The following is a 72,089-nucleotide window of genomic DNA, read 5'->3' on the forward strand; positions in this document are numbered from 1 at the left end:
GAGACAATGTTCCCGAGCTGCCTCAGTTCATAACAGTGTGTAGGAAGTTGTTTGATAAAGTGGGCAAAGCTTATACTTGGACCAGAAGGCAGAATATAGGAAACTACATGAAAACATGGATAATTCAGAGAAAATTACTGTATACACATGAGAACTTGTTTAGAACAGCTCAAAGAGATTCTCCAAGTCAGTTCTTAGTGTAGAAAAGGTAGCTAAGATCCGGGAAATCCTTAATTCGAGTTAAGATCACATGAAACACTGTGTGACCTTAATTCGAGTTAAGATCACATGAAACACGGTGTGAATCCTATATTCTTTACTTAAAGGAGACTAGAGTGGTAAATGTGTGTTATACAAGGCAGAATACCATTGAAATAGAGAAAGAAACATGTACCGCAGCTTTGGAAAGCCTTACACTTCACTGAAATGTAGTACTACACTTTATAACACAGTTGAGAGACAATGTTCCCGAGCTGCCTCAGGTCATAACAGTTTGTAGGAAGTTATTTGATAAACTGGGTAAAGCTTATACTTGGACCAGAAGGAAGAATATAGGAAACTACATGAAAACATGGATAATTCAGAGAAAATGACGGTAAACAGATGAGAACTTCTTTAGAACAGCTGAAAGAGATTCTCCAAATCAGTTCTTAGTGTAGAAAAGGTAGCTAAGATCCGGGAAATCCTTAATTCGAGTTAAGATCACATGAAACACTCTATGAATCCTATATTCTTTACTTAAAGGATACTAGAGTGGTAAATGTGTGTTATACAAGGCAGAATACCATTGAAATGAGAAAGAAACACATTCGGCAGCTTTGGAAAGCCTTACACTTCACTGAAATGTAGTACTAGACTCTATAACACAGTTGAGAGACAATGTTCCCGAGCTGCCTCAGTTCATAACAGTGTGTCGGAAGTTGTTTGATAAAGTGGGCAAAGCTTATACTTGGACCAGAAGGCAGAATATAGGAAACTACATGAAAACATGGATAATTCAGAGAAAATGACTGTAAACAGATGAGAACTTGTTTAGAACTGCTGAAAGAGATTCTCCAAGTCAGTTCTTAGTGTAGAAAATGTAGATAAGATCCGGGAAATCCTTAAGTCTAGTTAAGATCACATGAAACACTGTGTGAATCCTATATTCTTTACTTAAAGGAGACTAGAGTGGTAAATGTGTGTTATACAAGGCAGGATACCATTGAAATAGAGAAAGAAACACGTTCGGCAGCTTTTGAAAGCCTTACACTTCACTGAAATGTAGTACTACACTCTATAACACAGTTGAGAGACAATGTTCCCGAGCTGCCTCAGGTCATAACGGTGTGTAGGAAGTTGTTTGATAAAGTGGACAAAGCTTATACTTGGACCAGAAGGCAGAATATAGGAAACTACATGAAAACATAGATAATTCAGAGAAAATGACTGTAAACAGATGAGAACTTGTTTAGAACAGCTCAAAGAGATTCTCCAAGTCAGTTCTTAGTGTAGAAAAGGTAGCTAAGATCCGGGAAATCCTTAATTCGAGTAAAGATCACATGAAACACTGTATGAATCCTATATTCTTTACTTGAAGGAGACTAGAGTGGTAAATGTGTGTTATTCAAGGCAGAATACCATTGAAATTGAGAAAGAAACACCTTCGGAAGCTTTGGAAAGCCTTACACTTCACTAATATGTAGTACTACACTCTATAACACAATTGAGAGACAATGTTCCCGAGCTGCCTCAGGTCATAACGGTGTGTAGGAAGTTGTTTGATAAAGTGGACAAAGCTTATACTTGGACCAGAAGGCAGAATATAGGAAACTACATGAAAACATAGATAATTCAGAGAAAATGACTGTAAACAGATGAGAACTTGTTTAGAACAGCTCAAAGAGATTCTCCAAGTCAGTTCTTAGTGTAGAAAAGGTAGCTAAGATCCGGGAAATCCTTAATTCGAGTAAAGATGACATGAAACAGTGTATGAATCCTATATTCTTTACTTAAAGGTGACTAGAGTGGCAAATGTGTGTTATACAAGGCAAAATCCCATTGAAATTGAGAAAGAAACATGTTCGGCAGCTTTGGAAAGCCTTACACTTCATTGAAATGTAGTACTACACTCTATAACACAGTTGAGAGACAATGTTCCCGAACTGCCTCAGTTCATAACAGTGTGTAGGAACTTGTTTGATAAAGTGGGCAAAGCTTATACTTGGATCAGAAGGCAGAATATTGGAAACTACATGAAAACGTGGATAATTCAGAGAAAATGACTGTAAACAGATGAGAACTTGTTTAGAACAGCTGAAAGAGATTCTCCAAGTCATTTCTTAGTGTAGAAAAGGTAGCAAAGATCCGGGAAATCCTTAATTCAAGTTAAGATGACATGAAACACTGTATGAATCCTATATTCTTTACTTAAAGTATACTAGAGTGGTAAATGTGTGTTATACAAGGCAGAATACCATTGAAATGAGAATGAAACACGTTCAGCAGCTTTGGAAAGCCTTACACTTCACTGAAATGTAGTACTACACTCTATAACACAGTTGAGAGACAATGTTCCCGAGCTGCCTCAGTTCATAACAGTGTGTAGGAAGTTGTTTGATAAAGTGGGCAAAGCTTATACTTGGACCAGAAGGCAGAATATAGGAAACTACATGAAAACATGGATAATTCAGAGAAAATTACTGTATACACATGAGAACTTGTTTAGAACAGCTCAAAGAGATTCTCCAAGTCAGTTCTTAATGTAGAAAAGGTAGCTAAGATTCGGGAAATCCTTAATTCGAGTTAAGATCACATGAAACACTGTGTGAATCCTATATTCTTTACTTAAAGGAGACTAGAGTGGTAAATGTGTGTTATACAAGGCAGAATACCATTGAAATAGAGAAAAAAATACGTTCGGCAGCTTTGGAAAGCCTTACACTTCACTGAAATGTAGCAGTACACTCTATAACACAGTTGAGAGACAATGTTCCTGAGCTCCCTCAGTTCATAAGTCTGTGTAGGAAGTTGTTTGATAAAGTTGGCAAAGCTTATACTTGGACCAGAAGGCAGAATATAGGAAACTACATGAAAACATGGATAATTCAGAGAAAATGACTATAAACAGATGAGAATTGTTTAGAACAGTTCAAAGAGATTCTCCAAGTCAGTTCTTAGTGTAGAAAAGGTAGCTAAGATACGGGAAATCCTTAATTCGAGTTAAGAACACATGAAACACTGTGTGAATCCTATATTCTTTACTTAAAGGAGACTAGAGTGGTAAATGTGTGTTATACAAGGCAGAATACCATTGAAATAGAGAAAGAAACACGTACCGCAGCTTTGGAAAGCCTTACACTTCACTGAAATGTAGTACTACACTCTATAACACAGTTGAGAGACAATGTTCTCCAGCTGCCTCAGGTCATAACAGTGTGTAGGAAGTTATTTGATAAACTGGGCAAAGCTTATAATTGGACCAGAAGGAAGAATATAGGAAACTACATGAAAACATGGATAATTCAGAAAAAATGACGGTAAACACATGAGAACTAGTTTAGAACAGCTGAAAGAGATTCTCCAAATCAGTTCTTAGTGTAGAAAAGGTAGCTAAGATCCGGGAAATCCTTAATTCGAGTTAAGATCACATGAAACACTGTATGAATCCTATATTCTTTACTTAAAGGATACTAGAGTGGTAAATGTGTGTTATACAAGGCAGAATACCATTGAAATGAGAAAGAAACACGTTCGGCAGCTTTGGAAAGCCTTACACTTCACTAAAATGTAGTACTACACTCTATAACACAGTAGAGAGACAATGTTCCTGAGCTCCCTCAGTTCATAAGTGTGTGTAGGAAGTTGTTTGTTAAAGTGGACAAAGCTTATACTTGGACCAGAAGGCAGAATATAGGGAACTACATGAAAACATGGATAATTCACAGCAAATGACTGTAAACTGATGAGAACTTGTTTAGAACAGCTCAAAGAGATTCTCCAAGTCAGTTCTTAGTGTTGAAAAGGTAGCTAAGATCCGGGAAATCCTTAATTCGAGTTAAGATCACATGAAACACTGTATGAATCCTATAATCTTTACTTAAAGGAGACTAGAGTGGTAAATGTGTGTTTTAGAAGGCAGAATACCATTGAAATAGAGAAAGAAACACGGTCGGCAGCTTTGGAAAGCCTTACACTTCACTGAAATATAGTACTACACTCTATAACACACTTGAGGGACAATGTTCCCGAGGTGCCTCAGTTCATAACAGTGTGTAGGAAGTTGTTTGATAAAGTGGGCAAAGCTTATACTTGGACCAGAAGGCAGAATATAGGAAACTACATGAAAACATGGATAGTTCAGAGAAAATGACTGTAAACAGATGAGAGCTTGTTTAGAACACCTCAAAGAGATTCTCCAAGTCAGTTCTTAGTGTAGAAAAGGTAGCTAAGATCCGGGAAATCCTTAATTTGAGTAAAGATCACATGAAACACTGTATGAATCCTATATTCTTTACTTAAAGGAGACTAGAGTGGTAAATGTGTGTTATACAAGGCAGAATACCATTGAAATAGAGAAAGAAACACGGTCAGCAGCATTGGAAAGCCTTACACTTCAATGAAATGTAGTACTACACTCTAAAACACAGTTGAGAGACAATGTTCCCGAGCTGCCTCAGTTCATAACAGTGTGTAGGAAATTGTTTGATAAAGTGGGCAAAGCTTATACTTGGACCAGAAGGCAGAATATAGGAAACTACATGAAAACATGGATAATTCAGAGAAAATGACTGTAAACAGATGAGAGCTTGTTTAGAACAGCTCAAAGAGATTCTCCAAATCAGTTCTTAGTGTAGAAAAGGTAGCTAAGATCCGGGAAATCCTTAATTCGAGTTAAGATCACATGAAACACTGTATGAATCCTATATTCTTTACTTAAAGGATACTAGAGTGGTAAATGTGTGTTATACAAGGCAGAATACCATTGAAATGAGAAAGAAACACGTTCGGCAGCTTTGGAAAGCCTTACACTTCACTAAAATGTAGTACTACACTCTATAACACAGTAGAGAGACAATGTTCCTGAGCTCCCTCAGTTCATAAGTGTGTGTAGGAAGTTGTTTGATAAAGTGGACAAAGCTTATACTTGGACCAGAAGGCAGAATATAGGGAACTACATGAAAACATGGATAATTCACAGCAAATGACTGTAAACTGATGAGAACTTGTTTAGAACAGCTCAAAGAGATTCTCCAAGTCAGTTCTTAATGTAGAAAAGGTAGCTAAGATTCGGGAAATCCTTAATTCGAGTTAAGATCACATGAAACACTGTGTGAATCCTATATTCTTTACTTAAAGGAGACTAGAGTGGTAAATGTGTGTTATACAAGGCAGAATACCATTGAAATAGAGAAAAAAATACGTTCGGCAGCTTTGGAAAGCCTTACACTTCACTGAAATGTAGCAGTACACTCTATAACACAGTTGAGAGACAATGTTCCTGAGCTCCCTCAGTTCATAAGTCTGTGTAGGAAGTTGTTTGATAAAGTTGGCAAAGCTTATACTTGGACCAGAAGGCAGAATATAGGAAACTACATGAAAACATGGATAATTCAGAGAAAATGACTATAAACAGATGAGAATTGTTTAGAACAGTTCAAAGAGATTCTCCAAGTCAGTTCTTAGTGTAGAAAAGGTAGCTAAGATACGGGAAATCCTTAATTTGAGTAAAGATCACATGAAACACTGTATGAATCCTATATTCTTTACTTAAAGGAGACTAGAGTGGTAAATGTGTGTTATACAAGGCAGAATACCATTGAAATAGAGAAAGAAACACGGTCAGCAGCATTGGAAAGCCTTACACTTCAATGAAATGTAGTACTACACTCTAAAACACAGTTGAGAGACAATGTTCCCGAGCTGCCTCAGTTCATAACAGTGTGTAGGAAATTGTTTGATAAAGTGGGCAAAGCTTATACTTGGACCAGAAGGCAGAATATAGGAAACTACATGAAAACATGGATAATTCAGAGAAAATGACTGTAAACAGATGAGAGCTTGTTTAGAACAGCTCAAAGAGATTCTCCAAATCAGTTCTTAGTGTAGAAAAGGTAGCTAAGATCCGGGAAATCCTTAATTCGAGTTAAGATCACATGAAACACTGTATGAATCCTATATTCTTTACTTAAAGGATACTAGAGTGGTAAATGTGTGTTATACAAGGCAGAATACCATTGAAATGAGAAAGAAACACGTTCGGCAGCTTTGGAAAGCCTTACACTTCACTAAAATGTAGTACTACACTCTATAACACAGTAGAGAGACAATGTTCCTGAGCTCCCTCAGTTCATAAGTGTGTGTAGGAAGTTGTTTGATAAAGTGGACAAAGCTTATACTTGGACCAGAAGGCAGAATATAGGGAACTACATGAAAACATGGATAATTCACAGCAAATGACTGTAAACTGATGAGAACTTGTTTAGAACAGCTCAAAGAGATTCTCCAAGTCAGTTCTTAATGTAGAAAAGGTAGCTAAGATTCGGGAAATCCTTAATTCGAGTTAAGATCACATGAAACACTGTGTGAATCCTATATTCTTTACTTAAAGGAGACTAGAGTGGTAAATGTGTGTTATACAAGGCAGAATACCATTGAAATAGAGAAAAAAATACGTTCGGCAGCTTTGGAAAGCCTTACACTTCACTGAAATGTAGCAGTACACTCTATAACACAGTTGAGAGACAATGTTCCTGAGCTCCCTCAGTTCATAAGTCTGTGTAGGAAGTTGTTTGATAAAGTTGGCAAAGCTTATACTTGGACCAGAAGGCAGAATATAGGAAACTACATGAAAACATGGATAATTCAGAGAAAATGACTATAAACAGATGAGAATTGTTTAGAACAGTTCAAAGAGATTCTCCAAGTCAGTTCTTAGTGTAGAAAAGGTAGCTAAGATAAGGGAAATCCTTAATTCGAGTTAAGATCACATGAAACACTGTGTGAATCCTATATTCTTTACTTAAAGGAGACTAGAGTGGTAAATGTGTGTTATACAAGGCAGAATACCATTGAAATAGAGAAAGAAACACGTACCGCAGCTTTGGAAAGCCTTACACTTCACTGAAATGTAGTACTACACTCTATAACACAGTTGAGAGACAATGTTCTCCAGCTGCCTCAGGTCATAACAGTGTGTAGGAAGTTATTTGATAAACTGGGCAAAGCTTATAATTGGACCAGAAGGAAGAATATAGGAAACTACATGAAAACATGGATAATTCAGAAAAAATGACGGTAAACACATGAGAACTTGTTTAGAACAGCTGAAAGAGATTCTCCAAATCAGTTCTTAGTGTAGAAAAGGTAGCTAAGATCCGGGAAATCCTTAATTCGAGTTAAGATCACATGAAACACTGTATGAATCCTATTTTCTTTACTTAAAGGATACTAGAGTGGTAAATGTGTGTTATACAAGGCAGAATACCATTGAAATGAGAAAGAAACACGTTCGGCAGCTTTGGAAAGCCTTACACTTCACTAAAATGTAGTACTACACTCTATAACACAGTAGAGAGACAATGTTCCTGAGCTCCCTCAGTTCATAAGTGTGTGTAGGAAGTTGTTTGTTAAAGTGGACAAAGCTTATACTTGGACCAGAAGGCAGAATATAGGGAACTACATGAAAACATGGATAATTCACAGCAAATGACTGTAAACTGATGAGAACTTGTTTAGAACAGCTCAAAGAGATTCTCCAAGTCAGTTCTTAGTGTTGAAAAGGTAGCTAAGATCCGGGAAATCCTTAATTCGAGTTAAGATCACATGAAACACTGTATGAATCCTATAATCTTTACTTAAAGGAGACTAGAGTGGTAAATGTGTGTTTTAGAAGGCAGAATACCATTGAAATAGAGAAAGAAACACGGTCGGCAGCTTTGGAAAGCCTTACACTTCACTGAAATATAGTACTACACTCTATAACACACTTGAGGGACAATGTTCCCGAGGTGCCTCAGTTCATAACAGTGTGTAGGAAGTTGTTTGATAAAGTGGGCAAAGCTTATACTTGGACCAGAAGGCAGAATATAGGAAACTACATGAAAACATGGATAGTTCAGAGAAAATGACTGTAAACAGATGAGAGCTTGTTTAGAACACCTCAAAGAGATTCTCCAAGTCAGTTCTTAGTGTACAAAAGGTAGCTAAGATCCGGGAAATCCTTAATTTGAGTAAAGATCACATGAAACTCTGTATGAATCCTATATTCTTTACTTAAAGGAGACTAGAGTGGTAAATGTGTGTTATACAAGGCAGAATACCATTGAAATAGAGAAAGAAACACGGTCAGCAGCATTGGAAAGCCTTACACTTCAATGAAATGTAGTACTACACTCTAAAACACAGTTGAGAGACAATGTTCCCGAGCTGCCTCAGTTCATAACAGTGTGTAGGAAATTGTTTGATAAAGTGGGCAAAGCTTATACTTGGACCAGAAGGCAGAATATAGGAAACTACATGAAAACATGGATAATTCAGAGAAAATGACTGTAAACAGATGAGAGCTTGTTTAGAACAGCTCAAAGAGATTCTCCAAATCAGTTCTTAGTGTAGAAAAGGTAGCTAAGATCCGGGAAATCCCTAATTCGAGTTAAGATCACATGAAACACTGTATGAATCCTATATTCTTTACTTAAAGGATACTAGAGTGGTAAATGTGTGTTATACAAGGCAGAATACCATTGAAATGAGAAAGAAACACGTTCGGCAGCTTTGGAAAGCCTTACACTTCACTAAAATGTAGTACTACACTCTATAACACAGTAGAGAGACAATGTTCCTGAGCTCCCTCAGTTCATAAGTGTGTGTAGGAAGTTGTTTGATAAAGTGGACAAAGCTTATACTTGGACCAGAAGGCAGAATATAGGGAACTACATGAAAACATGGATAATTCACAGCAAATGACTGTAAACTGATGAGAACTTGTTTAGAACAGCTCAAAGAGATTCTCCAAGTCAGTTCTTAGTGTTGAAAAGGTAGCTAAGATCCGGGAAATCCTTAATTCGAGTTAAGATCACATGAAACACTGTATGAATCCTATAATCTTTACTTAAAGGAGACTAGAGTGGTAAATGTGTGTTTTAGAAGGCAGAATACCATTGAAATAGAGAAAGAAACACGGTCGGCAGCTTTGGAAAGCCTTACACTTCACTGAAATATAGTACTACACTCTATAACACACTTGAGGGACAATGTTCCCGAGGTGCCTCAGTTCATAACAGTGTGTAGGAAGTTGTTTGATAAAGTGGGCAAAGCTTATACTTGGACCAGAAGGCAGAATATAGGAAACTACATGAAAACATGGATAGTTCAGAGAAAATGACTGTAAACAGATGAGAGCTTGTTTAGAACACCTCAAAGAGATTCTCCAAGTCAGTTCTTAGTGTACAAAAGGTAGCTAAGATCCGGGAAATCCTTAATTTGAGTAAAGATCACATGAAACACTGTATGAATCCTATATTCTTTACTTAAAGGAGACTAGAGTGGTAAATGTGTGTTATACAAGGCAGAATACCATTGAAATAGAGAAAGAAACACGGTCAGCAGCATTGGAAAGCCTTACACTTCAATGAAATGTAGTACTACACTCTAAAACACAGTTGAGAGACAATGTTCCCGAGCTGCCTCAGTTCATAACAGTGTGTAGGAAATTGTTTGATAAAGTGGGCAAAGCTTATACTTGGACCAGAAGGCAGAATATAGGAAACTACATGAAAACATGGATAATTCAGAGAAAATGACTGTAAACAGATGAGAGCTTGTTTAGAACAGCTCAAAGAGATTCTCCATGTCAGTTCTTAGTGTAGAAAAGGTAGCTAAGATCCGGGAAATACTTAATTCGAGTTAAGATCACATGAAACACTGTATGAATCCTATATTCTTTACTTAAAGGAGACTAGAGTGGTAAATGTGTGTTATACAAGGATGAATACCATTGAAATACAGAAAGAAACACGTTCAGCAGCATTGGAAAGCCTCACACTTCAATGAAATGTAGTACTACACTCTATAACACAGGTGAGGGACAATGTTCTTGAGCTGCCTCAGTTCATAACAGTATGTAGGAAGTTGTTTGATAAAGTGGGCAAACCTTATACTTGGACCAGAAGGCAGAATATAGGAAACTACATGAAAACATGGATAATTCAGAGAAAATGACTGTAAACAGATGAGAACTTGTTTAGAACAGCTCAAAGAGATTCTCCAAGTCAGTTCTTAGTGTAGAAAAGGTAGCTAAGATCCGGGAAATCCTTAATTCGAGTAAAGATCACATGAAACACTGTATGAATCCTATATTCTTTACTTGAAGGAGACTAGAGTGGTAAATGTGTGTTATTCAAGGCAGAATACCATTGAAATTGAGAAAGAAACACGTTCGGAAGCTTTGGAAAGCCTTACACTTCACTAATATGTAGTACTACACTCTATAACACAATTGAGAGACAATGTTCCCGAGCTGCCTCAGGTCATAACGGTGTGTAGGAAGTTGTTTGATAAAGTGGACAAAGCTTATACTTGGACCAGAAGGCAGAATATAGGAAACTACATGAAAACATAGATAATTCAGAGAAAATGACTGTAAACAGATGAGAACTTGTTTAGAACAGCTCAAAGAGATTCTCCAAGTCAGTTCTTAGTGTAGAAAAGGTAGCTAAGATCCGGGAAATCCTTAATTCGAGTAAAGATCACATGAAACACTGTATGAATCCTATATTCTTTACTTGAAGGAGACTAGAGTGGTAAATGTGTGTTATTCAAGGCAGAATACCATTGAAATTGAGAAAGAAACACGTTCGGCAGCTTTGGAAAGCCTTACACTTCACTAATATGTAGTACTACACTCTATAACACAATTGAGAGACAATGTTCCCAAGCTGCCTCAGTTCATAACAGTGTGTAGGAAGTTGTTTGATAAAGTGGGCAAAGCTTATACTTGGACCAGAAGGCAGAATATAGGAAACTACATGAAAACATGGGTAATTCAGAGAAAATTACTGTAAACAAATGAGAGCTTGTTTAGAACAGCTCAAAGAGATTCTCCAAGTCAGTTCTTAGTGTAGAAAAGGTAGCTAAGATCCGGGAAATCTTTAATTCGAGTTAAGATGACATGAAACAGAGTATGAATCCTATATTCTTTACTTAAAGGAGACTAGAGTGGCAAATGTGTGTTATACAAGGCAAAATCCCATTGAAATTGAGAAAGAAACACGTTCGGCAGCTTTGGAAAGCCTTACACTTCATTGAAATGTAGTACTACACTCTATAACACAGTTGAGAGACAATGTTCCCGAGCTGCCTCAGTTCATAACAGTGTGTAGGAACTTGTTTGATAAAGTGGGCAAAGTTTATACTTGGATCAGAAGGCAGAATATAGGAAACTACATGAAAACGTGGATAATTCAGAGAAAATGACTGTAAACAGATGAGAACTTGTTTAGAACAGCTGAAAGAGATTCTCCAAGTCATTTCTTAGTGTAGAAAAGGTAGCTAAGATCCGGGAAATCCTTAATTCAAGTTAAGATGACATGAAACACTGTATGAATCCTATATTCTTTACTTAAAGGAGACTAGAGTGGTAAATGTGTGTTATACAAGGCAGAATACCATTGAAATAGAGAAAGAAACATGTACCGCAGCTTTGGAAAGCCTTACACTTCACTGAAATGTAGTACTACACTTTATAACACAGTTGAGAGACAATGTTCCCGAGCTGCCTCAGGTCATAACAGTTTGTAGGAAGTTATTTGATAAACTGGGTAAAGCTTATACTTGGACCAGAAGGAAGAATATTGGAAACTACATGAAAGCATGGATAATTCAGAGAAAATGACGGTAAACAGATGAGAACTTGTTTAGAACAGCTGAAAGAGATTCTCCAAGTCATTTCTTAGTGTAGAAAAGGTAGCAAAGATCCGGGAAATCCTTAATTCAAGTTAAGATGACATGAAACACTGTATGAATCCTATATTCTTTACTTAAAGTATACTAGAGTGGTAAATGTGTGTTATACAAGGCAGAATACCATTGAAATGAGAATGAAACACGTTCAGCAGCTTTGGAAAGCCTTACACTTCACTGAAATGTAGTACTACACTCTATAACACAGTTGAGAGACAATGTTCCCGAGCTGCCTCAGTTCATAACAGTGTGTAGGAACTTGTTTGATAAAGTGGGCAAAGTTTATACTTGGATCAGAAGGCAGAATATAGGAAACTACATGAAAACGTGGATAATTCAGAGAAAATGACTGTAAACAGATGAGAACTTGTTTAGAACAGCTGAAAGAGATTCTCCAAGTCATTTCTTAGTGTAGAAAAGGTAGCTAAGATCCGGGAAATCCTTAATTCAAGTTAAGATGACATGAAACACTGTATGAATCCTATATTCTTTACTTAAAGGAGACTAGAGTGGTAAATGTGTGTTATACAAGGCAGAATACCATTGAAATAGAGAAAGAAACATGTACCGCAGCTTTGGAAAGCCTTACACTTCACTGAAATGTAGTACTACACTTTATAACACAGTTGAGAGACAATGTTCCCGAGCTGCCTCAGGTCATAACAGTTTGTAGGAAGTTATTTGATAAACTGGGTAAAGCTTATACTTGGACCAGAAGGAAGAATATTGGAAACTACATGAAAGCATGGATAATTCAGAGAAAATGACGGTAAACAGATGAGAACTTGTTTAGAACAGCTGAAAGAGATTCTCCAAGTCATTTCTTAGTGTAGAAAAGGTAGCAAAGATCCGGGAAATCCTTAATTCAAGTTAAGATGACATGAAACACTGTATGAATCCTATATTCTTTACTTAAAGTATACTAGAGTGGTAAATGTGTGTTATACAAGGCAGAATACCATTGAAATGAGAATGAAACACGTTCAGCAGCTTTGGAAAGCCTTACACTTCACTGAAATGTAGTACTACACTCTATAACACAGTTGAGAGACAATGTTCCCGAGCTGCCTCAGTTCATAACAGTGTGTAGGAAGTTGTTTGATAAAGTGGGCAAAGCTTATACTTGGACCAGAAGGCAGAATATAGGAAACTACATGAAAACATGGATAATTCAGAGAAAATTACTGTATACACATGAGAACTTGTTTAGAACAGCTCAAAGAGATTCTCCAAGTCAGTTCTTAGTGTAGAAAAGGTAGCTAAGATCCGGGAAATCCTTAATTCGAGTTAAGATCACATGAAACACTGTGTGACCTTAATTCGAGTTAAGATCACATGAAACACGGTGTGAATCCTATATTCTTTACTTAAAGGAGACTAGAGTGGTAAATGTGTGTTATACAAGGCAGAATACCATTGAAATAGAGAAAGAAACATGTACCGCAGCTTTGGAAAGCCTTACACTTCACTGAAATGTAGTACTACACTTTATAACACAGTTGAGAGACAATGTTCCCGAGCTGCCTCAGGTCATAACAGTTTGTAGGAAGTTATTTGATAAACTGGGTAAAGCTTATACTTGGACCAGAAGGAAGAATATAGGAAACTACATGAAAACATGGATAATTCAGAGAAAATGACGGTAAACAGATGAGAACTTCTTTAGAACAGCTGAAAGAGATTCTCCAAATCAGTTCTTAGTGTAGAAAAGGTAGCTAAGATCCGGGAAATCCTTAATTCGAGTTAAGATCACATGAAACACTCTATGAATCCTATATTCTTTACTTAAAGGATACTAGAGTGGTAAATGTGTGTTATACAAGGCAGAATACCATTGAAATGAGAAAGAAACACATTCGGCAGCTTTGGAAAGCCTTACACTTCACTGAAATGTAGTACTAGACTCTATAACACAGTTGAGAGACAATGTTCCCGAGCTGCCTCAGTTCATAACAGTGTGTCGGAAGTTGTTTGATAAAGTGGGCAAAGCTTATACTTGGACCAGAAGGCAGAATATAGGAAACTACATGAAAACATGGATAATTCAGAGAAAATGACTGTAAACAGATGAGAACTTGTTTAGAACTGCTGAAAGAGATTCTCCAAGTCAGTTCTTAGTGTAGAAAATGTAGATAAGATCCGGGAAATCCTTAAGTCTAGTTAAGATCACATGAAACACTGTGTGAATCCTATATTCTTTACTTAAAGGAGACTAGAGTGGTAAATGTGTGTTATACAAGGCAGGATACCATTGAAATAGAGAAAGAAACACGTTCGGCAGCTTTTGAAAGCCTTACACTTCACTGAAATGTAGTACTACACTCTATAACACAGTTGAGAGACAATGTTCCCGAGCTGCCTCAGGTCATAACGGTGTGTAGGAAGTTGTTTGATAAAGTGGACAAAGCTTATACTTGGACCAGAAGGCAGAATATAGGAAACTACATGAAAACATAGATAATTCAGAGAAAATGACTGTAAACAGATGAGAACTTGTTTAGAACAGCTCAAAGAGATTCTCCAAGTCAGTTCTTAGTGTAGAAAAGGTAGCTAAGATCCGGGAAATCCTTAATTCGAGTAAAGATCACATGAAACACTGTATGAATCCTATATTCTTTACTTGAAGGAGACTAGAGTGGTAAATGTGTGTTATTCAAGGCAGAATACCATTGAAATTGAGAAAGAAACACCTTCGGAAGCTTTGGAAAGCCTTACACTTCACTAATATGTAGTACTACACTCTATAACACAATTGAGAGACAATGTTCCCGAGCTGCCTCAGGTCATAACGGTGTGTAGGAAGTTGTTTGATAAAGTGGACAAAGCTTATACTTGGACCAGAAGGCAGAATATAGGAAACTACATGAAAACATAGATAATTCAGAGAAAATGACTGTAAACAGATGAGAACTTGTTTAGAACAGCTCAAAGAGATTCTCCAAGTCAGTTCTTAGTGTAGAAAAGGTAGCTAAGATCCGGGAAATCCTTAATTCGAGTAAAGATGACATGAAACAGTGTATGAATCCTATATTCTTTACTTAAAGGTGACTAGAGTGGCAAATGTGTGTTATACAAGGCAAAATCCCATTGAAATTGAGAAAGAAACATGTTCGGCAGCTTTGGAAAGCCTTACACTTCATTGAAATGTAGTACTACACTCTATAACACAGTTGAGAGACAATGTTCCCGAACTGCCTCAGTTCATAACAGTGTGTAGGAACTTGTTTGATAAAGTGGGCAAAGCTTATACTTGGATCAGAAGGCAGAATATTGGAAACTACATGAAAACGTGGATAATTCAGAGAAAATGACTGTAAACAGATGAGAACTTGTTTAGAACAGCTGAAAGAGATTCTCCAAGTCATTTCTTAGTGTAGAAAAGGTAGCAAAGATCCGGGAAATCCTTAATTCAAGTTAAGATGACATGAAACACTGTATGAATCCTATATTCTTTACTTAAAGTATACTAGAGTGGTAAATGTGTGTTATACAAGGCAGAATACCATTGAAATGAGAATGAAACACGTTCAGCAGCTTTGGAAAGCCTTACACTTCACTGAAATGTAGTACTACACTCTATAACACAGTTGAGAGACAATGTTCCCGAGCTGCCTCAGTTCATAACAGTGTGTAGGAAGTTGTTTGATAAAGTGGGCAAAGCTTATACTTGGACCAGAAGGCAGAATATAGGAAACTACATGAAAACATGGATAATTCAGAGAAAATTACTGTATACACATGAGAACTTGTTTAGAACAGCTCAAAGAGATTCTCCAAGTCAGTTCTTAATGTAGAAAAGGTAGCTAAGATTCGGGAAATCCTTAATTCGAGTTAAGATCACATGAAACACTGTGTGAATCCTATATTCTTTACTTAAAGGAGACTAGAGTGGTAAATGTGTGTTATACAAGGCAGAATACCATTGAAATAGAGAAAAAAATACGTTCGGCAGCTTTGGAAAGCCTTACACTTCACTGAAATGTAGCAGTACACTCTATAACACAGTTGAGAGACAATGTTCCTGAGCTCCCTCAGTTCATAAGTCTGTGTAGGAAGTTGTTTGATAAAGTTGGCAAAGCTTATACTTGGACCAGAAGGCAGAATATAGGAAACTACATGAAAACATGGATAATTCAGAGAAAATGACTATAAACAGATGAGAATTGTTTAGAACAGTTCAAAGAGATTCTCCAAGTCAGTTCTTAGTGTAGAAAAGGTAGCTAAGATACGGGAAATCCTTAATTCGAGTTAAGAACACATGAAACACTGTGTGAATCCTATATTCTTTACTTAAAGGAGACTAGAGTGGTAAATGTGTGTTATACAAGGCAGAATACCATTGAAATAGAGAAAGAAACACGTACCGCAGCTTTGGAAAGCCTTACACTTCACTGAAATGTAGTACTACACTCTATAACACAGTTGAGAGACAATGTTCTCCAGCTGCCTCAGGTCATAACAGTGTGTAGGAAGTTATTTGATAAACTGGGCAAAGCTTATAATTGGACCAGAAGGAAGAATATAGGAAACTACATGAAAACATGGATAATTCAGAAAAAATGACGGTAAACACATGAGAACTAGTTTAGAACAGCTGAAAGAGATTCTCCAAATCAGTTCTTAGTGTAGAAAAGGTAGCTAAGATCCGGGAAATCCTTAATTCGAGTTAAGATCACATGAAACACTGTATGAATCCTATATTCTTTACTTAAAGGATACTAGAGTGGTAAATGTGTGTTATACAAGGCAGAATACCATTGAAATGAGAAAGAAACACGTTCGGCAGCTTTGGAAAGCCTTACACTTCACTAAAATGTAGTACTACACTCTATAACACAGTAGAGAGACAATGTTCCTGAGCTCCCTCAGTTCATAAGTGTGTGTAGGAAGTTGTTTGTTAAAGTGGACAAAGCTTATACTTGGACCAGAAGGCAGAATATAGGGAACTACATGAAAACATGGATAATTCACAGCAAATGACTGTAAACTGATGAGAACTTGTTTAGAACAGCTCAAAGAGATTCTCCAAGTCAGTTCTTAGTGTTGAAAAGGTAGCTAAGATCCGGGAAATCCTTAATTCGAGTTAAGATCACATGAAACACTGTATGAATCCTATAATCTTTACTTAAAGGAGACTAGAGTGGTAAATGTGTGTTTTAGAAGGCAGAATACCATTGAAATAGAGAAAGAAACACGGTCGGCAGCTTTGGAAAGCCTTACACTTCACTGAAATATAGTACTACACTCTATAACACACTTGAGGGACAATGTTCCCGAGGTGCCTCAGTTCATAACAGTGTGTAGGAAGTTGTTTGATAAAGTGGGCAAAGCTTATACTTGGACCAGAAGGCAGAATATAGGAAACTACATGAAAACATGGATAGTTCAGAGAAAATGACTGTAAACAGATGAGAGCTTGTTTAGAACACCTCAAAGAGATTCTCCAAGTCAGTTCTTAGTGTAGAAAAGGTAGCTAAGATCCGGGAAATCCTTAATTTGAGTAAAGATCACATGAAACACTGTATGAATCCTATATTCTTTACTTAAAGGAGACTAGAGTGGTAAATGTGTGTTATACAAGGCAGAATACCATTGAAATAGAGAAAGAAACACGGTCAGCAGCATTGGAAAGCCTTACACTTCAATGAAATGTAGTACTACACTCTAAAACACAGTTGAGAGACAATGTTCCCGAGCTGCCTCAGTTCATAACAGTGTGTAGGAAATTGTTTGATAAAGTGGGCAAAGCTTATACTTGGACCAGAAGGCAGAATATAGGAAACTACATGAAAACATGGATAATTCAGAGAAAATGACTGTAAACAGATGAGAGCTTGTTTAGAACAGCTCAAAGAGATTCTCCAAATCAGTTCTTAGTGTAGAAAAGGTAGCTAAGATCCGGGAAATCCTTAATTCGAGTTAAGATCACATGAAACACTGTATGAATCCTATATTCTTTACTTAAAGGATACTAGAGTGGTAAATGTGTGTTATACAAGGCAGAATACCATTGAAATGAGAAAGAAACACGTTCGGCAGCTTTGGAAAGCCTTACACTTCACTAAAATGTAGTACTACACTCTATAACACAGTAGAGAGACAATGTTCCTGAGCTCCCTCAGTTCATAAGTGTGTGTAGGAAGTTGTTTGATAAAGTGGACAAAGCTTATACTTGGACCAGAAGGCAGAATATAGGGAACTACATGAAAACATGGATAATTCACAGCAAATGACTGTAAACTGATGAGAACTTGTTTAGAACAGCTCAAAGAGATTCTCCAAGTCAGTTCTTAATGTAGAAAAGGTAGCTAAGATTCGGGAAATCCTTAATTCGAGTTAAGATCACATGAAACACTGTGTGAATCCTATATTCTTTACTTAAAGGAGACTAGAGTGGTAAATGTGTGTTATACAAGGCAGAATACCATTGAAATAGAGAAAAAAATACGTTCGGCAGCTTTGGAAAGCCTTACACTTCACTGAAATGTAGCAGTACACTCTATAACACAGTTGAGAGACAATGTTCCTGAGCTCCCTCAGTTCATAAGTCTGTGTAGGAAGTTGTTTGATAAAGTTGGCAAAGCTTATACTTGGACCAGAAGGCAGAATATAGGAAACTACATGAAAACATGGATAATTCAGAGAAAATGACTATAAACAGATGAGAATTGTTTAGAACAGTTCAAAGAGATTCTCCAAGTCAGTTCTTAGTGTAGAAAAGGTAGCTAAGATACGGGAAATCCTTAATTTGAGTAAAGATCACATGAAACACTGTATGAATCCTATATTCTTTACTTAAAGGAGACTAGAGTGGTAAATGTGTGTTATACAAGGCAGAATACCATTGAAATAGAGAAAGAAACACGGTCAGCAGCATTGGAAAGCCTTACACTTCAATGAAATGTAGTACTACACTCTAAAACACAGTTGAGAGACAATGTTCCCGAGCTGCCTCAGTTCATAACAGTGTGTAGGAAATTGTTTGATAAAGTGGGCAAAGCTTATACTTGGACCAGAAGGCAGAATATAGGAAACTACATGAAAACATGGATAATTCAGAGAAAATGACTGTAAACAGATGAGAGCTTGTTTAGAACAGCTCAAAGAGATTCTCCAAATCAGTTCTTAGTGTAGAAAAGGTAGCTAAGATCCGGGAAATCCTTAATTCGAGTTAAGATCACATGAAACACTGTATGAATCCTATATTCTTTACTTAAAGGATACTAGAGTGGTAAATGTGTGTTATACAAGGCAGAATACCATTGAAATGAGAAAGAAACACGTTCGGCAGCTTTGGAAAGCCTTACACTTCACTAAAATGTAGTACTACACTCTATAACACAGTAGAGAGACAATGTTCCTGAGCTCCCTCAGTTCATAAGTGTGTGTAGGAAGTTGTTTGATAAAGTGGACAAAGCTTATACTTGGACCAGAAGGCAGAATATAGGGAACTACATGAAAACATGGATAATTCACAGCAAATGACTGTAAACTGATGAGAACTTGTTTAGAACAGCTCAAAGAGATTCTCCAAGTCAGTTCTTAATGTAGAAAAGGTAGCTAAGATTCGGGAAATCCTTAATTCGAGTTAAGATCACATGAAACACTGTGTGAATCCTATATTCTTTACTTAAAGGAGACTAGAGTGGTAAATGTGTGTTATACAAGGCAGAATACCATTGAAATAGAGAAAAAAATACGTTCGGCAGCTTTGGAAAGCCTTACACTTCACTGAAATGTAGCAGTACACTCTATAACACAGTTGAGAGACAATGTTCCTGAGCTCCCTCAGTTCATAAGTCTGTGTAGGAAGTTGTTTGATAAAGTTGGCAAAGCTTATACTTGGACCAGAAGGCAGAATATAGGAAACTACATGAAAACATGGATAATTCAGAGAAAATGACTATAAACAGATGAGAATTGTTTAGAACAGTTCAAAGAGATTCTCCAAGTCAGTTCTTAGTGTAGAAAAGGTAGCTAAGATAAGGGAAATCCTTAATTCGAGTTAAGATCACATGAAACACTGTGTGAATCCTATATTCTTTACTTAAAGGAGACTAGAGTGGTAAATGTGTGTTATACAAGGCAGAATACCATTGAAATAGAGAAAGAAACACGTACCGCAGCTTTGGAAAGCCTTACACTTCACTGAAATGTAGTACTACACTCTATAACACAGTTGAGAGACAATGTTCTCCAGCTGCCTCAGGTCATAACAGTGTGTAGGAAGTTATTTGATAAACTGGGCAAAGCTTATAATTGGACCAGAAGGAAGAATATAGGAAACTACATGAAAACATGGATAATTCAGAAAAAATGACGGTAAACACATGAGAACTTGTTTAGAACAGCTGAAAGAGATTCTCCAAATCAGTTCTTAGTGTAGAAAAGGTAGCTAAGATCCGGGAAATCCTTAATTCGAGTTAAGATCACATGAAACACTGTATGAATCCTATTTTCTTTACTTAAAGGATACTAGAGTGGTAAATGTGTGTTATACAAGGCAGAATACCATTGAAATGAGAAAGAAACACGTTCGGCAGCTTTGGAAAGCCTTACACTTCACTAAAATGTAGTACTACACTCTATAACACAGTAGAGAGACAATGTTCCTGAGCTCCCTCAGTTCATAAGTGTGTGTAGGAAGTTGTTTGTTAAAGTGGACAAAGCTTATACTTGGACCAGAAGGCAGAATATAGGGAACTACATGAAAACATGGATAATTCACAGCAAATGACTGTAAACTGATGAGAACTTGTTTAGAACAGCTCAAAGAGATTCTCCAAGTCAGTTCTTAGTGTTGAAAAGGTAGCTAAGATCCGGGAAATCCTTAATTCGAGTTAAGATCACATGAAACACTGTATGAATCCTATAATCTTTACTTAAAGGAGACTAGAGTGGTAAATGTGTGTTTTAGAAGGCAGAATACCATTGAAATAGAGAAAGAAACACGGTCGGCAGCTTTGGAAAGCCTTACACTTCACTGAAATATAGTACTACACTCTATAACACACTTGAGGGACAATGTTCCCGAGGTGCCTCAGTTCATAACAGTGTGTAGGAAGTTGTTTGATAAAGTGGGCAAAGCTTATACTTGGACCAGAAGGCAGAATATAGGAAACTACATGAAAACATGGATAGTTCAGAGAAAATGACTGTAAACAGATGAGAGCTTGTTTAGAACACCTCAAAGAGATTCTCCAAGTCAGTTCTTAGTGTACAAAAGGTAGCTAAGATCCGGGAAATCCTTAATTTGAGTAAAGATCACATGAAACTCTGTATGAATCCTATATTCTTTACTTAAAGGAGACTAGAGTGGTAAATGTGTGTTATACAAGGCAGAATACCATTGAAATAGAGAAAGAAACACGGTCAGCAGCATTGGAAAGCCTTACACTTCAATGAAATGTAGTACTACACTCTAAAACACAGTTGAGAGACAATGTTCCCGAGCTGCCTCAGTTCATAACAGTGTGTAGGAAATTGTTTGATAAAGTGGGCAAAGCTTATACTTGGACCAGAAGGCAGAATATAGGAAACTACATGAAAACATGGATAATTCAGAGAAAATGACTGTAAACAGATGAGAGCTTGTTTAGAACAGCTCAAAGAGATTCTCCAAATCAGTTCTTAGTGTAGAAAAGGTAGCTAAGATCCGGGAAATCCCTAATTCGAGTTAAGATCACATGAAACACTGTATGAATCCTATATTCTTTACTTAAAGGATACTAGAGTGGTAAATGTGTGTTATACAAGGCAGAATACCATTGAAATGAGAAAGAAACACGTTCGGCAGCTTTGGAAAGCCTTACACTTCACTAAAATGTAGTACTACACTCTATAACACAGTAGAGAGACAATGTTCCTGAGCTCCCTCAGTTCATAAGTGTGTGTAGGAAGTTGTTTGATAAAGTGGACAAAGCTTATACTTGGACCAGAAGGCAGAATATAGGGAACTACATGAAAACATGGATAATTCACAGCAAATGACTGTAAACTGATGAGAACTTGTTTAGAACAGCTCAAAGAGATTCTCCAAGTCAGTTCTTAGTGTTGAAAAGGTAGCTAAGATCCGGGAAATCCTTAATTCGAGTTAAGATCACATGAAACACTGTATGAATCCTATAATCTTTACTTAAAGGAGACTAGAGTGGTAAATGTGTGTTTTAGAAGGCAGAATACCATTGAAATAGAGAAAGAAACACGGTCGGCAGCTTTGGAAAGCCTTACACTTCACTGAAATATAGTACTACACTCTATAACACACTTGAGGGACAATGTTCCCGAGGTGCCTCAGTTCATAACAGTGTGTAGGAAGTTGTTTGATAAAGTGGGCAAAGCTTATACTTGGACCAGAAGGCAGAATATAGGAAACTACATGAAAACATGGATAGTTCAGAGAAAATGACTGTAAACAGATGAGAGCTTGTTTAGAACACCTCAAAGAGATTCTCCAAGTCAGTTCTTAGTGTACAAAAGGTAGCTAAGATCCGGGAAATCCTTAATTTGAGTAAAGATCACATGAAACACTGTATGAATCCTATATTCTTTACTTAAAGGAGACTAGAGTGGTAAATGTGTGTTATACAAGGCAGAATACCATTGAAATAGAGAAAGAAACACGGTCAGCAGCATTGGAAAGCCTTACACTTCAATGAAATGTAGTACTACACTCTAAAACACAGTTGAGAGACAATGTTCCCGAGCTGCCTCAGTTCATAACAGTGTGTAGGAAATTGTTTGATAAAGTGGGCAAAGCTTATACTTGGACCAGAAGGCAGAATATAGGAAACTACATGAAAACATGGATAATTCAGAGAAAATGACTGTAAACAGATGAGAGCTTGTTTAGAACAGCTCAAAGAGATTCTCCATGTCAGTTCTTAGTGTAGAAAAGGTAGCTAAGATCCGGGAAATACTTAATTCGAGTTAAGATCACATGAAACACTGTATGAATCCTATATTCTTTACTTAAAGGAGACTAGAGTGGTAAATGTGTGTTATACAAGGATGAATACCATTGAAATACAGAAAGAAACACGTTCAGCAGCATTGGAAAGCCTCACACTTCAATGAAATGTAGTACTACACTCTATAACACAGGTGAGGGACAATGTTCTTGAGCTGCCTCAGTTCATAACAGTATGTAGGAAGTTGTTTGATAAAGTGGGCAAACCTTATACTTGGACCAGAAGGCAGAATATAGGAAACTACATGAAAACATGGATAATTCAGAGAAAATGACTGTAAACAGATGAGAACTTGTTTAGAACAGCTCAAAGAGATTCTCCAAGTCAGTTCTTAGTGTAGAAAAGGTAGCTAAGATCCGGGAAATCCTTAATTCGAGTAAAGATCACATGAAACACTGTATGAATCCTATATTCTTTACTTGAAGGAGACTAGAGTGGTAAATGTGTGTTATTCAAGGCAGAATACCATTGAAATTGAGAAAGAAACACGTTCGGAAGCTTTGGAAAGCCTTACACTTCACTAATATGTAGTACTACACTCTATAACACAATTGAGAGACAATGTTCCCGAGCTGCCTCAGGTCATAACGGTGTGTAGGAAGTTGTTTGATAAAGTGGACAAAGCTTATACTTGGACCAGAAGGCAGAATATAGGAAACTACATGAAAACATAGATAATTCAGAGAAAATGACTGTAAACAGATGAGAACTTGTTTAGAACAGCTCAAAGAGATTCTCCAAGTCAGTTCTTAGTGTAGAAAAGGTAGCTAAGATCCGGGAAATCCTTAATTCGAGTAAAGATCACATGAAACACTGTATGAATCCTATATTCTTTACTTGAAGGAGACTAGAGTGGTAAATGTGTGTTATTCAAGGCAGAATACCATTGAAATTGAGAAAGAAACACGTTCGGCAGCTTTGGAAAGCCTTACACTTCACTAATATGTAGTACTACACTCTATAACACAATTGAGAGACAATGTTCCCAAGCTGCCTCAGTTCATAACAGTGTGTAGGAAGTTGTTTGATAAAGTGGGCAAAGCTTATACTTGGACCAGAAGGCAGAATATAGGAAACTACATGAAAACATGGGTAATTCAGAGAAAATTACTGTAAACAAATGAGAGCTTGTTTAGAACAGCTCAAAGAGATTCTCCAAGTCAGTTCTTAGTGTAGAAAAGGTAGCTAAGATCCGGGAAATCTTTAATTCGAGTTAAGATGACATGAAACAGTGTATGAATCCTATATTCTTTACTTAAAGGAGACTAGAGTGGCAAATCTGTGTTATACAAGGCAAAATCCCATTGAAATTGAGAAAGAAACACGTTCGGCAGCTTTGGAAAGCCTTACACTTCATTGAAATGTAGTACTACACTCTATAACACAGTTGAGAGACAATGTTCCCGAGCTGCCTCAGTTCATAACAGTGTGTAGGAACTTGTTTGATAAAGTGGGCAAAGCTTATACTTGGATCAGAAGGCAGAATATAGGAAACTACATGAAAACGTGGATAATTCAGAGAAAATGACTGTAAACAGATGAGAACTTGTTTAGAACAGCTGAAAGAGATTCTCCAAGTCATTTCTTAGTGTAGAAAAGGTAGCTAAGATCCGGGAAATCCTTAATTCAAGTTAAGATGACATGAAACACTGTATGAATCCTATATTCTTTACTTAAAGTATACTAGAGTGGTAAATGTGTGTTATACAAGGCAGAATACCATTGAAATGAGAATGAAACACGTTCAGCAGCTTTGGAAAGCCTTACACTTCACTGAAATGTAGTACTACACTCTATAACACAGTTGAGAGACAATGTTCCCGAGCTGCCTCAGTTCATAACAGTGTGTAGGAAGTTGTTTGATAAAGTGGGCAAAGCTTATACTTGGACCAGAAGGCAGAATATAGGAAACTACATGAAAACATGGATAATTCAGAGAAAATTACTGTATACACATGAGAACTTGTTTAGAACAGCTCAAAGAGATTCTCCAAGTCAGTTCTTAATGTAGAAAAGGTAGCTAAGATTCGGGAAATCCTTAATTCGAGTTAAGATCACATGAAACACTGTGTGAATCCTATATTCTTTACTTAAAGGAGACTAGAGTGGTAAATGTGTGTTATACAAGGCAGAATACCATTGAAATAGAGAAAGAAATACGTTCGGCAGCTTTGGAAAGCCTTACACTTCACTGAAATGTAGCAGTACACTCTATAACACAGTTGAGAGACAATGTTCCTGAGCTCCCTCAGTTCATAAGTCTGTGTAGGAAGTTGTTTGATAAAGTTGGCAAAGCTTATACTTGGACCAGAAGGCAGAATATAGGAAACTACATGAAAACATGATTAATTCAGTGAAAATGACTATAAACAGATGAGAATTGTTTAGAACAGTTCAAAGAGATTCTCCAAGTCAGTTCTTAGTGTAGAAAAGGTAGCTAAGATCCGGGAAATCCTTAATTCGAGTTAAGATCACATGAAACACTGTGTGAATCCTATATTATTTACTTAAAGGAGACTAGAGTGGTAAATGTGTGTTATACAAGGCAGAATACCATTGAAATAGAGAAAGAAACACGTACCGCAGCTTTGGAAAGCCTTACACTTCACTGAAATGTAGTACTACACTCTATAACACAGTTGAGAGACAATGTTCTCCAGCTGCCTCAGGTCATAACAGTGTGTAGGAAGTTATTTGATAAACTGGGCAAAGCTTATACTTGGACCAGAAGGAAGAATATAGGAAACTACATGAAAACATGGATAATTCAGAAAAAATGACTGTAAACACATGAGAACTTGTTTAGAACAGCTCAAAGAGATTCTCCAAATCAGTTCTTAGTGTAGAAAAGGTAGCTAAGATCCGGGAAATCCTTAATTCGAGTTAAGATCACATGAAACACTGTATGAATCCTATATTCTTTACTTAAAGGATACTAGAGTGGTAAATGTGTGTTATACAAGGCAGAATACCATTGAAATAGAGAAAGAAACACGGTCAGCAGCATTGGAAAGCCTTACACTTCAAGGAAATGTAGTACTACACTCTAAAACACAGTTGAGAGACAATGTTCCCGAGCTGCCTCAGTTCATAACAGTGTGTAGGAAATTGTTTGATAAAGTGGGCAAAGCTTATACTTGGACCAGAAGGCAGAATATAGGAAACTACATGAAAACATGGGTAATTCAGAGAAAATTACTGTAAACAAATGAGAGCTTGTTTAGAACAGCTCAAAGAGATTCTCCAAGTCAGTTCTTAGTGTAGAAAAGGTAGCTAAGATCCGGGAAATCTTTAATTCGAGTTAAGATGACATGAAACAGTGTATGAATCCTATATTCTTTACTTAAAGGAGACTAGAGTGGCAAATCTGTGTTATACAAGGCAAAATCCCATTGAAATTGAGAAAGAAACACGTTCGGCAGCTTTGGAAAGCCTTACACTTCATTGAAATGTAGTACTACACTCTATAACACAGTTGAGAGACAATGTTCCCGAGCTGCCTCAGTTCATAACAGTGTGTAGGAACTTGTTTGATAAAGTGGGCAAAGCTTATACTTGGATCAGAAGGCAGAATATAGGAAACTACATGAAAACGTGGATAATTCAGAGAAAATGACTGTAAACAGATGAGAACTTGTTTAGAACAGCTGAAAGAGATTCTCCAAGTCATTTCTTAGTGTAGAAAAGGTAGCTAAGATCCGGGAAATCCTTAATTCAAGTTAAGATGACATGAAACACTGTATGAATCCTATATTCTTTACTTAAAGTATACTAGAGTGGTAAATGTGTGTTATACAAGGCAGAATACCATTGAAATGAGAATGAAACACGTTCAGCAGCTTTGGAAAGCCTTACACTTCACTGAAATGTAGTACTACACTCTATAACACAGTTGAGAGACAATGTTCCCGAGCTGCCTCAGTTCATAACAGTGTGTAGGAAGTTGTTTGATAAAGTGGGCAAAGCTTATACTTGGACCAGAAGGCAGAATATAGGAAACTACATGAAAACATGGATAATTCAGAGAAAATTACTGTATACACATGAGAACTTGTTTAGAACAGCTCAAAGAGATTCTCCAAGTCAGTTCTTAATGTAGAAAAGGTAGCTAAGATTCGGGAAATCCTTAATTCGAGTTAAGATCACATGAAACACTGTGTGAATCCTATATTCTTTACTTAAAGGAGACTAGAGTGGTAAATGTGTGTTATACAAGGCAGAATACCATTGAAATAGAGAAAGAAATACGTTCGGCAGCTTTGGAAAGCCTTACACTTCACTGAAATGTAGCAGTACACTCTATAACACAGTTGAGAGACAATGTTCCTGAGCTCCCTCAGTTCATAAGTCTGTGTAGGAAGTTGTTTGATAAAGTTGGCAAAGCTTATACTTGGACCAGAAGGCAGAATATAGGAAACTACATGAAAACATGATTAATTCAGTGAAAATGACTATAAACAGATGAGAATTGTTTAGAACAGTTCAAAGAGATTCTCCAAGTCAGTTCTTAGTGTAGAAAAGGTAGCTAAGATCCGGGAAATCCTTAATTCGAGTTAAGATCACATGAAACACTGTGTGAATCCTATATTATTTACTTAAAGGAGACTAGAGTGGTAAATGTGTGTTATACAAGGCAGAATACCATTGAAATAGAGAAAGAAACACGTACCGCAGCTTTGGAAAGCCTTACACTTCACTGAAATGTAGTACTACACTCTATAACACAGTTGAGAGACAATGTTCTCCAGCTGCCTCAGGTCATAACAGTGTGTAGGAAGTTATTTGATAAACTGGGCAAAGCTTATACTTGGACCAGAAGGAAGAATATAGGAAACTACATGAAAACATGGATAATTCAGAAAAAATGACTGTAAACACATGAGAACTTGTTTAGAACAGCTCAAAGAGATTCTCCAAATCAGTTCTTAGTGTAGAAAAGGTAGCTAAGATCCGGGAAATCCTTAATTCGAGTTAAGATCACATGAAACACTGTATGAATCCTATATTCTTTACTTAAAGGATACTAGAGTGGTAAATGTGTGTTATACAAGGCAGAATACCATTGAAATAGAGAAAGAAACACGGTCAGCAGCATTGGAAAGCCTTACACTTCAAGGAAATGTAGTACTACACTCTAAAACACAGTTGAGAGACAATGTTCCCGAGCTGCCTCAGTTCATAACAGTGTGTAGGAAATTGTTTGATAAAGTGGGCAAAGCTTATACTTGGACCAGAAGGCAGAATATAGGAAACTACATGAAAACATGGATAATTCAGAGAAAATGACTGTAAACAGATTAGAGCTTGTTTAGAACAGCTCAAAGAGATTCTCCATGTCAGTTCTTAGTGTAGAAAAGGTAGCTAAGATCCGGGAAATACTTAATTCGAGTTAAGATCACATGAAACACTGTATGAATCCTATATTCTTTACTTAAAGGAGACTAGAGTGGTAAATGTGTGTTATACAAGGATGAATACCATTGAAATACAGAAAGAAACACGTTCAGCAGCATTGGAAAGCCTCACACTTCAATGAAATGTAGTACTACACTCTATAACACAGGTGAGAGACAATGTTCCTGAGCTGCCTCAGTTCATAACAGTATGTAGGAAGTTGTTTGATAAAGTGGGCAAACCTTATACTTGGACCAGAAGGCAGAATATAGGAAACTACATGAAAACATGGATAATTCAGAGAAAATGACTATAAACAGATGAGAACTTGTTAAGAACAGCTCAAAGAGATTCTCCAAGTCATTTCTTAGTGTAGAAAACGTAGCTAAGATCCGGGAAATCCTTAATTCAAGTTAAGATGACATGAAACACTGTATGAATCCTATATTCTTTACTTAAAGGAGACTAGAGGGGTAAATGTGTGTTATAGAAGGCAGAATACCATTGAAATTGAGAAAGAAACACGTTCAGCAGCTTTGGAAAGCCTTACACTTCACTGAAATATAGTACTACACTCTATAACACAGTTGAGAGACAATGTTCCCGAGGTGCCTCAGTTCATAACAGTGTGTAGGAAGTTGTTTGATAAAGTGGGCAAAGCTTATACTTGGACCAGAAGGCAGAATATAGGAAACTACATGAAAACATGGATAATTCAGAGAAAATGACGGTAAACAGATGAGAACTTGTTTAGAACAGCTGAAAGAGATTCTCCAAGTCATTTCTTAGTGTAGAAAAGGTAGCTAAGATCCGGGAAATCCTTAATTCAAGTTAAGATGACATGAAACACTGTATGAATCCTATATTCTTTACTTAAAGGAGACTAGAGTGGTAAATGTGTGTTATAGAAGGCAGAATACCATTGAAATTGAGAAAGAAACACGTTCGGCAGCTTTGGAAAGCCTTACACTTCACTGAAATATAGTACTACACTCTATAACACAGTTGAGAGACAATGTTCCCGAGGTGCCTCAGTTCATAACAGTATGTAGGAAGTTGTTTGATAAAGTGGGCAAACCTTATACTTGGACCAGAAGGCAGAATATAGGAAACTACATGAAAACATGGATAATTCAGAGAAAATGACTATAAACAGATGAGAACTTGTTTAGAACAGCTCAAAGAGATTCTCCAAATCATTTCTTAGTGTAGAAAACGTAGCTAAGATCCGGGAAATCCTTAATTCAAGTTAAGATGACATGAAACACTGTATGAATCTTATATTCTTTACTTAAAGGAGACTAGAGTGGTAAATGTGTGTTATAGAAGGCAGAATACCATTGAAATTGAGAAAGAAACACGTTCAGCAGCTATGGAAAGCCTTACACTTCACTGAAATATAGTACTACACTCTATAACACAGTTGAGAGACAATGTTCCCGAGCTGCCTCAGTTCATAACAGTGTGTAGGAAATTGTTTGATAAAGTGGGCAAAGCTTATACTTGGACCAGAAGGCAGAATATAGGAAACTACATGAAAACATGGATAATTCAGAGAAAATGACTGTAAACAGATGAGAACTTGTTTAGAACAGCTCAAAGAGATTCTCCAAGTCAGTTCTTAGAGTAGAAAAGGTAGCTAAGATCCGGGAAATCCTTAATTCGAGTTAAGATCACATGAAACACTGTATGAATCCTATATTCTTTACTTAAAGGAGACTAGAGTGGTAAATGTGTGTTATACAAGGATGAATACCATTGAAATACAGAAAGAAACACGTTCAGCAGCATTGGAAAGCCTCACACTTCAATGAAATGTAGTACTACACTCTATAACACAGGTGAGAGACAATGTTCCTGAGCTGCCTCAGTTCATAACAGTATGTAGGAAGTTGTTTGATAAAGTGGGCAAACCTTATACTTGGACCAGAAGGCAGAATATAGGAAACTACATGAAAACATGGATAATTCAGAGAAAATGACTGTAAACAGATGAGAACTTGTTTAGAACAGCTCAAAGAGATTCTCCAAGTCAGTTCTTAGAGTAGAAAAGGTAGCTATGATCCGGGAAATCCTTAATTCAAGTTAAGATGACATGAAACACTGTATGAATCCTATATTCTTTACTTAAAGGAGACTAGAGTGGTAAATTTGTGTTTTAGAAGGCAGAATACCATTGAAATAGAGAAAGAAACACGGTCGGCAGCTTTGGAAAGCCTTACACTTCACTATAATATAGTACTACACTCTATAACACAGTTGAGGGACAATGTTCCCGAGGTGCCTCAGTTCATAACAGTATGTAGGAAGTTGTTTGATAAAGTGGGCAAACCTTATACTTGGACCAGAAGGCAGAATATAGGAAACTACATGAAAACATGGATAATTCAGAGAAAATGACTATAAACAGATGAGAACTTGTTTAGAACAGCTCAAAGAGATTCTCCAAGTCATTTCTTAGTGTAGAAAACGTAGCTAAGATCCGGGAAATCCTTAATTCAAGTTAAGATGACATGAAACACTGTATGAATCTTATATTCTTTACTTAAAGGAGACTAGAGTGGTAAATGTGTGTTATAGAAGGCAGAATACCATTGAAATTGAGAAAGAAACACGTTCAGCAGCTTTGGAAAGCCTTACACTTCACTGAAATATAGTACTACACTCTATAACACAGTTGAGAGACAATGTTCCCGAGGTGCCTCAGTTCATAACAGTGCGTAGGATGTTGTTTGATAAAGTGGACAATGCTTATACTTGGACCAGAAGGCAGAATATAGGAAACTACATGAAAACATGGATAATTCAGAGAAAATGACTGTAAACAGATGAGAACTTGTTTAGAACATCTCAAAGAGATTCTCCAAGTCAGTTCTTAGAGTAGAAAAGGTAGCTAAGATCCGGGAAATCCTTAATTCGAGTTAAGATCACATGAAACACTGTATGAATCCTATATTCTTTACTTAAAGGAGACTAGAGTGGTAAATGTGTGTTATACAAGGATGAATACCATTGAAATACAGAAAGAAACATGTTCAGCAGCATTGGAAAGCCTCACACTTCAATGAAATGTAGTACTACACTCTATAACACAGGTGAGAGACAATGTTCCTGAGCTGCCTCAGTTCATAACAGTATGTAGGAAGTTGTTTGATAAAGTGGGCAAACCTTATACTTGGACCAGAAGGCAGAATATAGGAAACTACATGAAAACATGGATAATTCAGAGAAAATGACTATAAACAGATGAGAACTTGTTTAGAACAGCTCAAAGAGATTCTCCAAGTCATTTCTTAGTGTAGAAAACGTAGCTAAGATCCGGGAAATCCTTAATTCAAGTTAAGATGACATGAAACACTGTATGAATCCTATATTCTTTACTTAAAGGAGACTAGAGTGGTAAATGTGTGTTATAGAAGGCAGAATACCATTGAAATTGAGAAAGAAACACGTTCAGCAGCTTTGGAAAGCCTTACACTTCACTGAAATATAGTACTACACTCTATAACACAGTTGAGAGACAATGTTCCCGAGGTGCCTCAGTTCATAACAGTGCGTAGGATGTTGTTTGATAAAGTGGGCAATGCTTATACTTGGACCAGAAGGCAGAATATAGGAAACTACATGAAAACATGGATAATTCAGAGAAAATGACTGTAAACAGATGAGAACTTGTTTAGAACAGCTGAAAGAGATTCTCCAAGTCAGTTCTTAGAGTAGAAAAGGTAGCTATGATCCGGGAAATCCTTAATTCAAGTTAAGATGACATGAAACACTGTATGAATCCTATATTCTTTACTTAAAGGAGACTAGAGTGGTAAATGTGTGTTTTAGAAGGCAGAATACCATTGAAATAGAGAAAGAAACACGGTCGGCAGCTTTGGAAAGCCTTACACTTCACTATAATATAGTACTACACTCTATAACACAGTTGAGGGACAATGTTCCCGAGGTGCCTCAGTTCATAACAGTATGTAGGAAGTTGTTTGATAAAGTGGGCAAACCTTATACTTGGACCAGAAGGCAGAATATAGGAAACTACATGAAAACATGGATAATTCAGAGAAAATGACTATAAACAGATGAGAACTTGTTTAGAACAGCTCAAAGAGATTCTCCAAGTCATTTCTTAGTGTAGAAAACGTAGCTAAGATCCGGGAAATCCTTAATTCAAGTTAAGATGACATGAAACACTGTATGAATCTTATATTCTTTACTTAAAGGAGACTAGAGTGGTAAATGTGTGTTATAGAAGGCAGAATACCATTGAAATTGAGAAAGAAACACGTTCAGCAGCTTTGGAAAGCCTTTCACTTCACTGAAATATAGTACTACACTCTATAACACAGTTGAGAGACAATGTTCCCGAGGTGCCTCAGTTCATAACAGTGCGTAGGATGTTGTTTGATAAAGTGGGCAATGCTTATACTTGGACCAGAAGGCAGAATATAGGAAACTACATGAAAACATGGATAATTCAGAGAAAATGACTGTAAACAGATGAGAACTTGTTTAGAACAGCTCAAAGAGATTCTCCAAGTCAGTTCTTAGAGTAGAAAAGGTAGCTAAGATCCGGGAAATCCTTAATTCGAGTTAAGATCACATGAAACACTGTATGAATCCTATATTCTTTACTTAAAGGAGACTAGAGTGGTAAATGTGTGTTATACAAGGATGAATACCATTGAAATACAGAAAGAAACACGTTCAGCAGCATTGGAAAGCCTCACACTTCAATGAAATGTAGTACTACACTCTATAACACAGGTGAGAGACAATGTTCCTGAGCTGCCTCAGTTCATAACAGTATGTAGGAAGTTGTTTGATAAAGTGGGCAAACCTTATACTTGGACCAGAAGGCAGAATATAGGAAACTACATGAAAACATGGATAATTCAGAGAAAATGACTATAAACAGATGAGAACTTGTTTAGAACAGCTCAAAGAGATTCTCCAAGTCATTTCTTAGTGTAGAAAACGTAGCTAAGATCCGGGAAATCCTTAATTCAAGTTAAGATGACATGAAACACTGTATGAATCCTATATTCTTTACTTAAAGGAGACTAGAGTGGTAAATGTGTGTTATAGAAGGCAGAATACCATTGAAATTGAGAAAGAAACACGTTCAGCAGCTTTGGAAAGCCTTACACTTCACTGAAATATAGTACTACACTCTATAACACAGTTGAGAGACAATGTTCCCGAGGTGCCTCAGTTCATAACAGTGCGTAGGATGTTGTTTGATAAAGTGGGCAATGCTTATACTTGGACCAGAAGGCAGAATATAGGAAACTACATGAAAACATGGATAATTCAGAGAAAATGACTGTAAACAGATGAGAACTTGTTTAGAACAGCTGAAAGAGATTCTCCAAGTCAGTTCTTAGAGTAGAAAAGGTAGCTATGATCCGGGAAATCCTTAATTCAAGTTAAGATGACATGAAACACTGTATGAATCCTATATTCTTTACTTAAAGGAGACTAGAGTGGTAAATGTGTGTTTTAGAAGGCAGAATACCATTGAAATAGAGAAAGAAACACGGTCGGCAGCTTTGGAAAGCCTTACACTTCACTATAATATAGTACTACACTCTATAACACAGTTGAGGGACAATGTTCCCGAGGTGCCTCAGTTCATAACAGTATGTAGGAAGTTGTTTGATAAAGTGGGCAAACCTTATACTTGGACCAGAAGGCAGAATATAGGAAACTACATGAAAACATGGATAATTCAGAGAAAATGACTATAAACAGATGAGAACTTGTTTAGAACAGCTCAAAGAGATTCTCCAAGTCATTTCTTAGTGTAGAAAACGTAGCTAAGATCCGGGAAATCCTTAATTCAAGTTAAGATGACATGAAACACTGTATGAGTCTTATATTCTTTACTTAAAGGAGACTAGAGTGGTAAATGTGTGTTATAGAAGGCAGAATACCATTGAAATTGAGAAAGAAACACGTTCAGCAGCTTTGGAAAGCCTTTCACTTCACTGAAATATAGTACTACACTCTATAACACAGTTGAGAGACAATGTTCCCGAGGTGCCTCAGTTCATAACAGTGCGTAGGATGTTGTTTGATAAAGTGGGCAATGCTTATACTTGGACCAGAAGGCAGAATATAGGAAACTACATGAAAACATGGATAATTCAGAGAAAATGACTGTAAACAGATGAGAACTTGTTTAGAACAGCTCAAAGAGATTCTCCAAGTCAGTTCTTAGAGTAGAAAAGGTAGCTAAGATCCGGGAAATCCTTAATTCGAGTTAAGATCACATGAAACACTGTATGAATCCTATATTCTTTACTTAAAGGAGACTAGAGTGGTAAATGTGTGTTATAAAAGGATGAATACCATTGAAATACAGAAAGAAACACGTTCAGCAGCATTGGAAAGCCTCACACTTCAATGAAATGTAGTACTACACTCTATAACACAGGTGAGAGACAATGTTCCTGAGCTGCCTCAGTTCATAACAGTATGTAGGAAGTTGTTTGATAAAGTGGGCAAACCTTATACTTGGACCAGAAGGCAGAATATAGGAAACTACATGAAAACATGGATAATTCAGAGAAAATGACTATAAACAGATGAGAACTTGTTTAGAACAGCTCAAAGAGATTCTCCAAGTCATTTCTTAGTGTAGAAAACGTAGCTAAGATCCGGGAAATCCTTAATTCAAGTTAAGATGACATGAAACACTGTATGAATCCTATATTCTTTACTTAAAGGAGACTAGAGTGGTAAATGTGTGTTATAGAAGGCAGAATACCATTGAAATTGAGAAAGAAACACGTTCAGCAGCTTTGGAAAGCCTTACACTTCACTGAAATATAGTACTACACTCTATAACACAGTTGAGAGACAATGTTCCCGAGGTGCCTAAGGTTCATAACAGTGCGTAGGATGTTGTTTGATAAAGTGGGCAATGCTTATACTTGGACCAGAAGGCAGAATATAGGAAACTACATGAAAACATGGATAATTCAGAGAAAATGACTGTAAACAGATGAGAACTTGTTTAGAACAGCTCAAAGAGATTCTCCAAGTCAGTTCTTAGAGTAGAAAAGGTAGCTATGATCCGGGAAATCCTTAATTCAAGTTAAGATGACATGAAACACTGTATGAATCCTATATTCTTTACTTAAAGGAGACTAGAGTGGTAAATGTGTGTTTTAGAAGGCAGAATACCATTGAAATAGAGAAAGAAACACGGTCGGCAGCTTTGGAAAGCCTTACACTTCACTATAATATAGTACTACACTCTATAACACAGTTGAGGGACAATGTTCCCGAGGTGCCTCAGTTCATAACAGTATGTAGGAAGTTGTTTGATAAAGTGGGCAAACCTTATACTTGGACGAGAAGGCAGAATATAGGAAACTACATGAAAACATGGATAATTCAGAGAAAATGACTATAAACAGATGAGAACTTGTTTAGAACAGCTCAAAGAGATTCTCCAAGTCATTTCTTAGTGTAGAAAACGTAGCTAAGATCCGGGAAATCCTTAATTCAAGTTAAGATGACATGAAACACTGTATGAATCTTATATTCTTTACTTAAAGGAGACTAGAGTGGTAAATGTGTGTTATAGAAGGCAGAATACCATTGAAATTGAGAAAGAAACACGTTCAGCAGCTTTGGAAAGCCTCACACTTCAATGAAATGTAGTACTACACTCTATAACACAGGTGAGAGACAATGTTCCTGAGCTGCCTCAGTTCATAACAGTATGTAGGAAGTTGTTTGATAAAGTGGGCAAACCTTATACTTGGACCAGAAGGCAGAATATAGGAAACTACATGAAAACATGGATAATTCAGAGAAAATGACTATAAACAGATGAGAACTTGTTTAGAACAGCTCAAAGAGATTCTCCAAGTCATTTCTTAGTGTAGAAAACGTAGCTAAGATCCGGGAAATCCTTAATTCAAGTTAAGATGACATGAAACACTGTATGAATCCTATATTCTTTACTTAAAGGAGACTAGAGTGGTAAATGTGTGTTATAGAAGGCAGAATACCATTGAAATTGAGAAAGAAACACGTTCAGCAGCTTTGGAAAGCCTTACACTTCACTGAAATATAGTACTACACTCTATAACACAGTTGAGAGACAATGTTCCCGAGGTGCCTCAGTTCATAACAGTGCGTAGGATGTTGTTTGATAAAGTGGGCAATGCTTATACTTGGACCAGAAGGCAGAATATAGGAAACTACATGAAAACATGGATAATTCAGAGAAAATGACTGTAAACAGATGAGAACTTGTTTAGAACAGCTCAAAGAGATTCTCCAAGTCATTTCTTAGTGTAGAAAACGTAGCTAAGATCCGGGAAATCCTTAATTCAAGTTAAGATGACATGAAACACTGTATGAATCTTATATTCTTTACTTAAAGGAGACTAGAGTGGTAAATGTGTGTTATAGAAGGCAGAATACCATTGAAATTGAGAAAGAAACACGTTCAGCAGCTTTGGAAAGCCTTACACTTCACTGAAATATAGTACTACACTCTATAACACAGTTGAGAGACAATGTTCCCGAGGTGCCTCAGTTCATAACAGTGCGTAGGATGTTGTTTGATAAAGTGGGCAATGCTTATACTTGGACCAGAAGGCAGAATATAGGAAACTACATGAAAACATGGATAATTCAGAGAAAATGACTGTAAACAGATGAGAACTTGTTTAGAACAGCTCAAAGAGATTCTCCAAGTCAGTTCTTAGAGTAGAAAAGGTAGCTAAGATCCGGGAAATCCTTAATTCGAGTTAAGATCACATGAAACACTGTATGAATCCTATATTCTTTACTTAAAGGAGACTAGAGTGGTAAATGTGTGTTATACAAGGATGAATACCATTGAAATACAGAAAGAAACACGTTCAGCAGCATTGGAAAGCCTCACACTTCAATGAAATGTAGTACTACACTCTATAACACAGGTGAGAGACAATGTTCCTGAGCTGCCTCAGTTCATAACAGTATGTAGGAAGTTGTTTGATAAAGTGGGCAAACCTTATACTTGGACCAGAAGGCAGAATATAGGAAACTACATGAAAACATGGATAATTCAGAGAAAATGACTATAAACAGATGAGAACTTGTTTAGAACAGCTCAAAGAGATTCTCCAAGTCATTTCTTAGTGTAGAAAACGTAGCTAAGATCCGGGAAATCCTTAATTCAAGTTAAGATGACATGAAACACTGTATGAATCCTATATTCTTTACTTAAAGGAGACTAGAGTGGTAAATGTGTGTTATAGAAGGTAGAATACCATTGAAATTGAGAAAGAAACACGTTCAGCAGCTTTGGAAAGCCTTACACTTCACTGAAATATAGTACTACACTCTATAACACAGTTGAGAGACAATGTTCCCGAGGTGCCTCAGTTCATAACAGTGCGTAGGATGTTGTTTGATAAAGTGGGCAATGCTTATACTTGGACCAGAAGGCAGAATATAGGAAACTACATGAAAACATGGATAATTCAGAGAAAATGACTGTAAACAGATGAGAACTTGTTTAGAACAGCTCAAAGAGATTCTCCAAGTCAGTTCTTAGAGTAGAAAAGGTAGCTATGATCCGGGAAATCCTTAATTCAAGTTAAGATGACATGAAACACTGTATGAATCCTATATTCTTTACTTAAAGGAGACTAGAGTGGTAAATGTGTGTTTTAGAAGGCAGAATACCATTGAAATAGAGAAAGAAACACGGTCGGCAGCTTTGGAAAGCCTTACACTTCACTATAATATAGTACTACACTCTATAACACAGTTGAGGGACAATGTTCCCGAGGTGCCTCAGTTCATAACAGTATGTAGGAAGTTGTTTGATAAAGTGGGCAAACCTTATACTTGGACCAGAAGGCAGAATATAGGAAACTACATGAAAACATGGATAATTCAGAGAAAATGACTATAAACAGATGAGAACTTGTTTAGAACAGCTCAAAGAGATTCTCCAAGTCATTTCTTAGTGTAGAAAACGTAGCTAAGATCCGGGAAATCCTTAATTCAAGTTAAGATGACATGAAACACTGTATGAATCTTATATTCTTTACTTAAAGGAGACTAGAGTGGTAAATGTGTGTTATAGAAGGCAGAATACCATTGAAATTGAGAAAGAAACACGTTCAGCAGCTTTGGAAAGCCTTACACTTCACTGAAATATAGTACTACACTCTATAACACAGTTGAGAGACAATGTTCCCGAGGTGCCTCAGTTCATAACAGTGCGTAGGATGTTGTTTGATAAAGTGGGCAATGCTTATACTTGGACCAGAAGGCAGAATATAGGAAACTACATGAAAACATGGATAATTCAGAGAAAATGACTGTAAACAGATGAGAACTTGTTTAGAACAGCTCAAAGAGATTCTCCAAGTCAGTTCTTAGATTAGAAAAGGTAGCTAAGATCCGGGAAATCCTTAATTCGAGTTAAGATCACATGAAACACTGTATGAATCCTATATTCTTTACTTAAAGGAGACTAGAGTGGTAAATGTGTGTTATACAAGGATGAATACCATTGAAATACAGAAAGAAACACGTTCAGCAGCATTGGAAAGCCTCACACTTCAATGAAATGTAGTACTACACTCTATAACACAGGTGAGAGACAATGTTCCTGAGCTGCCTCAGTTCATAACAGTATGTAGGAAGTTGTTTGATAAAGTGGGCAAACCTTATACTTGGACCAGAAGGCAGAATATAGGAAACTACATGAAAACATGGATAATTCAGAGAAAATGACTATAAACAGATAAGAACTTGTTTAGAACAGCTCAAAGAGATTCTCCAAGTCATTTCTTAGTGTAGAAAACGTAGCTAAGATCCGGGAAATCCTTAATTCAAGTTAAGATGACATGAAACACTGTATGAATCTTATATTCTTTACTTAAAGGAGACTAGAGTGGTAAATGTGTGTTATAGAAGGCAGAATACCATTGAAATTGAGAAAGAAACACGTTCAGCAGCTTTGGAAAGCCTTACACTTCACTGAAATATAGTACTACACTCTATAACACAGTTGAGAGACAATGTTCCCGAGGTGCCTCAGTTCATAACAGTGCGTAGGATGTTGTTTGATAAAGTGGGCAATGCTTATACTTGGACCAGAAGGCAGAATATAGGAAACTACATGAAAACATGGATAATTCAGAGAAAATGACTGTAAAACAGATGAGAACTTGTTTAGAACAGCTCAAAGAGATTCTCCAAGTCAGTTCTTAGAGTAGAAAAGGTAGCTAAGATCCGGGAAATCCTTAATTCGAGTTAAGATCACATGAAACACTGTATGAATCCTATATTCTTTACTTAAAGGAGACTAGAGTGGTAAATGTGTGTTATACAAGGATGAATACCATTGAAATACAGAAAGAAACACGTTCAGCAGCATTGGAAAGCCTCACACTTCAATGAAATGTAGTACTACACTCTATAACACAGGTGAGAGACAATGTTCCTGAGCTGCCTCAGTTCATAACAGTATGTAGGAAGTTGTTTGATAAAGTGGGCAAACCTTATACTTGGACCAGAAGGCAGAATATAGGAAACTACATGAAAACATGGATAATTCAGAGAAAATGACTATAAACAGATGAGAACTTGTTTAGAACAGCTCAAAGAGATTCTCCAAGTCATTTCTTAGTGTAGAAAACGTAGCTAAGATCCGGGAAATCCTTAATTCAAGTTAAGATGACATGAAACACTGTATGAATCTTATATTCTTTACTTAAAGGAGACTAGAGTGGTAAATGTGTGTTATAGAAGGCAGAATACCATTGAAATTGAGAAAGAAACACGTTCAGTAGCTTTGGAAAGCCTTACACTTCACTGAAATATAGTACTACACTCTATAACACAGTTGAGAGACAATGTTCCCGAGGTGCCTCAGTTCATAACAGTGGGTAGGATGTTGTTTGATAAAGTGGGCAATGCTTATACTTGGACCAGAAGGCAGAATATAGGAAACTACATGAAAACATGGATAATTCAGAGAAAATGACTGTAAACAGATGAGAACTTGTTTAGAACAGCTCAAAGAGATTCTCCAAGTCAGTTCTTAGAGTAGAAAAGGTAGCTATGATCCGGGAAATCCTTAATTCAAGTTAAGATGACATGAAACACTGTATGAATCCTATATTCTTTACTTAAAGGAGACTAGAGTGGTAAATGTGTGTTTTAGAAGGCAGAATACCATTGAAATAGAGAAAGAAACACGGTCGGCAGCTTTGGAAAGCCTTACACTTCACTATAATATAGTACTACACTCTATAACACAGTTGAGGGACAAGGTTCCCGAGGTGCCTCAGTTCATAACAGTGTGTAGGAAGTTGTTTGATAAAGTGGGCAAAGCTTATACTTGGACCAGAAGGCAGAATATAGGAAACTACATGAAAACATGGATAATTCAGAGAAAATGACGGTAAACAGATGAGAACTTGTTTAGAACAGCTGAAAGAGATTCTCCAAGTCATTTCTTAGTGTAGAAAAGGTAGCTAAGATCCGGAAAATCCTTAATTCAAGTTAAGATGACATGAAACACTGTATGAATCCTATATTCTTTACTTAAAGGAGACTAGAGTGGTAAATGTGTGTTATAGAAGGCAGAATACCATTGAAATTGAGAAAGAAACACGTTCAGCAGCTTTGGAAAGCCTTACACTTCACTGAAATATAGTACTACACTCTATAACACAGTTGAGAGACAATGTTCCCGAGGTGCCTCAGTTCATAACAGTGCGTAGGATGTTGTTTGATAAAGTGGGCAATGCTTATACTTGGACCAGAAGGCAGAATATAGGAAACTACATGAAAACATGGATAATTCAGAGAAAATGACTGTAAACAGATGAGAACTTGTTTAGAACAGCTCAAAGAGATTCTCCAAGTCAGTTCTTAGAGTAGAAAAGGTAGCTAAGATCCGGGAAATCCTTAATTCGAGTTAAGATCACATGAAACACTGTATGAATCCTATATTCTTTACTTAAAGGAGACTAGAGTGGTAAATGTGTGTTATACAAGGATGAATACCATTGAAATACAGGAAGAAACACGTTCAGCAGCATTGGAAAGCCTCACACTTCAATGAAATGTAGTACTACACTCTATAACACAGGTGAGAGACAATGTTCCTGAGCTGCCTCAGTTCATAACAGTATGTAGGAAATTGTTTGATAAAGTGGGCAAACCTTATACTTGGACCAGAAGGCAGAATATAGGAAACTACATGAAAACATGGATAATTCAGAGAAAATGACTATAAACAGATGAGAACTTGTTTAGAACAGCTCAAAGAGATTCTCCAAGTCATTTCTTAGTGTAGAAAACGTAGCTAAGATCCGGGAAATCCTTAATTCAAGTTAAGATGACATGAAACACTGTATGAATCCTATATTCTTTACTTAAAGGAGACTAGAGTGGTAAATGTGTGTTATAGAAGGCAGAATACCATTGAAATTGAGAAAGAAACACGTTCAGCAGCTTTGGAAAGCCTTACACTTCACTGAAATATAGTACTACACTCTATAACACAGTTGAGAGACAATGTTCCCGAGGTGCCTCAGTTCATAACAGTGCGTAGGATGTTGTTTGATAAAGTGGGCAATGCTTATACTTGGACCAGAAGGCAGAATATAGGAAACTACATGAAAACATGGATAATTCAGAGAAAATGACTGTAAACAGATGAGAACTTGTTTAGAACAGCTCAAAGAGATTCTCCAAGTCAGTTCTTAGAGTAGAAAAGGTAGCTATGATCCGGGAAATCCTTAATTCAAGTTAAGATGACATGAAACACTGTATGAATCCTATATTCTTTACTTAAAGGAGACTAGAGTGGTAAATGTGTGTTTTAGAAGGCAGAATACCATTGAAATAGAGAAAGAAACAGGGTCGGCAGCTTTGGAAAGCCTTACACTTCACTATAATATAGTACTACACTCTATAACACAGTTGAGGGACAATGTTCCCGAGGTGCCTCAGTTCATAACAGTATGTAGGAAGTTGTTTGATAAAGTGGGCAAACCTTATACTTGGACCAGAAGGCAGAATATAGGAAACTACATGAAAACATGGATAATTCAGAGAAAATGACTATAAACAGATGAGAACTTGTTTAGAACAGCTCAAAGAGATTCTCCAAGTCATTTCTTAGTGTAGAAAACGTAGCTAAGATCCGGGAAATCCTTAATTCAAGTTAAGATGACATGAAACACTGTATGAATCTTATATTCTTTACTTAAAGGAGACTAGAGTGGTAAATGTGTGTTATAGAAGGCAGAATACCATTGAAATTGAGAAAGAAACACGTTCAGCAGCTTTGGAAAGCCTTACACTTCACTGAAATATAGTACTACACTCTATAACACAGTTGAGAGACAATGTTCCCGAGGTGCCTCAGTTCATAACAGTGCGTAGGATGTTGTTTGATAAAGTGGGCAATGCTTATACTTGGACCAGAAGGCAGAATATAGGAAACTACATGAAAACATGGATAATTCAGAGAAAATGACTGTAAACAGATGAGAACTTGTTTAGAACAGCTCAAAGAGATTCTCCAAGTCAGTTCTTAGAGTAGAAAAGGTAGCTAAGATCCGGGAAATCCTTAATTCGAGTTAAGATCACATGAAACACTGTATGAATCCTATATTCTTTACTTAAAGGAGACTAGAGTGGTAAATGTGTGTTATACAAGGATGAATACCATTGAAATACAGAAAGAAACACGTTCAGCAGCATTGGAAAGCCTCACACTTCAATGAAATGTAGTACTACACTCTATAACACAGGTGAGAGACAATGTTCCTGAGCTGCCTCAGTTCATAACAGTATGTAGGAAGTTGTTTGATAAAGTGGGCAAACCTTATACTTGGACCAGAAGGCAGAATATAGGAAACTACATGAAAACATGGATAATTCAGAGAAAATGACTATAAACAGATGAGAACTTGTTTAGAACAGCTCAAAGAGATTCTCCAAGTCATTTCTTAGTGTAGAAAACGTAGCTAAGATCCGGGAAATCCTTAATTCAAGTTAAGATGACATGAAACACTGTATGAATCTTATATTCTTTACTTAAAGGAGACTAGAGTGGTAAATGTGTGTTATAGAAGGCAGAATACCATTGAAATTGAGAAAGAAACACGTTCAGCAGCTTTGGAAAGCCTTACACTTCACTGAAATATAGTACTACACTCTATAACACAGTTGAGAGACAATGTTCCCGAGGTGCCTCAGTTCATAACAGTGCGTAGGATGTTGTTTGATAAAGTGGGCAATGCTTATACTTGGACCAGAAGGCAGAATATAGGAAACTACATGAAAACATGGATAATTCAGAGAAAATGACTGTAAACAGATGAGAACTTGTTTAGAACAGCTCAAAGAGATTCTCCAAGTCAGTTCTTAGAGTAGAAAAGGTAGCTATGATCCGGGAAATCCTTAATTCAAGTTAAGATGACATGAAACACTGTATGAATCCTATATTCTTTACTTAAAGGAGACTAGAGTGGTAAATGTGTGTTTTAGAAGGCAGAATACCATTGAAATAGAGAAAGAAACACGGTCGGCAGCTTTGGAAAGCCTTACACTTCACTATAATATAGTACTACACTCTATAACACAGTTGAGGGACAAGGTTCCCGAGGTGCCTCAGTTCATAACAGTGTGTAGGAAGTTGTTTGATAAAGTGGGCAAAGCTTATACTTGGACCAGAAGGCAGAATATAGGAAACTACATGAAAACATGGATAATTCAGAGAAAATGACGGTAAACAGATGAGAACTTGTTTAGAACAGCTGAAATAGATTCTCCAAGTCATTTCTTAGTGTAGAAAAGGTAGCTAAGACCCGGAAAATCCTTAATTCAAGTTAAGATGACATGAAACACTGTATGAATCCTATATTCTTTACTTAAAGGAGACTAGAGTGGTAAATGTGTGTTATAGAAGGCAGAATACCATTGAAATTGAGAAAGAAACACGTTCAGCAGCTTTGGAAAGCCTTACACTTCACTGAAATATAGTACTACACTCTATAACACAGTTGAGAGACAATGTTCCCGAGGTGCCTCAGTTCATAACAGTGCGTAGGATGTTGTTTGATAAAGTGGGCAATGCTTATACTTGGACCAGAAGGCAGAATATAGGAAACTACATGAAAACATGGATAATTCAGAGAAAATGACTGTAAACAGATGAGAACTTGTTTAGAACAGCTCAAAGAGATTCTCCAAGTCAGTTCTTAGAGTAGAAAAGGTAGCTAAGATCCGGGAAATCCTTAATTCGAGTTAAGATCACATGAAACACTGTATGAATCCTATATTCTTTACTTAAAGGAGACTAGAGTGGTAAATGTGTGTTATACAAGGATGAATACCATTGAAATACAGAAAGAAACACGTTCAGCAGCATTGGAAAGCCTCACACTTCAATGAAATGTAGTACTACACTCTATAACACAGGTGAGAGACAATGTTCCTGAGCTGCCTCAGTTCATAACAGTATGTAGGAAGTTGTTTGATAAAGTGGGCAAACCTTATACTTGGACCAGAAGGCAGAATATAGGAAACTACATGAAAACATGGATAATTCAGAGAAAATGACTATAAACAGATGAGAACTTGTTTAGAACAGCTCAAAGAGATTCTCCAAGTCATTTCTTAGTGTAGAAAACGTAGCTAAGATCCGGGAAATCCTTAATTCAAGTTAAGATGACATGAAACACTGTATGAATCCTATATTCTTTACTTAAAGGAGACTAGAGTGGTAAATGTGTGTTATAGAAGGCAGAATACCATTGAAATTGAGAAAGAAACACGTTCAGCAGCTTTGGAAAGCCTTACACTTCACTGAAATATAGTACTACACTCTATAACACAGTTGAGAGACAATGTTCCCGAGGTGCCTCAGTTCATAACAGTGCGTAGGATGTTGTTTGATAAAGTGGGCAATGCTTATACTTGGACCAGAAGGCAGAATATAGGAAACTACATGAAAACATGGATAATTCAGAGAAAATGACTGTAAACAGATGAGAACTTGTTTAGAACAGCTCAAAGAGATTCTCCAAGTCAGTTCTTAGAGTAGAAAAGGTAGCTAAGATCCGGGAAATCCTTAATTCGAGTTAAGATCACATGAAACACTGTATGAATCCTATATTCTTTACTTAAAGGAGACTAGAGTGGTAAATGTGTGTTATACAAGGATGAATACCATTGAAATACAGGAAGAAACACGTTCAGCAGCATTGGAAAGCCTCACACTTCAATGAAATGTAGTACTACACTCTATAACACAGGTGAGAGACAATGTTCCTGAGCTGCCTCAGTTCATAACAGTATGTAGGAAATTGTTTGATAAAGTGGGCAAACCTTATACTTGGACCAGAAGGCAGAATATAGGAAACTACATGAAAACATGGATAATTCAGAGAAAATGACTGTAAACAGATGAGAACTTGTTTAGAACAGCTGAAAGAGATTCTCCAAGTCATTTCTTAGTGTAGAAAAGGTAGCTAAGATCCGGGAAATCCTTAATTCAAGTTAAGATGACATGAAACACTGTATGAATCCTATATTCTTTACTTAAAGGATACTAGAGTGGTAAATGTGTGTTATACAAGGCAGAATACCATTAAAATAGAGAAAGAAACACGGTCAGCAGCATTGGAAAGCCTTACACTTCAATGAAATGTAGTACTACACTCTAAAACACAGTTGAGAGACAATGTTCCCGAGCTGCCTCAGTTCATAACAGTGTGGAGGAAATTGTTTGATAAAGTGGGCAAAGCTTATACTTGGACCAGAAGGCAGAATATAGGAAACTACATGAAAACATGGATAATTCAGAGAAAATGACTGTAAACAGATGAGAGCTTGTTTAGAACAGCTCAAAGAGATTCTCCAAGTCAGTTCTTAGTGTAGAAAAGGTAGCTAAGATCCGGGAAATCCTTAATTCGAGTTAAGATCACATGAAACACTGTATGAATCCTATATTCTTTACTTAAAGGAGACTAGAGTGGTAAATGTGTGTTATACAAGGCAGAATACCATTGAAATAGAGAAAGAAACATGTACCGCAGCTTTGGAAAGCCTTACACTTCACTGAAATGTAGTACTACACTTTATAACACAGTTGAGAGACAATGTTCCCGAGCTGCCTCAGGTCATAACAGTTTGTAGGAAGTTATTTGATAAACTGGGTAAAGCTTATACTTGGACCAGAAGGAAGAATATAGGAAACTACATGAAAACATGGATAATTCAGAGAAAATGACGGTAAACAGATGAGAACTTCTTTAGAACAGCTGAAAGAGATTCTCCAAATCAGTTCTTAGTGTAGAAAAGGTAGCTAAGATCCGGGAAATCCTTAATTCGAGTTAAGATCACATGAAACACTCTATGAATCCTATATTCTTTACTTAAAGGATACTAGAGTGGTAAATGTGTGTTATACAAGGCAGAATACCATTGAAATGAGAAAGAAACACATTCGGAAGCTTTGGAAAGCCTTACACTTCACTGAAATGTAGTACTAGACTCTATAACACAGTTGAGAGACAATGTTCCCGAGCTGCCTCAGTTCATAACAGTGTGTCGGAAGTTGTTTGATAAAGTGGGCAAAGCTTATACTTGGACCAGAAGGCAGAATATAGGAAACTACATGAAAACATGGATAATTCAGAGAAAATGACTGTAAACAGATGAGAACTTGTTTAGAACTGCTGAAAGAGATTCTCCAAGTCAGTTCTTAGTGTAGAAAATGTAGATAAGATCCGGGAAATCCTTAAGTCTAGTTAAGATCACATGAAACACTGTGTGAATCCTATATTCTTTACTTAAAGGAGACTAGAGTGGTAAATGTGTGTTATACAAGGCAGGATACCATTGAAATAGAGAAAGAAACACGTTCGGCAGCTTTTGAAAGCCTTACACTTCACTGAAATGTAGTACTACACTCTATAACACAGTTGAGAGACAATGTTCCCGAGCTGCCTCAGGTCATAACGGTGTGTAGGAAGTTGTTTGATAAAGTGGACAAAGCTTATACTTGGACCAGAAGGCAGAATATAGGAAACTACATGAAAACATAGATAATTCAGAGAAAATGACTGTAAACAGATGAGAACTTGTTTAGAACAGCTCAAAGAGATTCTCCAAGTCAGTTCTTAGTGTAGAAAAGGTAGCTAAGATCCGGGAAATCCTTAATTCGAGTAAAGATCACATGAAACACTGTATGAATCCTATATTCTTTACTTGAAGGAGACTAGAGTGGTAAATGTGTGTTATTCAAGGCAGAATACCATTGAAATTGAGAAAGAAACACGTTCGGCAGCTTTGGAAAGCCTTACACTTCACTAATATGTAGTACTACACTCTATAACACAATTGAGAGACAATGTTCCCAAGCTGCCTCAGTTCATAACAGTGTGTAGGAAGTTGTTTGATAAAGTGGGCAAAGCTTATACTTGGACCAGAAGGCAGAATATAGGAAACTACATGAAAACATGGGTAATTCAGAGAAAATTACTGTAAACAAATGAGAGCTTGTTTAGTACAGCTCAAAGAGATTCTCCAAGTCAGTTCTTAGTGTAGAAAAGGTAGCTAAGATCCGGGAAATCCTTAATTCAAGTTAAGATGACATGAAACACTGTATGAATCCTATATTCTTTACTTAAAGGATACTAGAGTGGTAAATGTGTGTTATACAAGGCAGAATACCATTAAAATAGAGAAAGAAACACGGTCAGCAGCATTGGAAAGCCTTACACTTCAATGAAATGTAGTACTACACTCTAAAACACAGTTGAGAGACAATGTTCCCGAGCTGCCTCAGTTCATAACAGTGTGGAGGAAATTGTTTGATAAAGTGGGCAAAGCTTATACTTGGACCAGAAGGCAGAATATAGGAAACTACATGAAAACATGGATAATTCAGAGAAAATGACTGTAAACAGATGAGAGCTTGTTTAGAACAGCTCAAAGAGATTCTCCAAGTCAGTTCTTAGTGTAGAAAAGGTAGCTAAGATCCGGGAAATCCTTAATTCGAGTTAAGATCACATGAAACACTGTATGAATCCTATATTCTTTACTTAAAGGAGACTAGAGTGGTAAATGTGTGTTATACAAGGCAGAATACCATTGAAATAGAGAAAGAAACATGTACCGCAGCTTTGGAAAGCCTTACACTTCACTGAAATGTAGTACTACACTTTATAACACAGTTGAGAGACAATGTTCCCGAGCTGCCTCAGGTCATAACAGTTTGTAGGAAGTTATTTGATAAACTGGGTAAAGCTTATACTTGGACCAGAAGGAAGAATATTGGAAACTACATGAAAGCATGGATAATTCAGAGAAAATGACGGTAAACAGATGAGAACTTGTTTAGAACAGCTGAAAGAGATTCTCCAAGTCATTTCTTAGTGTAGAAAAGGTAGCAAAGATCCGGGAAATCCTTAATTCAAGTTAAGATGACATGAAACACTGTATGAATCCTATATTCTTTACTTAAAGTATACTAGAGTGGTAAATGTGTGTTATACAAGGCAGAATACCATTGAAATGAGAATGAAACACGTTCAGCAGCTTTGGAAAGCCTTACACTTCACTGAAATGTAGTACTACACTCTATAACACAGTTGAGAGACAATGTTCCCGAGCTGCCTCAGTTCATAACAGTGTGTAGGAAGTTGTTTGATAAAGTGGGCAAAGCTTATACTTGGACCAGAAGGCAGAATATAGGAAACTACATGAAAACATGGATAATTCAGAGAAAATTACTGTATACACATGAGAACTTGTTTAGAACAGCTCAAAGAGATTCTCCAAGTCAGTTCTTAGTGTAGAAAAGGTAGCTAAGATCCGGGAAATCCTTAATTCGAGTTAAGATCACATGAAACACTGTGTGACCTTAATTCGAGTTAAGATCACATGAAACACGGTGTGAATCCTATATTCTTTACTTAAAGGAGACTAGAGTGGTAAATGTGTGTTATACAAGGCAGAATACCATTGAAATAGAGAAAGAAACATGTACCGCAGCTTTGGAAAGCCTTACACTTCACTGAAATATAGTACTACACTTTATAACACAGTTGAGAGACAATGTTCCCGAGCTGCCTCAGGTCATAACAGTTTGTAGGAAGTTATTTGATAAACTGGGTAAAGCTTATACTTGGACCAGAAGGAAGAATATAGGAAACTACATGAAAACATGGATAATTCAGAGAAAATGACGGTAAACAGATGAGAACTTCTTTAGAACAGCTGAAAGAGATTCTCCAAATCAGTTCTTAGTGTAGAAAAGGTAGCTAAGATCCGGGAAATCCTTAATTCGAGATAAGATCACATGAAACACTCTATGAATCCTATATTCTTTACTTAAAGGATACTAGAGTGGTAAATGTGTGTTATACAAGGCAGAATACCATTGAAATGAGAAAGAAACACATTCGGCAGCTTTGGAAAGCCTTACACTTCACTGAAATGTAGTACTAGACTCTATAACACAATTGAGAGACAATGTTCCCAAGCTGCCTCAGTTCATAACAGTGTGTAGGAAGTTGTTTGATAAAGTGGGCAAAGCTTATACTTGGACCAGAAGGCAGAATATAGGAAACTACATGAAAACATGGGTAATTCAGAGAAAATTACTGTAAACAAATGAGAGCTTGTTTAGTACAGCTCAAAGAGATTCTCCAAGTCAGTTCTTAGTGTAGAAAAGGTAGCTAAGATCCGGGAAATCTTTAATTCGAGTTAAGATGACATGAAACAGAGTATGAATCCTATATTCTTTACTTAAAGGAGACTAGAGTGGCAAATGTGTGTTATACAAGGCAAAATCCCATTGAAATTGAGAAAGAAACACGTTCGGCAGCTTTGGAAAGCCTTACACTTCATTGAAATGTAGTACTACACTCTATAACACAGTTGAGAGACAATGTTCCCGAGCTGCCTCAGTTCATAACAGTGTGTAGGAACTTGTTTGATAAAGTGGGCAAAGTTTATACTTGGATCAGAAGGCAGAATATAGGAAACTACATGAAAACGTGGATAATTCAGAGAAAATGACTGTAAACAGATGAGAACTTGTTTAGAACAGCTGAAAGAGATTCTCCAAGTCATTTCTTAGTGTAGAAAAGGTAGCTAAGATCCGGGAAATCCTTAATTCAAGTTAAGATGACATGAAACACTGTATGAATCCTATATTCTTTACTTAAAGGATACTAGAGTGGTAAATGTGTGTTATACAAGGCAGAATACCATTAAAATAGAGAAAGAAACACGGTCAGCAGCATTGGAAAGCCTTACACTTCAATGAAATGTAGTACTACACTCTAAAACACAGTTGAGAGACAATGTTCCCGAGCTGCCTCAGTTCATAACAGTGTGGAGGAAATTGTTTGATAAAGTGGGCAAAGCTTATACTTGGACCAGAAGGCAGAATATAGGAAACTACATGAAAACATGGATAATTCAGAGAAAATGACTGTAAACAGATGAGAGCTTGTTTAGAACAGCTCAAAGAGATTCTCCAAGTCAGTTCTTAGTGTAGAAAAGGTAGCTAAGATCCGGGAAATCCTTAATTCGAGTTAAGATCACATGAAACACTGTATGAATCCTATATTCTTTACTTAAAGGAGACTAGAGTGGTAAATGTGTGTTATACAAGGCAGAATACCATTGAAATAGAGAAAGAAACATGTACCGCAGCTTTGGAAAGCCTTACACTTCACTGAAATGTAGTACTACACTTTATAACACAGTTGAGAGACAATGTTCCCGAGCTGCCTCAGGTCATAACAGTTTGTAGGAAGTTATTTGATAAACTGGGTAAAGCTTATACTTGGACCAGAAGGAAGAATATTGGAAACTACATGAAAGCATGGAAAATTCAGAGAAAATGACGGTAAACAGATGAGAACTTGTTTAGAACAGCTGAAAGAGATTCTCCAAGTCATTTCTTAGTGTAGAAAAGGTAGCAAAGATCCGGGAAATCCTTAATTCAAGTTAAGATGACATGAAACACTGTATGAATCCTATATTCTTTACTTAAAGTATACTAGAGTGGTAAATGTGTGTTATACAAGGCAGAATACCATTGAAATGAGAATGAAACACGTTCAGCAGCTTTGGAAAGCCTTACACTTCACTGAAATGTAGTACTACACTCTATAACACAGTTGAGAGACAATGTTCCCGAGCTGCCTCAGTTCATAACAGTGTGTAGGAAGTTGTTTGATAAAGTGGGCAAAGCTTATACTTGGACCAGAAGGCAGAATATAGGAAACTACATGAAAACATGGATAATTCAGAGAAAATTACTGTATACACATGAGAACTTGTTTAGAACAGCTCAAAGAGATTCTCCAAGTCAGTTCTTAGTGTAGAAAAGGTAGCTAAGATCCGGGAAATCCTTAATTCGAGTTAAGATCACATGAAACACTGTGTGACCTTAATTCGAGTTAAGATCACATGAAACACGGTGTGAATCCTATATTCTTTACTTAAAGGAGACTAGAGTGGTAAATGTGTGTTATACAAGGCAGAATACCATTGAAATAGAGAAAGAAACATGTACCGCAGCTTTGGAAAGCCTTACACTTCACTGAAATATAGTACTACACTTTATAACACAGTTGAGAGACAATGTTCCCGAGCTGCCTCAGGTCATAACAGTTTGTAGGAAGTTATTTGATAAACTGGGTAAAGCTTATACTTGGACCAGAAGGAAGAATATAGGAAACTACATGAAAACATGGATAATTCAGAGAAAATGACGGTAAACAGATGAGAACTTCTTTAGAACAGCTGAAAGAGATTCTCCAAATCAGTTCTTAGTGTAGAAAAGGTAGCTAAGATCCGGGAAATCCTTAATTCGAGATAAGATCACATGAAACACTCTATGAATCCTATATTCTTTACTTAAAGGATACTAGAGTGGTAAATGTGTGTTATACAAGGCAGAATACCATTGAAATGAGAAAGAAACACATTCGGCAGCTTTGGAAAGCCTTACACTTCACTGAAATGTAGTACTAGACTCTATAACACAATTGAGAGACAATGTTCCCAAGCTGCCTCAGTTCATAACAGTGTGTAGGAAGTTGTTTGATAAAGTGGGCAAAGCTTATACTTGGACCAGAAGGCAGAATATAGGAAACTACATGAAAACATGGGTAATTCAGAGAAAATTACTGTAAACAAATGAGAGCTTGTTTAGTACAGCTCAAAGAGATTCTCCAAGTCAGTTCTTAGTGTAGAAAAGGTAGCTAAGATCCGGGAAATCTTTAATTCGAGTTAAGATGACATGAAACAGAGTATGAATCCTATATTCTTTACTTAAAGGAGACTAGAGTGGCAAATGTGTGTTATACAAGGCAAAATCCCATTGAAATTGAGAAAGAAACACGTTCGGCAGCTTTGGAAAGCCTTACACTTCATTGAAATGTAGTACTACACTCTATAACACAGTTGAGAGACAATGTTCCCGAGCTGCCTCAGTTCATAACAGTGTGTAGGAACTTGTTTGATAAAGTGGGCAAAGTTTATACTTGGATCAGAAGGCAGAATATAGGAAACTACATGAAAACGTGGATAATTCAGAGAAAATGACTGTAAACAGATGAGAACTTGTTTAGAACAGCTGAAAGAGATTCTCCAAGTCATTTCTTAGTGTAGAAAAGGTAGCTAAGATCCGGGAAATCCTTAATTCAAGTTAAGATGACATGAAACACTGTATGAATCCTATATTCTTTACTTAAAGGATACTAGAGTGGTAAATGTGTGTTATACAAGGCAGAATACCATTAAAATAGAGAAAGAAACACGGTCAGCAGCATTGGAAAGCCTTACACTTCAATGAAATGTAGTACTACACTCTAAAACACAGTTGAGAGACAATGTTCCCGAGCTGCCTCAGTTCATAACAGTGTGGAGGAAATTGTTTGATAAAGTGGGCAAAGCTTATACTTGGACCAGAAGGCAGAATATAGGAAACTACATGAAAATATGGATAATTCAGAGAAAATGACTGTAAACAGATGAGAGCTTGTTTAGAACAGCTCAAAGAGATTCTCCAAGTCAGTTCTTAGTGTAGAAAAGGTAGCTAAGATCCGGGAAATCCTTAATTCGAGTTAAGATCACATGAAACACTGTATGAATCCTATATTCTTTACTTAAAGGAGACTAGAGTGGTAAATGTGTGTTATACAAGGCAGAATACCATTGAAATAGAGAAAGAAACATGTACCGCAGCTTTGGAAAGCCTTACACTTCACTGAAATGTAGTACTACACTTTATAACACAGTTGAGAGACAATGTTCCCGAGCTGCCTCAGGTCATAACAGTTTGTAGGAAGTTATTTGATAAACTGGGTAAAGCTTATACTTGGACCAGAAGGAAGAATATTGGAAACTACATGAAAGCATGGATAATTCAGAGAAAATGACGGTAAACAGATGAGAACTTGTTTAGAACAGCTGAAAGAGATTCTCCAAGTCATTTCTTAGTGTAGAAAAGGTAGCAAAGATCCGGGAAATCCTTAATTCAAGTTAAGATGACATGAAACACTGTATGAATCCTATATTCTTTACTTAAAGTATACTAGAGTGGTAAATGTGTGTTATACAAGGCAGAATACCATTGAAATGAGAATGAAACACGTTCAGCAGCTTTGGAAAGCCTTACACTTCACTGAAATGTAGTACTACACTCTATAACACAGTTGAGAGACAATGTTCCCGAGCTGCCTCAGTTCATAACAGTGTGTAGGAAGTTGTTTGATAAAGTGGGCAAAGCTTATACTTGGACCAGAAGGCAGAATATAGGAAACTACATGAAAACATGGATAATTCAGAGAAAATTACTGTATACACATGAGAACTTGTTTAGAACAGCTCAAAGAGATTCTCCAAGTCAGTTCTTAGTGTAGAAAAGGTAGCTAAGATCCGGGAAATCCTTAATTCGAGTTAAGATCACATGAAACACTGTGTGACCTTAATTCGAGTTAAGATCACATGAAACACGGTGTGAATCCTATATTCTTTACTTAAAGGAGACTAGAGTGGTAAATGTGTGTTATACAAGGCAGAATACCATTGAAATAGAGAAAGAAACATGTACCGCAGCTTTGGAAAGCCTTACACTTCACTGAAATGTAGTACTACACTTTATAACACAGTTGAGAGACAATGTTCCCGAGCTGCCTCAGGTCATAACAGTTTGTAGGAAGTTATTTGATAAACTGGGTAAAGCTTATACTTGGACCAGAAGGAAGAATATAGGAAACTACATGAAAACATGGATAATTCAGAGAAAATGACGGTAAACAGATGAGAACTTCTTTAGAACAGCTGAAAGAGATTCTCCAAATCAGTTCTTAGTGTAGAAAAGGTAGCTAAGATCCGGGAAATCCTTAATTCGAGTTAAGATCACATGAAACACTCTATGAATCCTATATTCTTTACTTAAAGGATACTAGAGTGGTAAATGTGTGTTATACAAGGCAGAATACCATTGAAATGAGAAAGAAACACATTCGGCAGCTTTGGAAAGCCTTACACTTCACTGAAATGTAGTACTAGACTCTATAACACAGTTGAGAGACAATGTTCCCGAGCTGCCTCAGTTCATAACAGTGTGTCGGAAGTTGTTTGATAAAGTGGGCAAAGCTTATACTTGGACCAGAAGGCAGAATATAGGAAACTACATGAAAACATGGATAATTCAGAGAAAATGACTGTAAACAGATGAGAACTTGTTTAGAACTGCTGAAAGAGATTCTCCAAGTCAGTTCTTAGTGTAGAAAATGTAGATAAGATCCGGGAAATCCTTAAGTCTAGTTAAGATCACATGAAACACTGTGTGAATCCTATATTCTTTACTTAAAGGAGACTAGAGTGGTAAATGTGTGTTATACAAGGCAGGATACCATTGAAATAGAGAAAGAAACACGTTCGGCAGCTTTTGAAAGCCTTACACTTCACTGAAATGTAGTACTACACTCTATAACACAGTTGAGAGACAATGTTCCCGAGCTGCCTCAGGTCATAACGGTGTGTAGGAAGTTGTTTGATAAAGTGGACAAAGCTTATACTTGGACCAGAAGGCAGAATATAGGAAACTACATGAAAACATAGATAATTCAGAGAAAATGACTGTAAACAGATGAGAACTTGTTTAGAACAGCTCAAAGAGATTCTCCAAGTCAGTTCTTAATGTAGAAAAGGTAGCTAAGATCCGGGAAATCCTTAATTCGAGTAAAGATCACATGAAACACTGTATGAATCCTATATTCTTTACTTGAAGGAGACTAGAGTGGTAAATGTGTGTTATTCAAGGCAGAATACCATTGAAATTGAGAAAGAAACACCTTCGGAAGCTTTGGAAAGCCTTACACTTCACTAATATGTAGTACTACACTCTATAACACAATTGAGAGACAATGTTCCCGAGCTGCCTCAGGTCATAACGGTGTGTAGGAAGTTGTTTGATAAAGTGGACAAAGCTTATACTTGGACCAGAAGGCAGAATATAGGAAACTACATGAAAACATGGATAATTCAGAGAAAATGACTGTAAACAGATGAGAACTTGTTTAGAACAGCTCAAAGAGATTCTCCAAGTCAGTTCTTAGTGTAGAAAAGGTAGCTAAGATCCGGGAAATCCTTAATTCGAGTAAAGATGACATGAAACAGTGTATGAATCCTATATTCTTTACTTAAAGGTGACTAGAGTGGCAAATGTGTGTTATACAAGGCAAAATCCCATTGAAATTGAGAAAGAAACATGTTCGGCAGCTTTGGAAAGCCTTACACTTCATTGAAATGTAGTACTACACTCTATAACACAGTTGAGAGACAATGTTCCCGAACTGCCTCAGTTCATAACAGTGTGTAGGAACTTGTTTGATAAAGTTGGCAAAGCTTATACTTGGACCAGAAGGCAGAATATAGGAAACTACATGAAAACATGGATAATTCAGAGAAAATGACTATAAACAGATGAGAATTGTTTAGAACAGTTCAAAGAGATTCTCCAAGTCAGTTCTTAGTGTAGAAAAGGTAGCTAAGATACGGGAAATCCTTAATTCGAGTTAAGAACACATGAAACACTGTGTGAATCCTATATTCTTTACTTAAAGGAGACTAGAGTGGTAAATGTGTGTTATACAAGGCAGAATACCATTGAAATAGAGAAAGAAACACGTACCGCAGCTTTGGAAAGCCTTACACTTCACTGAAATGTAGTACTACACTCTATAACACAGTTGAGAGACAATGTTCTCCAGCTGCCTCAGGTCATAACAGTGTGTAGGAAGTTATTTGATAAACTGGGCAAAGCTTATAATTGGACCAGAAGGAAGAATATAGGAAACTACATGAAAACATGGATAATTCAGAAAAAATGACGGTAAACACATGAGAACTTGTTTAGAACAGCTGAAAGAGATTCTCCAAATCAGTTCTTAGTGTAGAAAAGGTAGCTAAGATCCGGGAAATCCTTAATTCGAGTTAAGATCACATGAAACACTGTATGAATCCTATATTCTTTACTTAAAGGATACTAGAGTGGTAAATGTGTGTTATACAAGGCAGAATACCATTGAAATGAGAAAGAAACACGTTCGGCAGCTTTGGAAAGCCTTACACTTCACTAAAATGTAGTACTACACTCTATAACACAGTAGAGAGACAATGTTCCTGAGGTCCCTCAGTTCATAAGTGTGTGTAGGAAGTTGTTTGTTAAAGTGGACAAAGCTTATACTTGGACCAGAAGGCAGAATATAGGGAACTACATGAAAACATGGATAATTCACAGCAAATGACTGTAAACTGATGAGAACTTGTTTAGAACAGCTCAAAGAGATTCTCCAAGTCAGTTCTTAGTGTTGAAAAGGTAGCTAAGATCCGGGAAATCCTTAATTCGAGTTAAGATCACATGAAACACTGTATGAATCCTATAATCTTTACTTAAAGGAGACTAGAGTGGTAAATGTGTGTTTTAGAAGGCAGAATACCATTGAAATAGAGAAAGAAACACGGTCGGCAGCTTTGGAAAGCCTTACACTTCACTGAAATATAGTACTACACTCTATAACACACTTGAGGGACAATGTTCCCGAGGTGCCTCAGTTCATAACAGTGTGTAGGAAGTTGTTTGATAAAGTGGGCAAAGCTTATACTTGGACCAGAAGGCAGAATATAGGAAACTACATGAAAACATGGATAGTTCAGAGAAAATGACTGTAAACAGATGAGAGCTTGTTTAGAACACCTCAAAGAGATTCTCCAAGTCAGTTCTTAGTGTACAAAAGGTAGCTAAGATCCGGGAAATCCTTAATTTGAGTAAAGATCACATGAAACACTGTATGAATCCTATATTCTTTACTTAAAGGAGACTAGAGTGGTAAATGTGTGTTATACAAGGCAGAATACCATTGAAATAGAGAAAGAAACACGGTCAGCAGCATTGGAAAGCCTTACACTTCAATGAAATGTAGTACTACACTCTAAAACACAGTTGAGAGACAATGTTCCCGAGCTGCCTCAGTTCATAACAGTGTGTAGGAAATTGTTTGATAAAGTGGGCAAAGCTTATACTTGGACCAGAAGGCAGAATATAGGAAACTACATGAAAACATGGATAATTCAGAGAAAATGACTGTAAACAGATGAGAGCTTGTTTAGAACAGCTCAAAGAGATTCTCCAAATCAGTTCTTAGTGTAGAAAAGGTAGCTAAGATCCGGGAAATCCTTAATTCGAGTTAAGATCACATGAAACACTGTATGAATCCTATATTCTTTACTTAAAGGATACTAGAGTGGTAAATGTGTGTTATACAAGGCAGAATACCATTGAAATGAGAAAGAAACACGTTCGGCAGCTTTGGAAAGCCTTACACTTCACTAAAATGTAGTACTACACTCTATAACACAGTAGAGAGACAATGTTCCTGAGCTCCCTCAGTTCATAAGTGTGTGTAGGAAGTTGTTTGATAAAGTGGACAAAGCTTATACTTGGACCAGAAGGCAGAATATAGGGAACTACATGAAAACATGGATAATTCACAGCAAATGACTGTAAACTGATGAGAACTTGTTTAGAACAGCTCAAAGAGATTCTCCAAGTCAGTTCTTAATGTAGAAAAGGTAGCTAAGATTCGGGAAATCCTTAATTCGAGTTAAGATCACATGAAACACTGTGTGAATCCTATATTCTTTACTTAAAGGAGACTAGAGTGGTAAATGTGTGTTATACAAGGCAGAATACCATTGAAATAGAGAAAAAAATACGTTCGGCAGCTTTGGAAAGCCTTACACTTCACTGAAATGTAGCAGTACACTCTATAACACAGTTGAGAGACAATGTTCCTGAGCTCCCTCAGTTCATAAGTCTGTGTAGGAAGTTGTTTGATAAAGTTGGCAAAGCTTATACTTGGACCAGAAGGCAGAATATAGGAAACTACATGAAAACATGGATAATTCAGAGAAAATGACTATAAACAGATGAGAATTGTTTAGAACAGTTCAAAGAGATTCTCCAAGTCAGTTCTTAGTGTAGAAAAGGTAGCTAAGATACGGGAAATCCTTAATTCGAGTTAAGATCACATGAAACACTGTGTGAATCCTATATTCTTTACTTAAAGGAGACTAGAGTGGTAAATGTGTGTTATACAAGGCAGAATACCATTGAAATAGAGAAAGAAACACGTACCGCAGCTTTGGAAAGCCTTACACTTCACTGAAATGTAGTACTACACTCTATAACACAGTTGAGAGACAATGTTCTCCAGCTGCCTCAGGTCATAACAGTGTGTAGGAAGTTATTTGATAAACTGGGCAAAGCTTATAATTGGACCAGAAGGAAGAATATAGGAAACTACATGAAAACATGGATAATTCAGAAAAAATGACGGTAAACACATGAGAACTTGTTTAGAACAGCTGAAAGAGATTCTCCAAATCAGTTCTTAGTGTAGAAAAGGTAGCTAAGATCCGGGAAATCCTTAATTCGAGTTAAGATCACATGAAACACTGTATGAATCCTATATTCTTTACTTAAAGGATACTAGAGTGGTAAATGTGTGTTATACAAGGCAGAATACCATTGAAATGAGAAAGAAACACGTTCGTCAGCTTTGGAAAGCCTTACACTTCACTAAAATGTAGTACTACACTCTATAACACAGTAGAGAGACAATGTTCCTGAGCTCCCTCAGTTCATAAGTGTGTGTAGGAAGTTGTTTGTTAAAGTGGACAAAGCTTATACTTGGACCAGAAGGCAGAATATAGGGAACTACATGAAAACATGGATAATTCACAGCAAATGACTGTAAACTGATGAGAACTTGTTTAGAACAGCTCAAAGAGATTCTCCAAGTCAGTTCTTAGTGTTGAAAAGGTAGCTAAGATCCGGGAAATCCTTAATTCGAGTTAAGATCACATGAAACACTGTATGAATCCTATAATCTTTACTTAAAGGAGACTAGAGTGGTAAATGTGTGTTTTAGAAGGCAGAATACCATTGAAATAGAGAAAGAAACACGGTCGGCAGCTTTGGAAAGCCTTACACTTCACTGAAATATAGTACTACACTCTATAACACACTTGAGGGACAATGTTCCCGAGGTGCCTCAGTTCATAACAGTGTGTAGGAAGTTGTTTGATAAAGTGGGCAAAGCTTATACTTGGACCAGAAGGCAGAATATAGGAAACTACATGAAAACATGGATAGTTCAGAGAAAATGACTGTAAACAGATGAGAGCTTGTTTAGAACACCTCAAAGAGATTCTCCAAGTCAGTTCTTAGTGTACAAAAGGTAGCTAAGATCCGGGAAATCCTTAATTTGAGTAAAGATCACATGAAACTCTGTATGAATCCTATATTCTTTACTTAAAGGAGACTAGAGTGGTAAATGTGTGTTATACAAGGCAGAATACCATTGAAATAGAGAAAGAAACACGGTCAGCAGCATTGGAAAGCCTTACACTTCAATGAAATGTAGTACTACACTCTAAAACACAGTTGAGAGACAATGTTCCCGAGCTGCCTCAGTTCATAACAGTGTGTAGGAAATTGTTTGATAAAGTGGGCAAAGCTTATACTTGGACCAGAAGGCAGAATATAGGAAACTACATGAAAACATGGATAATTCAGAGAAAATGACTGTAAACAGATGAGAGCTTGTTTAGAACAGCTCAAAGAGATTCTCCAAATCAGTTCTTAGTGTAGAAAAGGTAGCTAAGATCCGGGAAATCCTTAATTCGAGTTAAGATCACATGAAACACTGTATGAATCCTATATTCTTTACTTAAAGGATACTAGAGTGGTAAATGTGTGTTATACAAGGCAGAATACCATTGAAATGAGAAAGAAACACGTTCGGCAGCTTTGGAAAGCCTTACACTTCACTAAAATGTAGTACTACACTCTATAACACAGTAGAGAGACAATGTTCCTGAGCTCCCTCAGTTCATAAGTGTGTGTAGGAAGTTGTTTGATAAAGTGGACAAAGCTTATACTTGGACCAGAAGGCAGAATATAGGGAACTACATGAAAACATGGATAATTCACAGCAAATGACTGTAAACTGATGAGAACTTGTTTAGAACAGCTCAAAGAGATTCTCCAAGTCAGTTCTTAGTGTTGAAAAGGTAGCTAAGATCCGGGAAATCCTTAATTCGAGTTAAGATCACATGAAACACTGTATGAATCCTATAATCTTTACTTAAAGGAGACTAGAGTGGTAAATGTGTGTTTTAGAAGGCAGAATACCATTGAAATAGAGAAAGAAACACGGTCGGCAGCTTTGGAAAGCCTTACACTTCACTGAAATATAGTACTACACTCTATAACACACTTGAGGGACAATGTTCCCGAGGTGCCTCAGTTCATAACAGTGTGTAGGAAGTTGTTTGATAAAGTGGGCAAAGCTTATACTTGGACCAGAAGGCAGAATATAGGAAACTACATGAAAACATGGATAGTTCAGAGAAAATGACTGTAAACAGATGAGAGCTTGTTTAGAACACCTCAAAGAGATTCTCCAAGTCAGTTCTTAGTGTACAAAAGGTAGCTAAGATCCGGGAAATCCTTAATTTGAGTAAAGATCACATGAAACACTGTATGAATCCTATATTCTTTACTTAAAGGAGACTAGAGTGGTAAATGTGTGTTATACAAGGCAGAATACCATTGAAATAGAGAAAGAAACACGGTCAGCAGCATTGGAAAGCCTTACACTTCAATGAAATGTAGTACTACACTCTAAAACACAATTGAGAGACAATGTTCCCGAGCTGCCTCAGTTCATAACAGTGTGTAGGAAATTGTTTGATAAAGTGGGCAAAGCTTATACTTGGACCAGAAGGCAGAATATAGGAAACTACATGAAAACATGGATAATTCAGAGAAAATGACTGTAAACAGATGAGAGCTTGTTTAGAACAGCTCAAAGAGATTCTCCATGTCAGTTCTTAGTGTAGAAAAGGTAGCTAAGATCCGGGAAATACTTAATTCGAGTTAAGATCACATGAAACACTGTATGAATCCTATATTCTTTACTTAAAGGAGACTAGAGTGGTAAATGTGTGTTATACAAGGATGAATACCATTGAAATACAGAAAGAAACACGTTCAGCAGCATTGGAAAGCCTCACACTTCAATGAAATGTAGTACTACACTCTATAACACAGGTGAGGGACAATGTTCTTGAGCTGCCTCAGTTCATAACAGTATGTAGGAAGTTGTTTGATAAAGTGGGCAAACCTTATACTTGGACCAGAAGGCAGAATATAGGAAACTACATGAAAACATGGATAATTCAGAGAAAATGACTGTAAACAGATGAGAACTTGTTTAGAACAGCTCAAAGAGATTCTCCAAGTCAGTTCTTAGTGTAGAAAAGGTAGCTAAGATCCGGGAAATCCTTAATTCGAGTAAAGATCACATGAAACACTGTATGAATCCTATATTCTTTACTTGAAGGAGACTAGAGTGGTAAATGTGTGTTATTCAAGGCAGAATACCATTGAAATTGAGAAAGAAACACGTTCGGAAGCTTTGGAAAGCCTTACACTTCACTAATATGTAGTACTACACTCTATAACACAATTGAGAGACAATGTTCCCGAGCTGCCTCAGGTCATAACGGTGTGTAGGAAGTTGTTTGATAAAGTGGACAAAGCTTATACTTGGACCAGAAGGCAGAATATAGGAAACTACATGAAAACATAGATAATTCAGAGAAAATGACTGTAAACAGATGAGAACTTGTTTAGAACAGCTCAAAGAGATTCTCCAAGTCAGTTCTTAGTGTAGAAAAGGTAGCTAAGATCCGGGAAATCCTTAATTCGAGTAAAGATCACATGAAACACTGTATGAATCCTATATTCTTTACTTGAAGGAGACTAGAGTGGTAAATGTGTGTTATTCAAGGCAGAATACCATTGAAATTGAGAAAGAAACACGTTCGGCAGCTTTGGAAAGCCTTACACTTCACTAATATGTAGTACTACACTCTATAACACAATTGAGAGACAATGTTCCCAAGCTGCCTCAGTTCATAACAGTGTGTAGGAAGTTGTTTGATAAAGTGGGCAAAGCTTATACTTGGACCAGAAGGCAGAATATAGGAAACTACATGAAAACATGGGTAATTCAGAGAAAATTACTGTAAACAAATGAGAGCTTGTTTAGAACAGCTCAAAGAGATTCTCCAAGTCAGTTCTTAGTGTAGAAAAGGTAGCTAAGATCCGGGAAATCTTTAATTCGAGTTAAGATGACATGAAACAGTGTATGAATCCTATATTCTTTACTTAAAGGAGACTAGAGTGGCAAATCTGTGTTATACAAGGCAAAATCCCATTGAAATTGAGAAAGAAACACGTTCGGCAGCTTTGGAAAGCCTTACACTTCATTGAAATGTAGTACTACACTCTATAACACAGTTGAGAGACAATGTTCCCGAGCTGCCTCAGTTCATAACAGTGTGTAGGAACTTGTTTGATAAAGTGGGCAAAGCTTATACTTGGATCAGAAGGCAGAATATAGGAAACTACATGAAAACGTGGATAATTCAGAGAAAATGACTGTAAACAGATGAGAACTTGTTTAGAACAGCTGAAAGAGATTCTCCAAGTCATTTCTTAGTGTAGAAAAGGTAGCTAAGATCCGGGAAATCCTTAATTCAAGTTAAGATGACATGAAACACTGTATGAATCCTATATTCTTTACTTAAAGTATACTAGAGTGGTAAATGTGTGTTATACAAGGCAGAATACCATTGAAATGAGAATGAAACACGTTCAGCAGCTTTGGAAAGCCTTACACTTCACTGAAATGTAGTACTACACTCTATAACACAGTTGAGAGACAATGTTCCCGAGCTGCCTCAGTTCATAACAGTGTGTAGGAAGTTGTTTGATAAAGTGGGCAAAGCTTATACTTGGACCAGAAGGCAGAATATAGGAAACTACATGAAAACATGGATAATTCAGAGAAAATTACTGTATACACATGAGAACTTGTTTAGAACAGCTCAAAGAGATTCTCCAAGTCAGTTCTTAATGTAGAAAAGGTAGCTAAGATTCGGGAAATCCTTAATTCGAGTTAAGATCACATGAAACACTGTGTGAATCCTATATTCTTTACTTAAAGGAGACTAGAGTGGTAAATGTGTGTTATACAAGGCAGAATACCATTGAAATAGAGAAAGAAATACGTTCGGCAGCTTTGGAAAGCCTTACACTTCACTGAAATGTAGCAGTACACTCTATAACACAGTTGAGAGACAATGTTCCTGAGCTCCCTCAGTTCATAAGTCTGTGTAGGAAGTTGTTTGATAAAGTTGGCAAAGCTTATACTTGGACCAGAAGGCAGAATATAGGAAACTACATGAAAACATGATTAATTCAGTGAAAATGACTATAAACAGATGAGAATTGTTTAGAACAGTTCAAAGAGATTCTCCAAGTCAGTTCTTAGTGTAGAAAAGGTAGCTAAGATCCGGGAAATCCTTAATTCGAGTTAAGATCACATGAAACACTGTGTGAATCCTATATTATTTACTTAAAGGAGACTAGAGTGGTAAATGTGTGTTATACAAGGCAGAATACCATTGAAATAGAGAAAGAAACACGTACCGCAGCTTTGGAAAGCCTTACACTTCACTGAAATGTAGTACTACACTCTATAACACAGTTGAGAGACAATGTTCTCCAGCTGCCTCAGGTCATAACAGTGTGTAGGAAGTTATTTGATAAACTGGGCAAAGCTTATACTTGGACCAGAAGGAAGAATATAGGAAACTACATGAAAACATGGATAATTCAGAAAAAATGACTGTAAACACATGAGAACTTGTTTAGAACACCTCAAAGAGATTCTCCAAATCAGTTCTTAGTGTAGAAAAGGTAGCTAAGATCCGGGAAATCCTTAATTCGAGTTAAGATCACATGAAACACTGTATGAATCCTATATTCTTTACTTAAAGGATACTAGAGTGGTAAATGTGTGTTATACAAGGCAGAATACCATTGAAATAGAGAAAGAAACACGGTCAGCAGCATTGGAAAGCCTTACACTTCAAGGAAATGTAGTACTACACTCTAAAACACAGTTGAGAGACAATGTTCCCGAGCTGCCTCAGTTCATAACAGTGTGTAGGAAATTGTTTGATAAAGTGGGCAAAGCTTATACTTGGACCAGAAGGCAGAATATAGGAAACTACATGAAAACATGGATAATTCAGAGAAAATGACTGTAAACAGATTAGAGCTTGTTTAGAACAGCTCAAAGAGATTCTCCATGTCAGTTCTTAGTGTAGAAAAGGTAGCTAAGATCCGGGAAATACTTAATTCGAGTTAAGATCACATGAAACACTGTATGAATCCTATATTCTTTACTTAAAGGAGACTAGAGTGGTAAATGTGTGTTATACAAGGATGAATACCATTGAAATACAGAAAGAAACACGTTCAGCAGCATTGGAAAGCCTCACACTTCAATGAAATGTAGTACTACACTCTATAACACAGGTGAGAGACAATGTTCCTGAGCTGCCTCAGTTCATAACAGTATGTAGGAAGTTGTTTGATAAAGTGGGCAAACCTTATACTTGGACCAGAAGGCAGAATATAGGAAACTACATGAAAACATGGATAATTCAGAGAAAATGACTATAAACAGATGAGAACTTGTTAAGAACAGCTCAAAGAGATTCTCCAAGTCATTTCTTAGTGTAGAAAACGTAGCTAAGATCCAAGAAATCCTTAATTCAAGTTAAGATGACATGAAACACTGTATGAATCCTATATTCTTTACTTAAAGGAGACTAGAGGGGTAAATGTGTGTTATAGAAGGCAGAATACCATTGAAATTGAGAAAGAAACACGTTCAGCAGCTTTGGAAAGCCTTACACTTCACTGAAATATAGTACTACACTCTATAACACAGTTGAGAGACAATGTTCCCGAGGTGCCTCAGTTCATAACAGTGTGTAGGAAGTTGTTTGATAAAGTGGGCAAAGCTTATACTTGGACCAGAAGGCAGAATATAGGAAACTACATGAAAACATGGATAATTCAGAGAAAATGACGGTAAACAGATGAGAACTTGTTTAGAACAGCTGAAAGAGATTCTCCAAGTCATTTCTTAGTGTAGAAAAGGTAGCTAAGATCCGGGAAATCCTTAATTCAAGTTAAGATGACATGAAACACTGTATGAATCCTATATTCTTTACTTAAAGGAGACTAGAGTGGTAAATGTGTGTTATAGAAGGCAGAATACCATTGAAATTGAGAAAGAAACACGTTCGGCAGCTTTGGAAAGCCTTACACTTCACTGAAATATAGTACTACACTCTATAACACACTTGAGGGACAATGTTCCCGAGGTGCCTCAGTTCATAACAGTGTGTAGGAAGTTGTTTGATAAAGTGGGCAAAGCTTATACTTGGACCAGAAGGCAGAATATAGGAAACTACATGAAAACATGGATAGTTCAGAGAAAATGACTGTAAACAGATGAGAGCTTGTTTAGAACACCTCAAAGAGATTCTCCAAGTCAGTTCTTAGTGTACAAAAGGTAGCTAAGATCCGGGAAATCCTTAATTTGAGTAAAGATCACATGAAACTCTGTATGAATCCTATATTCTTTACTTAAAGGAGACTAGAGTGGTAAATGTGTGTTATACAAGGCAGAATACCATTGAAATAGAGAAAGAAACACGGTCAGCAGCATTGGAAAGCCTTACACTTCAATGAAATGTAGTACTACACTCTAAAACACAGTTGAGAGACAATGTTCCCGAGCTGCCTCAGTTCATAACAGTGTGTAGGAAATTGTTTGATAAAGTGGGCAAAGCTTATACTTGGACCAGAAGGCAGAATATAGGAAACTACATGAAAACATGGATAATTCAGAGAAAATGACTGTAAACAGATGAGAGCTTGTTTAGAACAGCTCAAAGAGATTCTCCAAATCAGTTCTTAGTGTAGAAAAGGTAGCTAAGATCCGGGAAATCCTTAATTCGAGTTAAGATCACATGAAACACTGTATGAATCCTATATTCTTTACTTAAAGGATACTAGAGTGGTAAATGTGTGTTATACAAGGCAGAATACCATTGAAATGAGAAAGAAACACGTTCGGCAGCTTTGGAAAGCCTTACACTTCACTAAAATGTAGTACTACACTCTATAACACAGTAGAGAGACAATGTTCCTGAGCTCCCTCAGTTCATAAGTGTGTGTAGGAAGTTGTTTGATAAAGTGGACAAAGCTTATACTTGGACCAGAAGGCAGAATATAGGGAACTACATGAAAACATGGATAATTCACAGCAAATGACTGTAAACTGATGAGAACTTGTTTAGAACAGCTCAAAGAGATTCTCCAAGTCAGTTCTTAGTGTTGAAAAGGTAGCTAAGATCCGGGAAATCCTTAATTCGAGTTAAGATCACATGAAACACTGTATGAATCCTATAATCTTTACTTAAAGGAGACTAGAGTGGTAAATGTGTGTTTTAGAAGGCAGAATACCATTGAAATAGAGAAAGAAACACGGTCGGCAGCTTTGGAAAGCCTTACACTTCACTGAAATATAGTACTACACTCTATAACACACTTGAGGGACAATGTTCCCGAGGTGCCTCAGTTCATAACAGTGTGTAGGAAGTTGTTTGATAAAGTGGGCAAAGCTTATACTTGGACCAGAAGGCAGAATATAGGAAACTACATGAAAACATGGATAGTTCAGAGAAAATGACTGTAAACAGATGAGAGCTTGTTTAGAACACCTCAAAGAGATTCTCCAAGTCAGTTCTTAGTGTACAAAAGGTAGCTAAGATCCGGGAAATCCTTAATTTGAGTAAAGATCACATGAAACACTGTATGAATCCTATATTCTTTACTTAAAGGAGACTAGAGTGGTAAATGTGTGTTATACAAGGCAGAATACCATTGAAATAGAGAAAGAAACACGGTCAGCAGCATTGGAAAGCCTTACACTTCAATGAAATGTAGTACTACACTCTAAAACTCAATTGAGAGACAATGTTCCCGAGCTGCCTCAGTTCATAACAGTGTGTAGGAAATTGTTTGATAAAGTGGGCAAAGCTTATACTTGGACCAGAAGGCAGAATATAGGAAACTACATGAAAACATGGATAATTCAGAGAAAATGACTGTAAACAGATGAGAGCTTGTTTAGAACAGCTCAAAGAGATTCTCCATGTCAGTTCTTAGTGTAGAAAAGGTAGCTAAGATCCGGGAAATACTTAATTCGAGTTAAGATCACATGAAACACTGTATGAATCCTATATTCTTTACTTAAAGGAGACTAGAGTGGTAAATGTGTGTTATACAAGGATGAATACCATTGAAATACAGAAAGAAACACGTTCAGCAGCATTGGAAAGCCTCACACTTCAATGAAATGTAGTACTACACTCTATAACACAGGTGAGGGACAATGTTCTTGAGCTGCCTCAGTTCATAACAGTATGTAGGAAGTTGTTTGATAAAGTGGGCAAACCTTATACTTGGACCAGAAGGCAGAATATAGGAAACTACATGAAAACATGGATAATTCAGAGAAAATGACTGTAAACAGATGAGAACTTGTTTAGAACAGCTCAAAGAGATTCTCCAAGTCAGTTCTTAGTGTAGAAAAGGTAGCTAAGATCCGGGAAATCCTTAATTCGAGTAAAGATCACATGAAACACTGTATGAATCCTATATTCTTTACTTGAAGGAGACTAGAGTGGTAAATGTGTGTTATTCAAGGCAGAATACCATTGAAATTGAGAAAGAAACACGTTCGGAAGCTTTGGAAAGCCTTACACTTCACTAATATGTAGTACTACACTCTATAACACAATTGAGAGACAATGTTCCCGAGCTGCCTCAGGTCATAACGGTGTGTAGGAAGTTGTTTGATAAAGTGGACAAAGCTTATACTTGGACCAGAAGGCAGAATATAGGAAACTACATGAAAACATAGATAATTCAGAGAAAATGACTGTAAACAGATGAGAACTTGTTTAGAACAGCTCAAAGAGATTCTCCAAGTCAGTTCTTAGTGTAGAAAACGTAGCTAAGATCCGGGAAATCCTTAATTCGAGTAAAGATCACATGAAACACTGTATGAATCCTATATTCTTTACTTGAAGGAGACTAGAGTGGTAAATGTGTGTTATTCAAGGCAGAATACCATTGAAATTGAGAAAGAAACACGTTCGGCAGCTTTGGAAAGCCTTACACTTCACTAATATGTAGTACTACACTCTATAACACAATTGAGAGACAATGTTCCCAAGCTGCCTCAGTTCATAACAGTGTGTAGGAAGTTGTTTGATAAAGTGGGCAAAGCTTATACTTGGACCAGAAGGCAGAATATAGGAAACTACATGAAAACATGGGTAATTCAGAGAAAATTACTGTAAACAAATGAGAGCTTGTTTAGAACAGCTCAAAGAGATTCTCCAAGTCAGTTCTTAGTGTAGAAAAGGTAGCTAAGATCCGGGAAATCTTTAATTCGAGTTAAGATGACATGAAACAGTGTATGAATCCTATATTCTTTACTTAAAGGAGACTAGAGTGGCAAATCTGTGTTATACAAGGCAAAATCCCATTGAAATTGAGAAAGAAACACGTTCGGCAGCTTTGGAAAGCCTTACACTTCATTGAAATGTAGTACTACACTCTATAACACAGTTGAGAGACAATGTTCCCGAGCTGCCTCAGTTCATAACAGTGTGTAGGAACTTGTTTGATAAAGTGGGCAAAGCTTATACTTGGATCAGAAGGCAGAATATAGGAAACTACATGAAAACGTGGATAATTCAGAGAAAATGACTGTAAACAGATGAGAACTTGTTTAGAACAGCTGAAAGAGATTCTCCAAGTCATTTCTTAGTGTAGAAAAGGTAGCTAAGATCCGGGAAATCCTTAATTCAAGTTAAGATGACATGAAACACTGTATGAATCCTATATTCTTTACTTAAAGTATACTAGAGTGGTAAATGTGTGTTATACAAGGCAGAATACCATTGAAATGAGAATGAAACACGTTCAGCAGCTTTGGAAAGCCTTACACTTCACTGAAATGTAGTACTACACTCTATAACACAGTTGAGAGACAATGTTCCCGAGCTGCCTCAGTTCATAACAGTGTGTAGGAAGTTGTTTGATAAAGTGGGCAAAGCTTATACTTGGACCAGAAGGCAGAATATAGGAAACTACATGAAAACATGGATAATTCAGAGAAAATTACTGTATACACATGAGAACTTGTTTAGAACAGCTCAAAGAGATTCTCCAAGTCAGTTCTTAATGTAGAAAAGGTAGCTAAGATTCGGGAAATCCTTAATTCGAGTTAAGATCACATGAAACACTGTGTGAATCCTATATTCTTTACTTAAAGGAGACTAGAGTGGTAAATGTGTGTTATACAAGGCAGAATACCATTGAAATAGAGAAAGAAATACGTTCGGCAGCTTTGGAAAGCCTTACACTTCACTGAAATGTAGCAGTACACTCTATAACACAGTTGAGAGACAATGTTCCTGAGCTCCCTCAGTTCATAAGTCTGTGTAGGAAGTTGTTTGATAAAGTTGGCAAAGCTTATACTTGGACCAGAAGGCAGAATATAGGAAACTACATGAAAACATGATTAATTCAGTGAAAATGACTATAAACAGATGAGAATTGTTTAGAACAGTTCAAAGAGATTCTCCAAGTCAGTTCTTAGTGTAGAAAAGGTAGCTAAGATCCGGGAAATCCTTAATTCGAGTTAAGATCACATGAAACACTGTGTGAATCCTATATTATTTACTTAAAGGAGACTAGAGTGGTAAATGTGTGTTATACAAGGCAGAATACCATTGAAATAGAGAAAGAAACACGTACCGCAGCTTTGGAAAGCCTTACACTTCACTGAAATGTAGTACTACACTCTATAACACAGTTGAGAGACAATGTTCTCCAGCTGCCTCAGGTCATAACAGTGTGTAGGAAGTTATTTGATAAACTGGGCAAAGCTTATACTTGGACCAGAAGGAAGAATATAGGAAACTACATGAAAACATGGATAATTCAGAAAAAATGACTGTAAACACATGAGAACTTGTTTAGAACAGCTCAAAGAGATTCTCCAAATCAGTTCTTAGTGTAGAAAAGGTAGCTAAGATCCGGGAAATCCTTAATTCGAGTTAAGATCACATGAAACACTGTATGAATCCTATATTCTTTACTTAAAGGATACTAGAGTGGTAAATGTGTGTTATACAAGGCAGAATACCATTGAAATAGAGAAAGAAACACGGTCAGCAGCATTGGAAAGCCTTACACTTCAAGGAAATGTAGTACTACACTCTAAAACACAGTTGAGAGACAATGTTCCCGAGCTGCCTCAGTTCATAACAGTGTGTAGGAAATTGTTTGATAAAGTGGGCAAAGCTTATACTTGGACCAGAAGGCAGAATATAGGAAACTACATGAAAACATGGATAATTCAGAGAAAATGACTGTAAACAGATTAGAGCTTGTTTAGAACAGCTCAAAGAGATTCTCCATGTCAGTTCTTAGTGTAGAAAAGGTAGCTAAGATCCGGGAAATACTTAATTCGAGTTAAGATCACATGAAACACTGTATGAATCCTATATTCTTTACTTAAAGGAGACTAGAGTGGTAAATGTGTGTTATACAAGGATGAATACCATTGAAATACAGAAAGAAACACGTTCAGCAGCATTGGAAAGCCTCACACTTCAATGAAATGTAGTACTACACTCTATAACACAGGTGAGAGACAATGTTCCTGAGCTGCCTCAGTTCATAACAGTATGTAGGAAGTTGTTTGATAAAGTGGGCAAACCTTATACTTGGACCAGAAGGCAGAATATAGGAAACTACATGAAAACATGGATAATTCAGAGAAAATGACTATAAACAGATGAGAACTTGTTAAGAACAGCTCAAAGAGATTCTCCAAGTCATTTCTTAGTGTAGAAAACGTAGCTAAGATCCAAGAAATCCTTAATTCAAGTTAAGATGACATGAAACACTGTATGAATCCTATATTCTTTACTTAAAGGAGACTAGAGGGGTAAATGTGTGTTATAGAAGGCAGAATACCATTGAAATTGAGAAAGAAACACGTTCAGCAGCTTTGGAAAGCCTTACACTTCACTGAAATATAGTACTACACTCTATAACACAGTTGAGAGACAATGTTCCCGAGGTGCCTCAGTTCATAACAGTGTGTAGGA

This window comes from Pipistrellus hanaki, assembly GCF_964339955.1.
Source record: "Pipistrellus hanaki genome assembly, chromosome: 8".
Taxonomy (NCBI): Eukaryota; Metazoa; Chordata; class Mammalia; order Chiroptera; family Vespertilionidae; genus Pipistrellus; species Pipistrellus hanaki.